Source organism: Vigna unguiculata, chromosome 11, assembly GCF_037176805.1.
Source record: "Vigna unguiculata cultivar grain cowpea cultivar isolate G323 ecotype 2 chromosome 11, ASM3717680v1, whole genome shotgun sequence".
NCBI classification, from domain to species: domain Eukaryota; kingdom Viridiplantae; phylum Streptophyta; class Magnoliopsida; order Fabales; family Fabaceae; genus Vigna; species Vigna unguiculata.
This window is the reverse complement of record NC_140802.1, coordinates 33,545,141-33,617,229: the sequence shown is the minus strand read 5'-3', so window position 1 is coordinate 33,617,229 and position 72,089 is coordinate 33,545,141. Positions and strand designations below refer to the sequence as shown.

General features: G+C 32.2%; 4 protein-coding genes, 1 long non-coding RNA gene and 2 pseudogenes across 6 annotated transcripts; 3 read left to right on the top strand and 4 right to left on the bottom strand.

Annotated features, from left to right (window-relative positions):
• Nucleotides 1–19,195: 19,195 nt before the first annotated feature.
• LOC146881814 (uncharacterized) lies at nt 19,196–21,185 on the top strand (annotated as a pseudogene).
• Nucleotides 21,186–25,182: 3,997 nt separating this feature from the next.
• On the top strand, nt 25,183–29,618 carry LOC114169637 (ketol-acid reductoisomerase, chloroplastic-like). Its single transcript, XM_028054878.2, has 10 exons — nt 25,183–25,585; nt 25,714–25,806; nt 26,577–26,642; nt 26,729–26,869; nt 27,074–27,301; nt 27,400–27,517; nt 27,594–27,733; nt 28,033–28,200; nt 28,268–28,423; nt 29,104–29,618. The coding sequence occupies exons 1-10, from the start codon at nt 25,331–25,333 to the stop codon at nt 29,470–29,472; spliced, it is 1,734 nt and encodes a 577-aa protein (XP_027910679.2). The 5' UTR covers nt 25,183–25,330; the 3' UTR covers nt 29,473–29,618.
• Nucleotides 29,619–30,279: 661 nt separating this feature from the next.
• Nucleotides 30,280–31,572, bottom strand: LOC114169639 (senescence-specific cysteine protease SAG39-like). The gene is made up of 2 exons (XM_028054879.2): nt 31,069–31,572; nt 30,280–30,985 (listed from the first exon to the last, which is right to left on the bottom strand). The coding sequence occupies exons 1-2, from the start codon at nt 31,505–31,507 to the stop codon at nt 30,393–30,395; spliced, it is 1,032 nt and encodes a 343-aa protein (XP_027910680.2). The 5' UTR covers nt 31,508–31,572; the 3' UTR covers nt 30,280–30,392.
• A 905-nt stretch (nt 31,573–32,477) lies between these two features.
• On the top strand, nt 32,478–33,805 carry LOC114169131 (senescence-specific cysteine protease SAG39 pseudogene; annotated as a pseudogene).
• Nucleotides 33,806–33,946: 141 nt separating this feature from the next.
• Nucleotides 33,947–34,527, bottom strand: LOC146881813 (auxin-induced protein 6B-like; the record flags this gene model as incomplete). The annotated part of the gene is made up of 1 exon (XM_085669352.1): nt 33,947–34,527. A coding segment is annotated over one exon (318 nt), but the record flags the coding sequence as incomplete, so codon positions are not given.
• A 1,091-nt stretch (nt 34,528–35,618) lies between these two features.
• LOC114170530 (auxin-induced protein 15A-like) lies at nt 35,619–36,279 on the bottom strand. The gene has a single exon (XM_028056026.2). The coding sequence runs from the start codon at nt 36,017–36,019 to the stop codon at nt 35,741–35,743; it is 279 nt and encodes a 92-aa protein (XP_027911827.1). The 5' UTR covers nt 36,020–36,279; the 3' UTR covers nt 35,619–35,740.
• A 15,242-nt stretch (nt 36,280–51,521) lies between these two features.
• On the bottom strand, nt 51,522–59,495 carry LOC146881812 (uncharacterized). 2 transcript variants are annotated; one of them, XR_014986431.1, is made up of 6 exons: nt 58,662–59,495; nt 53,878–54,101; nt 53,703–53,806; nt 52,710–52,813; nt 52,497–52,622; nt 51,522–52,399 (listed from the first exon to the last, which is right to left on the bottom strand). It is a non-coding gene; the product is annotated as an uncharacterized LOC146881812 (long non-coding RNA). The 2 variants fall into 2 exon arrangements; XR_014986430.1 differs by having other exon boundaries at nt 53,703–54,101.
• Between the last annotated feature and the right edge of the window lie 12,594 nt (nt 59,496–72,089).

The following is a 72,089-nucleotide window of genomic DNA, read 5'->3' as shown; positions in this document are numbered from 1 at the left end:
AGAATCAAGGAGCTGTTGGAAAGAAAGTTGCTAAGAAACATGGAAAGGGTAAAGGACCACTGAAGATTGACGAGTCCTCAACCAAAATCCAGAAGAAAAATGAAAAATGTCATTTCTGCGGGAAGTCTGGACATTTCCAGAAGGACTGCATAAAGTGTAGAGCTTGGTTCGAAAAGAAAGGTAAGCATAATGCTTACGTATGTTTTGAATCAAACTTAACTGAAGTTCCCCATAATACGTGGTGGGTTGATTCTAGATGTACGACTCATGTTTCTAATGTGATGCAGGGATTTCTTACAACCCGAACCATAAACCCAAATGAGAAGTTTGTCTTCATGGGCAATAAAGAGAAAGTTCTAATGGAAGCGGTCGGGACTTATCGTCTAATCCTCGACACTGGATATCACTTAGACCTTATGGATACTTTTTATGTACCTAGTATCACTAGGAATTTAATTTCTTTGTCTAAGCTTGATGTTGTTGGATACTCTTTTAAGTTTGGGAATGGTTGTTTCAGTTTGTTTATGATTGGATCTGGTACACTTTATGATGGTTTATATAAATTGAATTTGGATAATTTATATGCTGAAACTCTTATGACTTTGCATCACAATGTTGGCACTAAACGTAGTTTAATGGATGAACGATCTGCTTACTTGTGGCATAAACGTTTGGGACATATTTCCAAAGAAAGAATGCAAGGATTAGTAAAGAATGAAATCCTTCCGGATTTAGATTTTACTGATCTGAATGTGTGTGTGGATTGTATTAAAGGCAAACAAACTAAACACACAAAGAAAGGAGCCATGAGAAGCACTCAGCTTCTTGAAATCATACACACCGATATATGTGGTCCGTTTGATGTAAATTCTTTCAATAAAGAGAAGTACTTCATCACCTTTATTGATGATTTTTCGCGTTATGAACATGTCTATCTACTGCATGAGAAATTTCAGTCAGTAAATGCCTTGGAAGTTTATATAAATGAAGTGGAAAGGCAATTAGACAGAAAAGTGAAAATCGTAAGGTCTGATAAGGGTGGTGAGTATTATGGAAGATATGATGAAACGTGGTATATGTGCTCAATACACAATGCCAGGCACACCACAACAAAATGGTGTATCAGAAAGGCGTAATTGAACCTTAATGGATATGGTTAGGAGTATGTTAAGTAATTCATGTTTACCTGTATCATTGTGGATGTTTGCTTTAAAGACTGCCATGTATTTGTTGAACAAGATTCCTAGTTAAGTTGTTCAAAAGACTCCTTTTGAGTTATGGACGAATAGGAAACCCAGTTTGAGACACCTGCATGTTTGGGGTTGTCAGGCAGAAGTAAGAATATACAATCCACAAGAAAAGAAGCTGGATGAAAGAACAATCAGTGGATTTTTCATTGTTTATCCAGAAAAATCAAAAGGGTATATGTTTTACTGTCCTACCCATAGTACAAGAATCGTTGAAACTAGAAATGCTCGGTTCATTGAAAATGGTGAAACTAGTGGGAGTGAAGCTTCAGAAAATGTGGAGATTAAGGAAGTTAGAGTACAAGTTCCTATAACTAGTACTTCTTTATCAAGAGTTGTTATTCCACATGTTGTAGAAACTCACAACAATCAAGAAGAACAACAAATTAATGATCCCGAGGTTAATAATGAATCGATAGTAGAACAACCACAAGAAATAATATTAAGAAGATCTCACAGAGATAGAAAGTCTGCTATTTCGAATGACTATATGGTTTATCTACAAGAGTCAGAAAATGACTTAAGTATTGATAATAATCCAATTTCTTTTTCAGAAGCCATTAATGGTGATAATTCTGATAAGTGGTTAGATGCCATGAAAGATGAGCTTAAATCAATGGCACATAATGACGTATGGGACCTTGTGGAATTGCCAGAAGGATGCAAGAGAGTTGGGTGTAAATGGGTCTTTAAGACTAAGCGTGACTCTCAAGGCAATATTGAACGTTACAAGGCACGTCTTGTTGCCAAAGGTTTTACTCAGAAGGATGGCATTGACTATAAGGAAACATTTTTGCCTATTTCTAAGAAAGATTCTTTTAGAATTATCATGGCATTAGTTGCTCATTATGATCTTGAGTTGCATCAAATGGATGTTAAAACTACTTTTCTGAATGGGGATTTAGAAGAGGATGTTTATATGGACCAACCGGTGGGGTTCGCTGAAGAAGGAAAGGAGCACATGGTGTGTAAACTTAAGAGATTGATATATGGACTTAAACAAGCTTCTCGACAATGGTATCTTAAGTTCAATGATACTATTGTGTCCTTTGGATTTATGGAAAACACCGTTGATCGGTGTATATATCTGAAGGTCAGTGGGAGTAAGTTTATATTTCTGATTCTGTATGTTGATGATATCTTGTTTGCGACTAATGATCTTGGTCTATTAAGTGAGACTAAGAAGTTTCTCTCTAATAACTTTGAAATGAAAGATATGGGTGAGGCATACTATGTGATAGGAATAGAAATATTCCGTGACAGATCACAAGGACTGTTAGGTTTGTCTCAGAATGCATATATTAATAAAGTTTTAGAGAGATTCAGAATGGATAAATGTTCAACATCTCCTGTTCCAATACAGAAAGGAGACAAGTTTAGTCTCATGCAATGTCCAAAGAATGATTTAGAACGGAAACAGATGGAAAATATCCCTTATGCATATGTTGTTGGGAGTTTGATGTATGCTCAAACCTGTACGAGGCCAGATATTAGCTTTGCAGTTGGTATGCTTGGTAGATACCAAAGTAATCCAGGTCTGGAGCATTGGAAAGCTGCAAAGAAAGTTTTAAGATACCTACAAGGAACAAAGAATCACATGCTTACTTATAGAAAATCTGATCACCTTGAGGTGATAGGTTATACATATTCAGACTTTGCCGACTGTGTGGATACAAGAAAGTCTACATTTGGTTATGTGTATCTTTTAGCCGGAGGAGCGATTTCATGAAAAGTGCGAAGCAGTTTGTCATTGCTGCATCCACCATGGAAGCTGAATTTGTGGCATGCTTTGAGACCACAATTCAGGCTAATTGGTTGCGAAACTTTATTTCAGGACTTGGAGTAATCGATAGTATTTCCAAGCCGCTGAAAATTTATTGTGATAATTTCGCAACTGTCTTCTTTTCTAAAAACGACAAGTATTCTAAAGGTGCTAAACATATGGAGTTGAAATACTTTGTCGTTAAAGAAGAAGTTCAGAAACGTAAAGTGTCAATAGAACATATTAGCACAAATCTTATGATTGCTGACCCTTTAACAAAAGGGTTACCGCCCAAATTGTATGCTGGTCATGTAAAGAATATGGGCATTATGTCTACTAGTGAATGTTGAATGTTAATGTTTTGAATGTTTATGTGACACTCTGAGCTCCCTAATGTATAAATTTCTGAAATCTGTGTTTTCTTCTTTATGTTTATGCATGCAAATTATGATGAAGAAAACAAATTATGTTATGTTATTGCTTTGTAAAATGACATTATGTTTGAACCCATTATGGACTTCTCGTTTTTAAGGTCATATTAAGGAGAAATGGATGATATAGTAGTACATGGAAGGGATCATGTTGATCGAATGATGTGTGACCGCCATGACTCTTATTATTTCTGTATCTTTAATTATGAATAATGATGGAACTATTTTATGCAAAGTCTTTTATTGCGCATTATGTTTATGTATTAAATCACATAATGTTATGACATCATATGAGTCAAGTGAGAGAATGTTAGAATTAATTGACGAATTAATTCTATTAGTGACTCATTTGAAATATTATGATGGGCTCAATTGTGATATAATAAAATATAAAGGCTTATTGGTTATTATTATGGGAAGTGATAATAAAATAAAGATAAAGATAAAATAAAAATCAACTTGATGGACATTGGTTTATAAAAGGAATTGGGGTTCTGTCTCTGGCCATAAGGTTCTTTCCACCGTAACCCATCAATAACGTGCGAGAAGAGAAAGAAAGGCAAAGAGATAGATTGGGAAACAGTGATCGAAGAGCACACAAGATTACAAATTTGAAGAACGCATATTCATAGAATCTCCCATGAATCAAGGTTAGTGCTCTATTATGTTTTATCGAGTGAAAATCATAACTCTTAAACATCCTTAATTAGTTTTATATCTCTGAACCAAGAAAAAGGTAGAGTTGTTTAAATAAACGAATTGGAGGATGATTAAACAGTTGTCTAAATTCTAACATGGCGTTGAGCGATATCTTAGGACCACTGAATATCAAAAAGAAATTAAACAACATAAATATGTTAAGTGGTTCATGGCGCTGGATACTAATTGGGGACCGTTGGACGCTAGATTCAATTGGAAGATTTATTCTTATAGTTGTAATCTCTCATGTAACTAGAGGTTAAAATGTCACTCATAAATATATTTTTTAATATTAAATTTATTTTATAATAAAATCAAAACAAGATCGTTGAATTTTAATTTAGATATATTTTTTATATAATAATCCTGATTATGCCAACAAATTTGAAGTAGAATCAGAATCTAATATAAATTTTAAATTACTTAACATATAATATGTATATTAAAATTAAACTTGTCATTATAATTAATTCAAACACACTTCCTAATATTATTAGGAAAAAAATAAAATTGAATTAACATAGATTCAAATAAAATTTGACCTCTTCTATTCAAGTTTTATAAATGAAAAAGCTAAAAATAATAAGAGATCTAATTTAAAGTGATGAAATGACTTTTATTTTTTATACTAAAAAACCTCTAGAAAGTTTTTTTTTTTTTTACCTTCAAAAGAGTAACTTCATTTAAAAGGGTAGATTTTGTCTCAAAAACGTTATATAGTCAATAACACAAACAGAGCATTACACAATTACAACTATAAAACAAATACACAATAACACTTTTTGTTCAACTCACTTTGGGTAGTGTGAGTACTCCATTTATGTTGAGATTTTAGTTTACATTTCAAAACTTTAAGCTCCAATTTTTAATTCAAAATATCTTCTTCCCTTCACCAAATCAAAATCAACATGAATGTGTCCAAAACATATTCAAATCTATGTATATCCAGCAAATCTAGAAATATCGTGTTACGTATATTTTTAAATTATCGACAAAATTTGATTTAGCCAATAAAGATCATATACCCATATATTTTACGAACATATAATTTTGAATCTTATTATTCATAACACAGGAATCTTATTATTAAATATAATGTAAAACATCTTTTACAAACTAGTTAGGATAATAGAAGTTTGCATTTTCAAAATATGCATAAAAAAGTGACTTTGAAACATATGCAACTCTATTTGACACACTTTTATTATTATTATTATTATTATTATTATTATTATTATTATTATTTATTTCTCTCTTTTTTATTATATACGTATATATTATATGCAGATAATATATATATATATATATATATATATATATATATATATATATTATAACTTTATTTCCCATTGTTAATTATATACCATATGTTAATTATTAAAATAAAATATAATTAAATATTATATATAATTAATTATAGTTTTTTGTTTAGTTTGTTAATACCTTTTGCTGACAAATTTAAGTGAAAAAAATATAATAATTAATAATATATAATATCCGAGAACTAAATAATTAGGTATAATGCCTAGTTATATTTTATTTTAATATTAATAATTTTCTTGTTTATAAAATTCATATTAAGTATTGTTTCTCAACTAAACCAATATTTGAGAATTTATCTATCGTCTATCATCACACTAACCATATTATATAAAAAAAAAAAAAGTAAAAATACAAACAAACAAAAATGAACTAAATCAGATTAGTATTCAAAAAATACAAAACAAACATCCTAACAACAATTAGATAATTGGAACATCTTTACAGAGGTGTTGATGAATATTTTGACTATATAAAAAATATTTTATTTTTGAAAAAAAAATGTTGGCAAACATGACATTTTTTATGATTGGTGAAACTAAAGTTACCTAAAAGTTTAAGAATGAAGAGACAAAATGTTGAAATTAAATGGAATAAAGAGGTGTTGTTGGTATTGAGTGGTGGTAAAGTTTGTTTGAATTGATATAACCCAAATTAGCATTTTTGGAAGTGATGAATGAATTTGTCCACACTCACATTTAAGACGGCAAAATAAAACCCTCACTCTCATCACCTAAAAGAAAGAGTTTGGATAATGACAAATTGTGATTTGAGCAACTTTTGAAGGGAATCTTGTTGAGTCATTGAAGAATATATATTATCCATTATTTGACATTAAACCAATAGTGCCATTCATGTCAAATTAGCATTGCTTAGGATCTTATGCAATCTCTCACTTCCTTTTTCTTATTGCCACAATTTGCTTTTATGTCTCTTCCACACTCCAATTCATCACATTCACCTTCAATTTTCTTTTGGAGTGATGCATAGTTGGAGAACGTGAAAATTTTTTAGGGTTTTTTTGTTGGGAAAAGACAACTTTTTTATGCTACCCTCTTGGCTAAAGTAAGATCCATGTAATCCCTTTTTAAATTTAATTAACCCCTTTTAATCACAAGCTTTGACATTAATATTATAATATTGCCTATGGTCCACATAATTGATGACACAAAACACCTCTTTAAGTGGACATATCCCCCTAGATTCGCACCCTTTTGCTCTTAATGCCTATGAGAGTTTCATTTTTGATAAATATTTTACTTATTTTTATGATGGTGGTCACAAACCTAATTTTCATCAGGTCTAGGCTTCTAATTTTTCTTCTCTTGTGATTTTAGTCAAGATAATTTTAAATTGAATAAGATTTTCTTATACGTAAAAATCGCTTTTTTTTTTCTTCTGAAAAATAAATTTTGATAGAACTATGTGGTTGATGCTACTAACTATGCTTGACCCCGTGTTAGTTTTTTAATTGAAAAATATAAATTGACTCTGGCAAGTACAAGGTTTTGACATTTTACTCGGATAAATGACAACTAGCATATCGATAATAAGAAAATATTACCAAGATGTAAACATTACAGAAAAAAAAAAAATCTGGGTACCAAAATTTAGTCTACACCAGAATATATAGATGATACATTATTTGCTAACTTTATTTGATATCACGTTATAATTTAACAATTTTAACTTTAGTAAATAAAAACATAATTTATTTTATTTAATAATAAATGAATAAATTTTAATATCATTCCATACATTTGTCAAAAATTTTACATAGTTCTTATTAATCAATCATTTTAATATAAGATACAAATTTCTTTCACATCAATTGATTACACGATATAATTCATTTAACTAAAATTCTAAATCAATGTAGAAATTAATATTCAAATTAAATTTATAAAAATATTCACATTCGATATGTTTAAGAGAACAAAAAAAAAAAATAGCTTGATCGGAAATAAGCTTGCTTGAGCGAAAATTGGATAAAAATTAGATTGAGTTGTAGTGCCAGAGAAAAATTCCTTTGCTTGAACAAAAATATAGTTGATAGCAAGGTATTTTTGCTTGAGAAAAAATTTGGCCAAAAGCAAGGTTAGAATCTTTATTCTATTTTTCTTCCTTTAAGTGAAAATATCAGAAAAATCAATCTTAGCAACAAAATTAATGAAAGATAGTCTCAAAAGCATTTTAAATCATCCAACTTCTATATAATTCGATTAAGTAATCAAAAACATGATTTACTCAAACATTATCTTTCACTCATTTTAAATAAATCTCGATCCATTGACTTTAAATATACATCTTTAATCTCATATCATTTTCATAAATTATCATAACGAAAGATAGAGAAATTTAGTCTACTTATATAAATTGTATTAAAAACAAATTAAATGGTTGTTTATTAAACAAAACTCAATAACATTCAAGTTCAAGCATTCAAACAAATTTCTCAACCAACCACAACGTATAAAATTCAAAATAGTATGACCACATCACGGTTAAAACCATATCATCTATCCTAAGGTTCTATATATAAAAAAAAAAAAACACAAATAAATTTCCTTACCTACAATGCCTACATTCAAACAAAACTCTCGTATCCAAGTACGTAAAAGTACTCAAAACTTAGGGACTAGAGCAACAAAACAAAAAAATTCCAGTAAATGCTACACTAAGTTGAGATGATCACTTTATTTGAAAATAGATATTCACTTTATAGAGTAAATAGAAACTCACTCTATTTGAAAATATGATAGGGTAGAAATTTTCTTTATTGCTGGGTGTAATTACATTATGAAAGTCACTACAAGAAAACTTCTAAATGGTGATCAATTTTAGTGACCAATAACTATTAGTAACTACAGTGACCAATTTAGATACCAATTTACAAAACTAAAAATTATTAGTTACTAAAATAGTTACTATTATGAATGAAAAATTATAATTGGTTATTAAATTGGTCTTTAAAATTAGCTACCAAAAGAAATTTGTCACTAAAAATTAGCTACCTAGATTTTGGTTACAAAATGAGTTAGTTTCTAAAATAGTCTCTAATGAATTAGTGACCAATTATAATTTTTTATTTATAATAGTGACTATTTTAGTAACCAGTAATTTTATATTTTGTAAATGAATATCTAAATTGATTACTATAGTGACCGACAAATTTTGGTGACTAAAATTGGCTATTAATAGGACATTTTCTTGTAGTGAGAGATGAGGAATGGAGAAAAAAAACTTAGACAAAAGGGAGAAAAAAAAGATTGTAGAGAGATGGGGAAAAAAGAAAATAAGAAAGGTAAAGGGGGAGAGGGCATGGTATTTATCACCAATAACAAAATCTTCCATCCTAAAAAATTAGCTCACCAAGAAACATATTATGATACAATGCTCTTATCTTTTTCCTCCATTTCTCATATGAAATTACCATATATGAGACTCCACAACATTTTCACCAAGTTGATATTCTAACAAAGGAGTTGTTGTTCTATTTGAGAATCTAAAATTCTAGTTGGTTCTATGTAAAGGGATAGATTTTCTTTTACTAGCACCGAAACACATTTTAGGATATGATTTTTTTATTTATAATAGTAAAATTTTAGTGACCAATTATAATTATTTATTCATAATAGTAAAAAATTTAGTAATTAATAATTTTAAGTTTTATAAATTGGTATCTAAATTAGTCACTATAATGACTAACTATTTTTGGTTTCTAAAATTGGTTTCTAATTGAAGATTTTCTTGTAATGTTTCGTTATATAAAGACATATTGATTCTCTAGTGCCTTCATATAGTTGAATTCTTCATCAATTATCATATGACTTTCATTCATTTAAATTCTAAACATATCTGAATTAATCTATAACACCCCTAGATGGGTGTCATAGGTTTTTGCGAGAACAATACAAATTTTAAAGGGAATAAAAGAATTTCGAGCTGGCTTACTTAGTTGTCTAATGGTACCAAAATGGTCGTCTAATACTCTTGCAGGGATTGTCTAACACCTCCCATAATGGTTGAATAATGCTTATAATTTCCTAGTTCTAAGGATCATCTAATGGTTCACTTTGACATTTCTAATGATTGGTCAAACACATCATCTAACGTGAAAAGAGGTAGAGTTGTCTAGTCCAAAATATTACTAGTCATGACGATAAAGTTGGTCTAATCACAATTCTTTCATAAAATTCAAGATATTATGATCACATCACCTTTACAACTGTGTCATCTATCTAAGGGTCCTAGCAAAAACACAAATAGTTTTCCTTACCTGCAATATCTATCTACAAACAAAACTCTTTAATCGAAATAAGCAAAGATTCTAAAAACATAGGGACCTAGAGTAATATAACAAAATTTCATACCAAGATTGATGACAAAATCAAATGAAAAAAAAGAAATTTATAAAATAAATAAAAACTATTTTTGTTTAAAAGTTTGATAGGATAAAAATATTTGTTGATTCTAAATCACTCCAAAACGAGATCAAATCCTAAAAGAGATGAAATAAATAAATAAAAAAAACCAAAAAAGAGAACTTGGCACAATAAATATATATATATATATATATATATATATATATATATATATATATATATATATATATTATGTTAGAACTACATTAAGTATACTAATCGTTATTAAACTTCTAATGTATAACAAAATAAATAAATAAATAAATAAATATATATATATATATATATATATATATATAATTGAAAAAGTTAGTTATTCTTATATTTATACTCATTCATTGCAGATATTTTTCATTAAACGGGAATAAATTTAAATAATACTCTCAGATATATATTTATCCCAATTATAGAGGTTTGTTGATTATAGAAATAGCTCATGAAATATTTCTTGTATATATACAATAACAATGTTTAAAATGTATTTTTTACTGGATTTCGAAATCCGATTATGTGTGGATGTTTTTTCACTATATTTCAAAATTCAGTTTTTATCGGATTGTGAAATCCAGTTTTTGTCATTGTTTATCCGATTTCGAAATTCAGTACGGAGGTGTACACTAGATTCTAAATTTCGGCAACTACATCCCCAAAAGAATTAACTGGATTTCTTGTTTCTCTTTAGATCACATCCCAGATTTTTTTGATATGGTTAGTTCTATCGGATTATGTTATCCGGTTTGTTATTATTAAGAAGATCAAATGAAAAAGGAAAAGTTTGGAGGTGCATGAAGAGAAACGTGGGTTGCAGAAAGAAGCGTCCTCATCGTACAAGATCTTCTACGCAAAGTTGCAAAGTTGATTGCATTATTCCTGCACCCCAATAATTAATAACTGTACCCTAATAATAAGAAAATACTCAAACACCCTTTATTATTGTTGACACTACCATCGCTCTCATTATTACCATTGCTGCGAGGAAGAAAAAGAGAGAAGAAACTCTACAAGGAAAGAAGAAGATGGAAAATGTGTGAAACAAACTCGTTTTGAAAAAAAAATTCTAGAATGTATTTAATGTGGTCCGAAATGCTTTTTTTTGGAATACATTTGATGTATTGGTATTCCGGAAAATTTATTCTAGAAGATATAACGTGCGTTTTGAAAATTTCATTCCAAAAAACTTGTTCTAAAATATATTTCATGCATTTCGGAAACTCTATTACAAAATTCTCGTTCCAAAACTTTTGTTTCAAAAATCTTGTTCCCAAACATATAAATTCAAAGTTACTTTGTACAGAAAATCAAATGGTCATTTTCAGAATTTGAGGTGATGCGCATAGAAAGTGTGGGAGTGGAGGTAGTAAAAGCCTACACATTAGCCAATGTTACTAACTACTTTATCTCTCATCTCATTCTAAAAATTATGTTTAAATACTTTACATTGAAATACATAATTTGTACTTTTAAATATTAAATTATAATTTTAAATCATAATATCTACTTTAAAAATATTAAAGACTCTTTCATTTTTAATTTATATTTTGAAAATATTATATTTTAATTTAAAAATATAATTCCTAGTTTTCAATGTATCTTCCAACTTTAAAATATAAACTTACACATTCTAATTACACCCAATTTCAATTAATAGAAAAAATACAGAATGTAATAAAGAAATATACTCACTACACATAGAAATATTGAGGTATAGTTGTTTAAAATTTAATCTTATTTTGAAATATTAAACCCTATTTCACATTTATATCCGTATTTTGAAAATAATAATATACGATATAATATATATATATATATATATATATATATATATTAATTTTAATAGGGTTATATTTTGTATTTTTGGAAATTTTAACTCTTATTATGTGTCTTATCATTCTCCGAGTAGAGTCAATGATTTACCAATTTTCAACCAATCCTTTGTACTCAGTATTATTTGGTAGGATGACTCAAAGAGAGAAATGGAGAGAAATTGGAAGCTATGATTGACTACAATTCAAAGAGAGATGGAGATTTGCTATATGGACTGTGCTTTCGGGATACAAAAAATGAGAAGGGATTGTGAAAAAAGGAAGGAAATGAACATTACTGCAGTTCAATAAAAAACCCCACGAGTTTCTAAACAAACACTTCACACTTACTAGGGTTTGAAATTCCTCTATTATGTGTATTTACTAGAAGTTACTGTAACCTTTATTAATAAACCCCATTAAAATTAACATTTAGTATAATTCTTAATTTAAAAAAAAAATTAAACTTGCATTTTCTAATTGACTTTATTTAAGGGTAAAAGTATTAAATTTATATTTTCTATTTTAACGTAACAATCCTAATCTAAAACTTTAATGGCGAAAACAGAATTAAGTCAAACAATGAAAATAAATTTGTACCATAACTCTCACTACAACAAAAATAATTTTTACTAGAGGTTATTTATGGCATTTCTGGGGTTTTAACTCCGTTAAAAGAGTTTTCGGCAGTTTGTTTTTCTCCTAGAAAAACCAGCATTGTTAACGGATTACCAGCGATTTTCACTAACCCCTGGCAATTATCGACGATTTTAAATTTTCTGGTAATTAACGGCGATTTCAAAACCCCTGGTAATTACCGACGGTTTCAAAACCCTGGTAATTATCGGCGGTATCAAACCCCGGGTAATCCTTGGTATTTATCTGAGGTTTTAAAACCCCTAGTAACTACCGGCGGTTTTAGAACCCTTGGTATTCACTGCGGTTTTGTAACCCTAGTACCTATTTCTTATATGTAGTTTTAAATCCTTTATACTGTATAATAGTACTAAAAGTTCATTTTTTACCCCTACAATGCAATTCATTATTTATTGATGTTTTTACTTTTCAAATTCCCTTAATTTTATTTATTATACTTTTTGAGTGCATATAATTCATAAAATATATGATATGAAAAAATTCTAACATTTATATATTTGTTTATAACTAGATATATTCATAAAAACAAGGAACGTAGTCTATAAGTTCAAAGTAAACAATAAAGTTCAAACATTCAAACTAGTAAAATATTACAATATCTTTGTTATATTTGTTATAAAGTCAAATAAAATGAAAGTCTAATAAGATTCTTCTGTATCAATCTTTATCTGAGTCATTTGCTTCTCCATTGGGAACACTCCCCTGATCAAATATCTAACATTAAAAATAATAATAATTGGTAACATTCTTCACAATATAAAAAATATATTAATATACTTAAAATTTAAATATTACCGATGATGAATGAAACACAGGAAAGTCATGAGGCAATTCTCCTTGATAGTTTTGTACAAAGAAAGTCATCATTGCCTTCATTTCATTGACTTGCGATGTTAACGAAGAAACCTATTTGAGAACATAACTAATCAAATTAATCAAACTGCATGCATTTTACAACATGCCTAACAATAATACAAACTTAAATCAAACTCAAAATCGTCAACAATGAAACATATTACATCATGTTCATATCTTCTTTTGTTTGTAGTGCGTGATCCAATACATCATGTACATATCAAAATTAAATAAGCTCTAGTGCGCCTGTATGCTTTTTGTGAGAGATAATGAACCATATATTATTTTCAATCACTGTGCAGAGGGTTGAAATTTCAAATTTATTTAACATTCACATTAAGTATGCACAAAGGAGAGAGAACTAACAATGATAGGTGCACTCACTAACCACTCTTCACATTCACAATGTGATACATACACACAAATGAGGATAATGATGTCTTAATAATGATAGCAATAACAACACTGACAGCAATAGCAATTTAAGGTGATTTAACAGCAATAGAAAGCATGCCTTTCACCACGTTTTTGGTAACCATGTGGGATGCTACTATGCAGCTTAAAAGTGGGGTCTTGTATTCCCAATATAACAACAAAAAAGACTATATTCATGGCAATAAAATACCATTATACAGAAGAGATAAACTAAAAAAAGCAATAATTGAAAATAAGAAATTATTAACCTGATTTTGTAACTATGTATAAGAAGGACAACTCGAAGACGCCCCACTATATGAATATGCATTGAAGCCAAACACTTTAGATGGACAAGGTCCCAAACCTAAACCCCTAACACTTCCGCAATGTTCTTAACTTCTGAAAGCAAAAGCTAAAGAATCAGTGCTAGATACATCTTATTATAATCAAACTTACACCAATTTCCCTTGCTTCATCACTAACAAATGTTCCATTAGCATGCTTGTGGGTGGCTATCATTGTATTGATGATACCCAAATGCATCATTAATCATGTCATACATTGGATTATTCGTGGGAATTACTTCATCATTTTCTTGTGGCATTACATGTATTTCATCTGGCACATTTGCTCCTCTTCTCTCCCCATGTAGAAGCCACATTGTATATCCTTTTGGAAAAGGTTTGATAATCAAGTGTTCATACACTATTTGACGACACTGCCACTTGTTAAAGTTACATTTCGGACATGGACATACTATTTCCCCCCTCACACTACTATTAGCAAATGAAAAGTCCAAAAATGTGTTTAATCCTTCCATATATTGAGGTGTATTTCTAGGCATCTCTATCCAAGATTTGTCCATTTAGAATAGGGTCTGTTTAAGTCAAGAAATTGATATGTCATTTCAAGACAACAATAACATACACGCAATTTTCTTTTCTTTCATGCATGTAATGCAGACACATTAAACTATTAATCTTATATCACACAAGGTGATAACACAAACTCTCGTTTCAGATTATCAACGTTATGAGTAGTAGATATTCAAAGCAAACAAAAACACATGCATTTAGTAAATTGTTAAAATATGTTACTTACTCAAGCCTTGCCTTCTCCTTTGACAAATTTTCCAAACTAGAGTTCTTCCTTAGTCAAAGAAAACTAACTCAACTTCAAAAATAAGTGCTGCTCTACAAGGAAAACAAAAGTGTTAAAGCAAAAAAATAGTAAAAACTTAATAATAAGAGCAAAATTAAAATTAACTGAAAAGAAAAAGTGATTACTAATATTGGTGCTTTTTTTATATTCTAATTGAACTTCTATATCTCATGATGGCTTATAAAACATCTTGTGTACTTTTGACAATAAATAATATTGTCTATTTGGAACAATCACGTCAAACTGTGACTAGTACCCAAAGTAAGTTCCTAAGAATGAAAGTTCAGTCACTAATAAATACATTTAATTACCAAATCTTTCTTTTAATAGAATTTTCTTAGACATGTATTTTCACACAACTACACTCTACATCCAAAAATAAGAATGACACTAAAAACCAGTTACAATCACATAACATACTAAAAGTTTCATACAATACTTTCCGCTATCAATAGCAACAAAATACTAACCAAACTCTAATATCATTATTAGGTGTCAACATAACAACACGAGAACTTACTACTTTTTATTGGTATTATATATGGGTTAAGACATCTAATGTCACATTCTTTAATTTATATTTTGGTTATTACTAATAAAAAAAATGGAACTTATTACTAAAATAGTAACACCCTCTATTGAAAGTAGAAAACAGTAACTACTAAAAAAATCTTCAAAGAGAAATTACCCTGATTCTTCTCTCAAGCACTAAAATGTTATAAAAGAAGAAAAAAAAGCTCACTTTGGTTTATCTTTCCAAAAAACAATATATTTATTCTAATAGTAAGAAAAGTACTGGAAAAAAAAAGTCATTTTGGTTTATATTAATTTAAGACTTCTTTTCGATGTTATTTTTCTTTATATGATTGTAACCACTAAATAAAGTAAACTTTTCTAACTCTGTTCTAAAAATAAATCTTCCAAAGTAAAAGTTTAATTGAAAAAAGCTAAATTAAAACACTGAATGTGCATAAATGTGCAAAGGGGCACTGCTTGGTTGGTTTGCATAAACTAATAAATAATACATCATTTTATATCCTTTTCCCCTTTCTCTACATAAAAAAACAAATAAATAAAGTCACTCACTTATCAATTCTTTTTCAATAATGCCCTCCTAACATGTGATGCTGTTGCTATTACCGTAAGGACTATGCTACTTCTGCATTTAATCACTTTAAAGTGTATGCATCATTTGCAAGATATTTTTTATTTTATAAAATATTTATAACATAATTTATTCTCATATTTTCCACTTTTATCCTGATTTCACAAACTAACCACCCAAATAATTAGTACACCGTTTAATAAAATAGATATCATGTGTAACCATTCATATAGTCAATCTCGTTGAATAGGGAGCATTAGAATTTGATGAAGGAGCATTAGAATTTGATGAATGTGCGTGAAAAATTACAACCTCCAGCAGTTTAGAATGCTACGTCCAAATAAACAGAAAAACATAGGGTTACCTTTTGAAGGTGGAAACATCCAATGAAATATAACCTCTGTTCTGGCTCAAAGGAACTCAATGCAAGAGCTAACACAGTCAATCACTTCCAAGAGGAACAACAATCAGAATTGTACCACTCCATATTTTGCCATTGTAGTGCAACTACTCTTAAAATCAGAATTGCTTCATTCACCAATTACTCCATTTCACCTGAAATTGAACCATAAATGTTATGGCAACTATGAACACGCAAAGCATGAAGAAACCACAATCAATCAAACTCGCAATGGAGATGCAAAGCCACTGAACGAGCAACGGAGATGCACTATAGATTTCAAAAAATGCAGCACCTATAATTGGATTCCTTAACAGAAACAAACATCAAAGATTTCAAACTTAGAATTTAACAACAAATCGATAAAATTTGAAAACCTAAAGAAAAGAAAGGGAAAACCATTACCATTTGGAAACAAGGTGAAAATTCGAATGAAATCGTGAGCTGCAACGCGGATGAAAATGGTTTTACTGAGATTGAGATTGAGAGTGAGATTGAGATTGAGAGTGAGCTACAACTGTAGAACGAAAGCAAGGTGAAGTTTGAGGAAAGTGGGTTTGGGTGAGTTTTTCTAACGTTGATATTATGTCTGTTTTGTCTATTTTCAAACGTTGTTTTGTCAAAGGTGAAAAAAAATATATAAAAAGGATCTGTAAAAAAATATGTGGAGGGAAGAAAAGTTTTCCTGGGGTTCTTCATAAAACCCCTAGTACTTATCATAGGTTCAAAAAACCTCTACTATGTGTATAAATTATTGGAGGTTTGATAACCTCTATTAATAAATCTCCATTAAAATTAATCTTTTTTTTAGTGTCTAATGTTGAGTTTACAATTCATGTAATGGTGATATTGTTCACATATTAATTCCTAAAACATATATATGCATGGAAAATTATCAACTTCTCTTCAAAGTATTGTAGCATAATCAATTTTATGTAGGCACATAATCAATTATGCACATAATTGATTATGTCTTTGTTTTGATCGTTTCAATAAAACCAACATATGCACATTTATGCATCCACGTAATAATCAGAGTCAACTTAAAGTCAAACTTAAGGTCAAAATAGACAAAGTCCTTGTTGTAAGTCCCTTAAAAAAAGCCTTCAAAATAATTATTAATTAGTACTAATATACTTATATTAAACTGACAGTAAAATTATGTTTGAAAATAAGAAATTTCTTAATACTAATTAAATATACTTTATATGGTTGTTGTTAAAATTTAGTACTTTGTAATATACATAACTCTTGTCCTAAAATAACATCTTTCTTTGGTATGTTACATTGTATATATAATATATATTTTATTTTCTTCTACAAAAGGATAAACATTTTTACAAGACCATATATATAGTTCATAACTCTCAAATTGTTGTCGAAAACACGCTAAAAAAGCCATATTAAAAGTGTGAAAGTTGTAAAATTTCAAACCTCACAAATAAGAGATGCTTTATTTGAATTAGCTGAAGCTACTGATGATCCTAAAATAAAAAAGTGAAGTTGAATGTTTAATAACTTATGAGTTAAAAAACTTTGAATTTTTGTTAGGCATGAATATTTTGTATGAAAATTTACTTGCAAATAACTTATTTAGTAAGAATTTACAATCGAAGGATATGTGCATTGACAAAACTATTGAACAATTAAGAGATCTTCTTTTATTTTTGAAAAGTACATAGAAAAAATAAAGTCACCATACTATATATTTTTGAGAGAAAAATGCTTAAACCTTGAAATTTTTTTGAAACATAATTTGTTGGATCTTGATAGATTGAATTTATTTTTAGAATTAAATATCTTAAAGGAAATTATAAGATTGAAAAATGATAAACCAATTAACATTCTTAATTATATAAAAAGAATATTTTTTTTTTCAAATGCATATATAAGTTATAGAATAATGTTAATAATTCTAGTATCAATTACTTTAGCAGAAAGAAAATTTTTAAAGCTAAACATAATAAAAATTTATTTAAGATCAACAATGTCTCAACAAAGATTAAACAAATTTATCATATTATCTATTAAAAAAATGTTAAATAAAATTAATTACGATAATTTAATATATTTTTGCATTACAAAATATTTGAAAATAAATTTTAAATAAAATTATGGTACATTTTAACATCAACGCATATAACATCAACGAGTTCAAATTTCGAACATTAGCTCGAGAAGAAGGATTAAGAACACAAAACAGTGGTGTTTTCTTAATGTCTAACACATCATGTGTTTCAAGTAGTAATGATGGAAACATAAGGCAAGCTGACTTACCGTATTATGGGAAGTTGGAAGATATCATTCAGATAAATTATTATGGTCAATTTTGTGTTACTCTTTTCAAATATAAATGGGCTGATACGACACGAGATAAAGGGTATAAAAAGGATCAATGGAATTTTAATTGTGTTAATTTTGATAGATTGATTCATATTGGGGACCATGAAGAACATGAACCCTACATTGAAGCATCTCAAGCACAAATGGTGTATTATGTAGATGATATGGTCAATGAAGGATGGAGCATTGTTGTTCATATAAAACCAAGAGATTTATATGATATGGGAGAAGAAGTGGAAGAAAATGTATATGAAAATGAGCCATATGAAGAACAAGAGCTTGAACATTTTTCTAGCCTCAACAATGAATATGTGCAGTTGGCAACTAATCATCTAACTAATGATATGGGTGATTGAAGTTAGATCTCAAACATAGAAATAATTTCAGGTTTGCTTGAATAAATTATTTACTATTGTACTTTATTAAAATTAAATATTTAACAATAGTTAAAGTTACATTAATTTTAGTTTTTTTAAATTATTGGGACTATTATTTAATTATTAAATGAATTGTCATTGTCCTCTAATTAGATTAGTTTCTTTATTAATATTTTATTTCATGATTATGTAGTCATGCCAAAGTTGAAGCGTTTTAGAAATCCACACAAGTCAGCACCTCAACCACAACCTGTTACATCTCCAACACGTGATCCAACTTATTGTGAACCAACTTTTAAGCACCCAAATATTGATGTACTTGATGTCCACAATATGCCAACTTCTAATGTTCCAGATATTGGTAACATTACTCCAAATATGTCAACTACTAATGTTTCAGAAGATAATGAAACACCTACACTTTATGTTGGACGTGAATCTGCACATTGTTGGACTATAGAAACAATAGGTATATACATATTTTATTTTATTATAATTATCATATGATATATTTTATAACTTTGTTTGGTTATGTTATTTTATTATCAAAGACACAGAAGGAGTTATTCAAAAGATTAAGGTCAAAGTTAAAGGTGTGAATAACCTGTCAAGGGAGCTACACATCATTGTGAATTTTGACGAGCAAGGCTCTGCAATTGGTGAAGGGCAATCCTTGCTAGCTAGATTTCTAGGAAGCTTGGCAGCTGATTGCAAGTTGTTTCCTATTGATTATGATAGGTGGTATGGACCGTTAGGTGTCCCTAAAATTTATTTTAATGATTGCTTTGAAACACTTTTAAAGGTATAATAGTTATGAAAGTATTTAATAGTTGTTTCTTATGTTTTTAATATTTGTAGCTAAATTTAACATTGATCTATTTGTCTTATTTTTGAAGCCTAAGTTTTATTTTAAAATTTGTGAGGCTAATGCACAATGATATTGCAAAATGAGTTTGGGGAGGAAATGGGCTGCAAATAGACAAAGCTTGTGGAATGAATTCAATGATCCAACCAAAACTAGAGATGAAATCATAAGTAATGTGCCACTACGAATATATAAAGATCAGTGGGCTCGTTTTGTTCATTATCGTCATAAGCCATCTACATTGGTAAAACCTGAAAACTTTGATTATTTGAATTTTTATAAGTAGTTATTTGATTATTATTATTAAATTTGTGTTGTTTTGTGAATAGGCACTTTGCAGGAGAAATAAAGAAATTTGAAAAAAACAAGTAATTCCACACACAGGTGGCTCTAAAGCAAATTCTACTAGAAGGAATGAGATGGTAATGTCACTATATAATTGTATATGTTGTTTATAAAAGCCTAATGTTATACTAATTAACCTTTTCTATTTTAGTTATTGAAAACCGGAAACCTGCCAAGTCGTGGAAAATTATATACTGAAACACATAAAAGGAAAGATGGATCATTTGTAAATGATGCAACTCAAACTATAATTGTAAGGCTTTAGTATTTAAGAAATATTGTTTTCAAGTGTTATGATTTTAGTATTCAAATTTTTATAATTGATGTTATAATTATTACATGTTCTAGGAACAAATTGAATTAGGCTTGACTCGAAGCACTGTTGATGAATCTGAAGTATCTCCTCATGATGCACTTGGTAGAGTGTTGGGTAGTAGAGTGCGAGGCATGGGTTTGGGAGTTGTTCCTAGTAACACATTCAAGAATTTAAGGCTTCATTCTTCAAATTTTATCTCTTCTTCATCTAGTTCTATTTCATGTCCCTCCTCTAACCAATGGCAAGCAAAGTATAACAATCTAGAATTAACATTTAAGGCTTACATGATAATGAAGGAAGGAAGTATTCCTGAAGAATTGGCTGGTTTTTTCACTTCAGAAATAGTAAGTATAAATGATCAAAAGATGATCAAAAATGTTATTTACTATCTTGAAAAATGTATATCCAGGTTTTTTGAGTTATTTACTCTTGTATCCAGATTTTTGGTAGCTAACAAAAAGGTGTATTATTGTTAGTTTGGAAAGCAAACTATTATATCTAAATTTTGTGTTACATTTTCTTATTCACTTGTATATTTGTGATTTTAATTCTATATACTAATTACTTTTTGTGTTTTCTTTTTGTAGCCAAATGACGTTTCAAGTGTTCCAAATACTCCGGTGGAAGGAAGAGAATCGTCAGTTGCTAGCAACCCTTAGTTTATTTTTCTGTATTTATTTTTAGTATTAGATACAATATCACTTCTATTTTGTGAGAGAAAATTACTCTCTTGGATATATATATATATATATATATATATATATATATATATATATATATATATATATATGTTTGAATAGGCAACCACTACTATAGTTTGATATTTATATTTTTAATGCTTGGTACAAATATCTACCTTCTTCTACATTATTATCATTATGGATAATTCTATTTGAATTTTTGAAAAATATTTGAGTTGTGAATGTTTAAGTATGTTATGCACTTTTTATTTATAGTGAGTCTTATTTATCCATATTGTATTTTATATATTTCATGCAAAAAAAATCTCATTTGTCTATACAAAATTAAATTGAATTTTTTTTTTCATAAAAAATAAGTTTTTATTTTTATTATTATAAATGGTTAAATTATGAATCTTTCAAGATTTTTCAAACAAATAAAATAATATTACTTTATAATAAAATTCTCCACTAAAAACACAGGTTTAAAATAATGATCACATAGATTTAATGTATCTCACAAAAATCTCTATGTAGGTTTAAAAAGTTTATTCAAAACTCATTTTATAATTTGTACATGTAATAGAGGTTTAAAACCTCCTCAATATAACCTTTGCAGTATGTTATTGGTACCAGAGGTTTTAAAAACCTCCGCTAATTGCTTGTGACGAGTCTAACTATAAAGGTTTTTAAAACTTCCGCAGCTTAATTAGTAGAGGTCGAAAACCTCCATTAAACAACAAAAAAAAACCTCCACTATTTACTTATTTTTTTGTAGTGACCAACATCTGGTAAATAAGGGAGAGTAACCTCCCATAAGAAGCACCACACAGTCTACAAATAGCCACCACAACAAGAGAAAAAGAGAAAGTTGTGTTTTAACATTACTATGCATAACAATTTAGTACAATTATATCACTTTCAATCCAAGAAAATTGAAGAAATAAGTTTTGTTAGGGTAATTATCATCCTAAATTGTGTCTAAGATACACAGTGTGAGAATAGTAATAACCTTACCACTTTCTTACCATTTTCACTTAAATAAGTAGAACCAAACCCACACAAAAATCTATTACAAGTTGCCTTTTCTTTCTATGCCTATAGTAAATTGGTATATATATACAAAAACTTAATAAATTCACTTCAAAACTTATCATATCATATTTTTATTCTAACATGTGTTAGACAAAAAAAATTCAAGGTTTGAAGTCGCTCACATTGTGAAGAAAAAAAAAATACATTTAAAAATAAATAATTCTAGATTGTAGTAGTTAATTATGTTAGAATATAGAATACAAGTTTAATAGTATTTTTTATTTTATAGTAATGATTTAATATTTTTATTATTTTCTTTTTATTTAATATGATTTTTATAATTTTTAAACAGACTTTAAGTGATTTTTTTTATTAGATCAACATTAATGTTATTTTTCTTATTTTATCTCTGAAATTGAACAATAAAAACTTTAATTTATTTTTGAAATTGGATAATAAACATTTAAAAAGAATAAACGATTATATTAGCCAATATTAAAATGTAACACCCCATTTAATTAATAAACATAATTAAAGGAAACGTCACACTAATATAATATAACATCGCGCAGTCCTGGAGTATAAACTTAACTCCTTACAATTATCCAAGGCACACCACGATGCCAAAACTAAACTAGATACAAAGTACAACAGAACTAAAATACGAAATTAAAAGATAGACTAGTACATGGGCCATAACCCAAAAAGAAAGCCCAAAGTAGTAAAATCCAGCCCAGATGGTTAAGCAACGGAACCATCACCTCCCTGTTGACCACGGGTGTTCCTCGCATCTGCTCACATCAACAAGTTGATGATCATCGCAACAGAGAGAACCACACATACAAAACACACAACAAACAACAGAAGGGTAAGCTAGAGCCAAAAGTGATTTTATCATGTAATCAGGTATACTTTCACAGTCAACTACTCATACATCACCCAAGCATGTTATGAACTTCTAATCAATACACTACGACTCGACTCGACTCATCCAGATACATATAATCTAGTCGAATTCAGCAGATGCTTGCACTTGTGGTGGATATCTCTGCTCACCCCCGAGTTATGTGTTACAAGTTGTTACAATGTTTCCAATCCCCCCCACACAAGGTTAGCCCTTAATGAGTTTTAGGCCTCCTACTACTCTCACCACAAGAGTCAGTCTGCTCTAAGTGAGATTAACTGACTCCTTAGAGTATCAGGATGCATCCTTACCTTGAATCCTTACCAAATTATATAGATGGGGCACTACCATGAACTCCCACTAACAAGGGCTATGGAATTACGTCCCGACCACTGAAGCACGACCCTGAAATCTCATCTAGAGATTTCAAGGAATTATGTACTGACCACACACTATAAATATTCAATCAATCGCGTAATATTCATCATACACATCAATTTCATATCAACCCTTTGTAACCATCCTTCATTCTTATTCCATGTTGAGTCAATAAAAACTCATCCTTCCCAAATCCACAATACAGAATTTTACCTCATGCCAATACCATGTCAAGGTCATCATTCCTTATCCATGAATCCCTCTATATTTCATATCAACTCCATAACCATCTCATCATATTAAATCCATGAACCAATCCCATATATACACATCATGCATCTCATGCTTTTAAATAGACCAAATCATCCAAAATATATTAAATATACAAGAACAACAGAGAAAATGAAACCTAGTGCATTTTCGCCCAGCCTCTCGCTCAGGCAGAGGGGTCTTGCTCAAGCGAGATAGTCTCTCGCTCAGGCGAGGGCTCGAGAAGAGGAACAATGGCATTGTCACGCACTCTCGCTTAGGCGAGACCTCCTCGCCTGAGCGAGACATGCTCTCGCTCAAAGCTGGAGCTCATTGCCTGAGCAACAGCTCGCGCAGGCAGAAAGGGGTGAGCACTGCTAATCTCGCTTAGGCGAGACATGTCGCTTGGGTGAGAAAAGCAGGACCCTCCACTGTTCATGCACACACAAATCAAACATTTAATCACACCAAGCACACAGTCCATATTCATAGCAACATAACTACAATCATACATACAAGATCACGAAAAATGGCCACAGAACTCATCAATATAACTTAAGGCGCAAACCCTAACTTCCCTTACCTGGAAAAGGGTTAGCAAGGACCTTGACGACACGACAACTCTAGGAACGAACTAAAGAGCTGAAATAAAAGGGGAACAAAACTAAGAAATGGGGTTATCATGAAACCCTAACTGGAAATACGAAGGGGAATTAATGGGGACCAGTATGAGCTAGGAAGAGATACTTACATGGAGTAGAAAATGGATTTGAGCTAGCTCGAAGAAGACTTAGGACTAAACCCTAGCAAAGCATTCTGTGAGAAGAAAAAATGGCGTGAGGAAGCTGTTTTCACAAGAATGCAGAAGTAAGGGGTCTTGGCTGCCTTAGGGGCCTTGTATGTCTCATGGGTCAGCCCTTAGGCCCATTAGATTGGGACAGCCCTTAAAAAATTAAGGTAGTAGAAAAACTGGGCCTTACACAAAATATTGACACTAAAATAACAAAAATAATCATATTAATTCTTTAAAAAAATATAAAACTACATTAAATAGAAAATAAATAAAAAAACTAAATTATTACTTTAAATATAAAAACCAAAAATACTTTAATTATAAACTATAAATACTATAAATTGTGAAATATGTTTTAATAAAGTAAAAAAGATATCCATTCTTATCGTTTTAATGTTAAAAGCAATAATTATCACACACAGTAGACCCACTTATTTAATTGGTCCATGTAGGATCCACACATAGAATCATATTGTACCAACGACCGGAATAGGAACCTATTACGTTACCATAATTATTATTTATAAAATATATTTTATATATTTCATATAACACGTGTGGTTGCAAACCACGAAAACAAATAAAAAAATCTAGGTAGCAGATAAGAAAAGAAAACAAAGCAACACAACATAGCGAGCGAGTCGTGTCGTGTCGACGCGGCGCACGTTAGCCGAGTGTGGCGCTAATCCCTGTGCATAAAACACACCGTTTTGCTGCGCCGATTGTTAGCGTCTCCGCTGTTACTTACTTTTTCTGGCCTATAAAATGTCGGCAACCGCTTCTTCTACTTCACTCTGCGCCACTTCCAGAACCTTCTACGCTAAGCCCGTCCTCGCCAGAACCTTCGTCGCGCTTCCCACACGCGCGTTCTCCAAGCTCGCCTTCCAATTCAGGCCCCTCTCCATGGCCGCGCTCGGTGCTCGCAATGTGGCCGCGCCCGCCGTGGCCCCGCCTCCCTCGCTGGACTTCGAAACCTCCGTTTTCCAGAAGGAGAAGATTAACCTCGCCGGACACGACGAGGTTCTGCATCGCTGTGCTCAGAATTTCTCGCTAATTAAAATAATTAATTGTTAATTATTGTGAATATTTTATTTAGTTAGTTTAGTGGAGACACTGAAATGACCTCGGTATTGGTTTGTTGCATGCAGTATATTGTGAAAGGAGGGAGGGACTTGTTCCCTCTGCTGCCGGCTGCTTTCAAGGGGATTAAGCAGATTGGTGTCATCGGATGGGGTTCGCAGGTAGAAAACGGTTTAGGACTTTGGATAAAGATTTTTTTCTAAACACCTGTAAGAAAAAAAAAAAAAAATGAAACAAGGTTTACTGTAAGTTAAATTTAACTTATTTTTAGTTTATATAAATTAATTTTTAAACGTATATAAATTTTAAGTTTAGTTTAAGCTGGTTGTAGCTTACAGGTGAAGTTTATCCATTTTATATTTTCTATAGATGTTTACATAAAAGCGTATCCTAACATGTCCTTAATAATTAATAAGTGATAAGTTTTTTGGTTTATTTCATGTATGCGATAAAGTTTGGTTTTGATTATTCTAGATTTGTTTCTTTTGGTTTTGGACTTTGGAAATTTAATAAATAATGTAGAGGTTTTTCTTTTTTTTTTTTAGTTTTATATAGTGACATTGATGAGTTTTATAGCGAGTACTGCAGAAGTGATATATTAAATATGATATCTGATGGATTGATAGTGAAAATATATTATTAAACTCAAATAAAATTTGAAGTTCTGAAAATGCTGATACAAATTAATTAAAAATCACAATAAAAAATTGTTTTTTCCACATTGGAATTCTCTCCTGTAGTCAATCTTGTTGGAAGCACTGCCAGACGGCTTTCTCAAGTAGACCGTGGTTTGAATCATTGTGGGGACTAGTAGCCCCAACAATAGTTTTTTGAAAGACTAAAATTATTGTTTGATTATATTATTCTTTTTACTCGTTCAGCTATGAGTATAACTTTTGTTTAACGAGATTGTTTTAACTTCCTTCGCCAGGGACCTGCACAGGCACAGAATTTGCGGGACTCTCTCGCTGATGCGAAGTCTGACATTGTGGTTAAGGTGATTCTGGGTTGATTTAATTGATTGGTCACTCTTGAATGTTGAAACTGCGTTTAATTTAACATGTTGATGTTTTGGCAATGCAGGTTGGCCTCAGGAAAGGTTCTCGTTCCTTTAATGAGGCTCGCTCAGCTGGTTTTAGTGAGGAGAATGGAACTCTGGGTGACATGTGGGAAACCATCTCAGGCAGTGATCTTGTGTTGCTGTTGATTTCTGATTCTGCACAGGTTAGTTAGTTCATTGAAGAGAGTGCTCATTTAATTATTTTTAAATAATTTTGATAACGTATTAAAGTTATTGTGGTGATATCTTAATGTTTCGAATTACGCTGATTTGGCAATAATAGTGAACTAGTTGCTCAATGCTACAGTGATTTTGAAGTTTCCTGATATTTGGTGTCTTTCTAATTCTTTTTTATTCACGCAATGCAGGCAGATAATTATGAAAAAATATTTTCCTACATGAAGCCAAATAGCATACTTGGGTTGTCACATGGTTTTCTTCTTGGGCATTTACAGTCAATGGGACTTGATTTTCCGAAGCACTTCAGTGTAATTGCTGTATGCCCGAAAGGTATGGGTCCTTCTGTAAGGAGACTGTATGTCCAAGGCACAGAGATAAATGGGGCTGGAATTAATTCAAGTTTTGCAGTCCACCAGGTGTGGTGTATTTTTATCACGTTTTACTTCCCTCCTTTTGTTGCCCCTGCTAGGAATCATTATTATTTTCTGGGTCTGAGCTCCATCATTACTTGTAGGATGTGGATGGCAGAGCTACTGATGTTGCTCTGGCATGGTCCGTTGCCCTTGGTTCCCCTTTTACATTTGCCACTACATTAGAGATGGAATACCGGAGTGACATCTTTGGAGAGAGAGGCAATAATCTTTCTCTTACTTCCTTGATGCTGTCTTTCAAGTCTTATTGCCTAATTTCTGCTTTTATTGTTCATAGGCATTTTGCTTGGTGCTGTTCATGGTGTTGTGGAATCCTTGTTTAGGAGGTACACTGAGCATGGAATGAATGAAGATTTGGCATATAACAACACTGTTGAGAGCATTACAGGAACTATATCTAGAATCATCTCCACTAAGGTTGTGATCTCATACTCATATTTTAGTGATTGTCTCTTTGGATCTTTTTCCCTGATTATGTTTTATTTTAAAGAAGCAAAACTATTATTAATACTGAATGAGTGTGATATAGTACAAGATATGCCTCACCATTACAAGTGTCAGCCCAAAAATCACCTGGAAATAAAACCCAAGGCTTAGATACTTACATTCTATATTTGCAATGTTACTGTTATGCACCTCTGAAACATAATAAGAAAGCTTTTACTTGAGCATGTGAATTTGTGCTTCTGAATTAACTTATTTTTTTGTCTGTATAGGGCATGTTAGCTGTATACAATACTTTATCTGAAGATGGAAAAAGGGAATTTGAGAAAGCATATAGTGCTTCATATTATCCCTGCATGGATATTTTGTACGAGTGCTATGAGGATATCGCTGTTGGGAGTGAGATTCGCAGTGTTGTCTTGGCTGGACGTCGCTTTTATGTACGTGCATATTTACTTTCCTTTTAGAGCTATTGAGCAATATCTAAACTGTACCTGTGTTTTACAGGAGAAAGAGGGTCTGCCTGCCTTTCCCATGGGCAAAATTGATCAAACCAGGATGTGGAAGGTTGGTGAGCGTGTCCGATCAACAAGGCCAGCCGGTGATCTAGGCCCATTATATCCATTTACTGCCGGTGTCTATGTGGCATTAATGATGGCACAGGTATGTGTACTTATTCTATTAGCAAATTTTCAATCTGGTTTTATTAGGAGTTGGTATGTATTTTCCCTGCGGCAAGTTGTTCTTATTTACTGATAAATTTGGGAAAATGTTGGAGCAAGAATATCTCCGGAGTAGCAATATTCACTCTTAAGTTTTAGTCGGGTGAAACTCATAATGAATGTCACGAGCACATGGCACAACAAAACCTGTAAAGTTTTAGTTGGGTGAAACTCATGTTAAATGATCAAACAAAATTAATTTGGTATTTTAACCACAAATCACAAAAGTTAGATTTTACCTCCCTTTAGCATAAGTTGGTATGTTAACCAAACATGAAAAAAATCATTTTCTATCTAAGATTCCTGAGAAACTAACAAATTTCCATTCATCAAATGTAGTCGTACTTGCATACTAAGAATTGTACAAGGGAAAAAAAAACATACTAAGAATTGTACAAGGGAAAAAAAATCCCCACCTCACTTGCATCTTTAGATGAACTTTATCTTCAAATTAGGGAATTGGGACCGATAGTCATCTAGTATCAACAAAAGAGGATGGAATTCTTTCCTATGAATTTCGATATTCATGCTAATTTTTCTTGTTTATCTTTGCTCGGGTAGCATTAAACATAGAGTTAACCTTTTGTTTTGCTTTTCAAATTTATGATTACGAAATTCCAGATTGAGATCCTGAGGAAGAAGGGACATTCTTACTCTGAAATCATTAACGAGAGTGTGATCGAGTCTGTTGATTCTTTGAATCCTTTCATGCATGCTCGCGGTGTTTCTTTCATGGTTGATAACTGTTCAACAACAGCAAGGTTGGGTTCAAGGAAATGGGCTCCCCGATTTGATTACATCCTAACCCAGCAGGCCTTGGTGGCTGTGGACAATGGAGCACCTATCAACCAAGACCTAATCAGCAACTTCCTGTCAGACCAAGTCCATGGAGCCATCGAAGTTTGTGCTCAATTGAGACCTACAGTGGACATTTCAGTGCCACCAGATGCTGACTTTGTCCGTCCTGAGTTGCGTCAGTCTACCAATTAGAACACCAACCAATTTCTTGAGCCTATTCCTTTCTACGGAGTGCTTAAACGACAATGGTAATTTGAGTTTTGTTCTTATGGTATGTATTATGACTATGTAATACTGTACTGAGACTTTAATAATGAGGAATGTTTCTTAATGCCGAATATACGAGGGAAATTCATTACTAGGTTTTCTGTAAGTATCACAGTATCCAGTAACTTGATATATCCACGATGTGTCGTCTAAAATCATTAGGATCTTAGACTAACTGCAATAAACAGCCCTCAACTTTGGACAAAAAGTCTAACATTTAGATTAGGCTTAATTAAGTTTCAAACAGCCTTCAACTTTGAACAAAAAAGTCTAAAATTTAGATTAGACTTAATTAAGTTTCAAATCCCTAAAAAATTAAGGAACTTTTAAGTTTTCATTAAATTTTTATCCATCATAATTGTTTCATATACTGCTTTTGGTATGAGATCAACAGAAGGAAAAACAAACTTTGTTTTCAGGTGCATAGGTGATGTTATCCAGAAAGCATGGAATTACTTTCCTCTGTAACACAATGCACAGTTTCAAAATGGCAAAATAGCAACCATAGTTCCTTCAATTCAGAATCTGCACTAAGACACTTTCCTTGATTGGAAGGGAACAACCTATTGTTGAAAAATTCTAAACAAATCTCAGTGCAAATAAACCGTTAAACCGTTAGACCAGTTTGTTCTCTGAACTAGTTCAAGTATGAACGGGTTTCTCTTCCAGGATCTCAGTTAGAAAGGTAAAATAGTCTGAAGCATGAACCATCATAACATGTTTAGTCACAGACAAATTTTTCATTTCATCATAAGTGATATGTTGAAATACAACGATTCATGAGAGAATACAGTGTTATACACAACAGAAAGCAGTTTAGAAATAGTAGTATACAAATTTAATAATTATGCAGTAGGGTAAGATGCCATCATAGCTATGCCACAGAGTCCTTCTTGAGCAGCCACACCTCTTTGCATCCTAATGTAGCCTTCTTCACCCCACTCTGTTCCCCAAGAGTTCTTAACCAACCAATACTCACTTCCATCATCACTAACACCATATCCCACAGCAGTCACACCATGGTCCAACTCAGTTCCACATGAACCACTAAAGACACCACTTTTGTAAAATTGAAAGTCAGAGCCACTGGCATCGATGGCTACGGAGACAGGTTGATTGGCCACAGCCTTTTGCAGTGCCTTCTCGTTGTTGGCAGGGACATCCTCGTACCCAGTAATGGTAGCAGCATGGCTGCCTGCTGCATTTGCATTGCATTTTCCATCAACACCCTGATAGGGGTAATTGGCTTCGGTGTTGAGTCCATGATTTTGAATGATGAATTTGAAAGCGTCATCCATAAGACCACCACCACAACCTTGGTCCTCCCCATTTATGTCACAATCAACAAGTTCTTGTTCTGACAAAGAGATCAGTTTTCCAGTACTCAGTTTGTGAATTCCTTCAGTTGCTGCAACAGCAGAAAAAGCCCAGCAGCATCCTACTCAAGGTAAATTATTAATAGTTAGATAATCAAGCAATTTAATTTTACTCAGCAATGTGAATGAGTAATGAAGCACGTACCACACTGGCCTTGGTTCTTGACGGGTGTCACTGCACCCTTTTGCCTCCAGTCCACAGTGGATGGTACTGCAGTCACATTTTCATACTTAAAAGTTGTTGTCCTTATGATTGAGGAACACATGTGCCCCTTGAACCTATTTCTTGTTGCTACGAACTCCTCGTTGGTGAGGTCTGCAAATTGATTAATAGCTAACTTGTAAGGTTTATTGGCAGCACTGTTGAAGGCTTCAATGTAGTTCACATTTTCCTTGAATATCCTGAATCGCTTTTCCCTTTCTTGAGGGTCCTTGTAGCCTTTGCCATAACGAGCCATCCATTCCTCATGCCTCTCATACATGGTGGCATCTTGGAGAGTGCGACATGAGACTTGAAAAGCCAAGAATCCCATGCAGAAAAGCAGTGCCAGTGAAATATGATAGAACTGATTTTTTGCAACCATGGTGGCTACTTATGTGACAGATAATTGGAATAACTACTTTAGGCTGGTTAGTGAAATGATTGAAAGATGTGTTGTGGCGTGGTATTCTGGATTGTTTGTGGTGTTTATATAGGCATGATAGCGTTGAATTCTAAATTAGTTTGTTTTAGTTTCCAACTTCAATCTGAAAGAACCTCTTTATTGAATGTAGCTGAGATTTTTCTTTTCTAAAAGAGACCATTGCCAGTGGATATTGGCAGTGTGGACAAATTACTTGTCAAGCGTAACGTATAAATGGTGCGATATATGGTGCCAAAGTGCTTGTCAAAGAGAATGTGCGTATTGGGAAAGTTTAGTATTATAAAAATGAAGTATGAAAACTTTATTAACTTCATTCACGCAAATTTCTACACCATAATCAGATAAAAGTCGCACTTTTCCAAACCAAATAGGTTTATACAAAGATATTTATTAACAAATGAATTATGTTGTGTTGTTTTTGGTTTAAACCTTATGCTAAACTTAGCATGAATTCAGAAACAAATAAATTGTGTAAATTTTATTCTTGATCATAATGAATCGATTTTAAAAAGTTTACACTAATCCATTTTAATTTAGTAAAAATTTAGTTAAAAAAATATGAATCAATCTGATTCATTTCATAAAAATCTAATCCAATCCATTGTTTTACTACATGGATATCCCATCCATCCATACAAATGATATTTAAAAAAAAATTAAAATATAGTTAGCTGATGGTTTATCTGTATTGAAATTCTGAATCAGTATAAAACTACTATAAAGAAAATTTATGACAGTAAGAAACGGCTACAAAAGACATGTGTACAGACTAAAATTATTGATATTTTGTTGTCATACGTGGAAGAACTAAAACTGAGAAACAAGAACAAACATAAAGATAGAAAAATAATTTAATCCATAGTATATTATATTTTATTGGATTTGGAAGGCTGGAAGGAAAAATACTGCTACTAAATTTATTTGGTTTTGCGCCATAGCAATATGCATGCAAATAAAACAAAACAAGTTTCAAACTTTCGTTTATATAGCTCCAAACTTTTCCAGTGCCAACAAAGAAGGCTTCCTTGGAAAACTACTTCATTGGTATATTAAGGATAAGGTGCTTTCAGATATGAATTGAAAACACATAAGGTTAATTTACGATTCAAAGACAATTTAGAATAAATACCACAAATAATCTTGGGAGCACCACACTGTATCTTTCACGTACCAATTTCAAACAACTCTAAGAATACACTAGCTACCATGGCTACCAAAACTCAGTGCTATCATATTTGTTTGACATTGGTTTTCTGCATGGCGATCTGGGCTTTTGAAGTCACATCTCGCACTCTCCAAGATGACTCCATGCATGAGAGGCATGAGGAATGGATGAGTCGTTATGGAAAAGTGTATAAGGAGCCTCAGGAAAGGGAGAAGCGTTTAAGAATATTCAGGGAAAATGTGAACTACATTGATGCCTTCAACAATGCTGCCAATAAACCTTACAAGCTTGGTGTTAATCAATTTGCAGACCTGACCAATGAGGAGTTCATAGGAACAAGAAATAGGTTCAAGGGTCACATGTGTTCCTCTATCACAAGGACAACCTCTTTCAAGTACCAAAATAATACTGCAGTGCCATCCACAGTGGATTGGAGGAAAAAGGGTGCGGTGACACCAGTCAAGGACCAAGGCCAATGTGGATGTTGCTGGGCGTTTTCTGCTGTAGCATCAGCAGAAGGAATTCATCAATTGAGCACTGGAAAATTAATCTCTTTGTCGGAACAAGAACTTGTTGATTGTGACTCAAAGAGTGTGGACCAGGGTTGTGAAGGTGGCCTTATGGATGATGCTTTCAAATTCATCATCCAAAATCATGGACTTAACACCGAAGCCAATTACCCGTATCAGAGTGTTGACGGAAAGTGCAATGCAAATGCAGCAGCCAACGATGCTGCTACCATTACTGGGTACGAGGATGTTCCTGCCAACAATGAGAAGGCACTGCAGAAGGCTGTGGCCAATCAACCGGTGTCTGTGGCCATCGATGCCAGTGGCTCTGACTTTCAATTTTACGAGAGTGGTGTGTTCACTGGGTCATGTGGAACTGACTTAGATCACGGTGTCACAGCTGTGGGATATGGTGTTAGTGACGATGGAACTGAGTATTGGCTTGTAAAGAACTCATGGGGAACCCAGTGGGGTGAAGAAGGCTACATTAGGATGCAAAGAGGTGTGGCTTCTCAGCAAGGACTCTGTGGCATAGCTATGCAAGCTTCTTACCCTACTGCATAATTAAAAAAATTGGACCCTGTCATAATATGTACAATTCTATGTATCTGACTAATTAAACTCATTCCTGTTATAGCTCGTTCATATCGTTGTATCCTTTCCACCAATACACTATTCTAAGTTCACATGTTATCGGTGAATTACTGATGAAAAGTAAATAACATTTATATATATAGTACAAACAAAAAGGTAACCTTCGAGAGAGAACTGATTTCGCGCTATTAAAGAATGTGTAACTCCTTACAATGATACAGAGGTTATGGGTGTGTAGTATTGACAGAAGGTTGTACAAAATGAATTAACCACGTAAGACGCAGTCTATATGAATTTGTGAGTCTAATATTGAGAAGACGCCTATTGTACAAATTGTCTTCACTAATCTATGTTAGTCTCCAGAGGTGTGCGATTTATTTTGAATTCAAGCCTGAAGTTATGCGTTGGAAGACATCTTCGTTGCAAGGAATTGTGAGACCACCCATGGAATGGTAATATCCAAATTCTTCCTCACCTTGGCTCAGCAAGTCCTGGAATAGAGGTTGGTTCAAGTATGATACAGGGATCACAAATCGCTTCATTTTCTCCCCAAAATAGACTGCAAGATAGCCCTTTGGCGAATCCACAACTTTTGAAGATGCTTGATTTGCTGCTAATGGTGCCTTTCTGATGCCATTATTGTGTTGGTTTGAGAGAAGTCTTGAGAATAAGCTTTTTGAGTTTTGAATGCTTTAGGATGTGAATGACTTGTGTTGATTCAAAATGATTGATGGCCTGAATATTTATAGCAAAAGATATGTAGGAAAGCCATTGGCTAGAAGAATTATTGGTGAAGGAAGGAACCAAGTAATGGGACCAACTGAGAGACAAGGGCATATGGTATTGTCTTTGAGCACTGTCTCATGAATCAGCGTAGCATGTGATAGTAGTTAAGATAACAGTGTCCCTCCTTCTCTAGTGAAAGTTGATCATGTTGACGACTATTAAGTGGGGTAGCGAGAGTTAGAATTTTCCTACATTCCAAAGTTTATCATGATCATGTATTGAACATTGGTTCTCTTTCTTACCTCCAAACACTTATTCATAGCTTTCAATCTGGTCTGCTTAAGATTTACTGGTTGCTATCTTTCACTAACATTATTGGTACATTCTATATCAATACAACTGTCATCTTAATTATTTGGAGAAGCATGTATCCACCACTGGATTAGCTATATCGATCACAATGCATGAAAAAATTGCCAATTATTAGATGCGTAATTTGTTGGCCACAATCTCGAAAGAATATGAACTACCACTGAACTTCCTAATCCTTGAGAGAGACCTGTGAGACAACACCATGTGATCCTTAGTCCCTCACTAGATTATTGAAAAGAAGTCGTTCTTTGACTTATCCCGACAGTGTTATAGATAACGAGCCATAGCATTCATGGTTGTATAAACTAAAGCTAGTGTTACAGAGTAGGCTAAGTTAATTGAAGAAAAAAAAAACCTAGAGAATAAGTCCAATTTTATGTTGCTACCACACCCATTTGAGCAGAGAACCAACCTCTTTTGTAAGGCCCTAGCTTCTTAAAATTTTTCTTTGTTGTTTATATTAATTAGTAGCCTAAAGTTCCCAATTAAATTCATTTCATCATTGGTTCCAGTGAAAATATTTTCACTCTACCGTTCTAGGAATCATGAGATGTATTCCGCTTTGAAATTTCACCGAACAAAGTCTGGTTTTTGAACTGGACTTAACCTTCTTCATGCAGAGAGAAGTGAAGATTGAAATTGATAAACTAAAAATACTGTGTAGCTACTTCAATATTTGAGTTCATTTTCATTGCAGAACAAATATCATTCTTTCTCACAAAAGGGAGATCTTTACAAGTTAAGAAGCTGCCTATTGTACAAAAAATGTCTCCACTAATCTATGTTAGTCCCCTAAAGTAATGACTTCTATTGTCCATCCAAGCAAGAAGTTATACGATGGAAGATTTCTTCACTGCAAGGAATTGTGAGGCCACCCATGGGATGATCATATCCAAACTCTTCCTCAGCTTTACTCAACAAGTCTTGGAAGGAAGGTTTGTTCAAGTATGATACAGGAATCATAAATCGCTTCATTTTCTCTCCCACATACACAGCAAGATAGCCCTTTTGTGCATCAACTGCTTTTGAAGATGCATGATTTGCTGCAGATATTACCTTTCTGATTCCAGGTAAACGAAAACCCATTGCTGTATTGATATGAGAACAGAATAGTTTGAGAAAAGGATTGAGAGTTAGCTCTTGAATTTAGAATGCCTTGGGATGTGAATGATTTGTGTTGGTCCTAAATGCTTAAGCCATTAGGATTTATAGATAAAAGGATATGCATTAATTGGTTACTCAAATAATTGGTGAAGGATGGATATGAGATAGCAGTGACAGGAGCAAAGGAGAGACATAGCATGTGGTGCTGTCCTGAAGGACTATTTTAAGTAGCAATGTAATGTATTATAATAGATAAACAAGTCCCACATTCCTGAATCTATTGAAAAGGAAAGACTAATTGGTTCGTAGTGCTTCATAACATGATGATGTATTCAATGTTGTTTCTCTTGTTATCTCTTCTAAGCAACAGTGCATGACATTTGCATAAATAATGTCTCATATGCTTACAATCTTGAAGGAGTTTCAACATCAGAACTCCTTTGTCGTAGACACAGTGGATGGACTCGTATATCGATTGGTAGCCATATAAAATTATCAGACTGAGATTTTATCCTGGTTAGGTATTGTGGTTGCAGGCCCTAAAATTATTATTAAGGCCTCAAAAAATGCTATATCACGTAGAGTTTTCTTTATTGTATGGTCTGATGCTCTTATTCTGGGTTTTGGAGAAAGACTTGACAGTGTGATTGCAAGGAATAGGATAACTATACAATAACCTAATTTTTTGACCCCTTTCTTACCCGCCTACGTAGCATCATTTATTTTATTATTTTGTTAAATTTTAAAGTTGTTTGACGCGTGAAGTGAAGAGGCGTTTGTACATTACGCGCGTGTGTGAGAAAACGGAGAAAGAAAGAGTGCGGTTATGATAACTGGTTTTGAAATGCAGAGTTTTCGTATCTTCTTCTTCTCCGACTAAAAGTCCATTTTTTTCTCTTCTTTTCCCCAAATGAAAGGCTATTTTGGTATGTTCTTCTTCCCTGACTGAAAGCCCATTTTTTCTCTTCTTCTTCCCCAAATGAAAGGCTATTTTGGTATTTTCTTCTTCCCCAAATGAAAGGGTGTGTTGTTGTTCTCTCAATCCGAAATGTTTTTGTGGTCTGTTAATCCGAAATCTGTTCGAAAAGGTAAGTAATTTTAGTTGTGAAATCTGCCCCCAAAAAAACGTATGTTGTTGTTCCCCAAAATATGAGTTTGAAACTGTTTTGAGAAAAAAAGTGAGAGGGTTTCTGTAACTAAAAATGGTTTGAATGTGCGAAGGGTTTTGAAGAAGAAACGTTTCGCCGAAGGATTGGGTGGCTACAAAAAGTGAAGTGGTTTTGTGTTGTTGGATGTTAGAAAGTGAATATATTGGAGCGTAAAAAGATCTGTCGCAAAACACGGTTAGTAGATCTGTCGCAGAACACGATTTTGTTTAACATTAAGTGAAGGGATGACTAGTTGTTCGTGTGTGTAAGTTGTTGTTTTGATGGTTTTTTATTGTATCTTGTATGATTAAAGCTGTTTTGAAATGAGTTTGATTATTTGTTATTGATTTCGGGGTTTTTTTACTATGTTATGTGTAATTTTATTGATTTGTGCCAAATTTTTGTAAATTTAATTTGGTTGATGCGTTTGATAATTTCAGTTTAGTTGACATGAGTGACGTTAGTGAAGGTTGCGAAGGTAGTGAAGGTTGTGAAGTTGGAGATTGTGGTGATATAAGTCAGGTATTTTAGTTTTTGTTCCTTTGTAATTTCATTTATATTTGAGTAATATAAGTTTAACTTATGGTTTGTAATATGAATATTTGTAGATTAATTTCAGGCATTCTTGTAGAACAAAGTATATTGGTTTATTGAACAAGAAGTTAAGTGTGGAGCAAAAACAATTTATTGAATGAACATCGTTTTGGTGGTTTGTTTTGTTGCATGAAAGAGTTAAGATTAGTCGAAAACTTCTATGTGAGTTAATTAATGTGTGGGTGGAAAGTAGAGGAGGTTTCATGATTAACTCTGAATTTGTAGCGTTTAAGTTATTAGACGTATGTGTAGGCCTGGGGTTGAGGGTTTATGGAGATAAAATTGATTTAGAGGAGGTTGACGTTGATAGTGTTTGTAGGAAGAAATTCTTTAAAAAAAAGGTAACAATTGAACAATCGTTGTTTCACTTTTTAAAATTGTAGATGATCTGACTAGTCTAGTTAAATATAACTGGGGTGGTGTGGTATATGAGTACTTGGTTGGTAGTTTGTGTAGTGCATCAATTGTTTTGAAGAAGCAATTACATCGAAAACACTTCCATGTTGTGGGATGTGTATATTTATTGCAGGTAATTCATAATAACTTACTTTTTCTTGAATTTTATGTTGTAGCATTTTGTTTTTTGTTATGAATCTGTTACTTAGTTTTAAATTAATTGTATTATTGTATGTTATAGTTATGTGCTTTTGATCACTGCCTGTTTGTGAAGAGAAAGAGTGTAGCTATGAAATCCAAATTTCCAAGGTTGTTGCGTTGGATTGATTACAAAGTTGGAGATGTGTCAATAAGAAGTAGTTTCAAAAATAATGTGGTACTTTAGAACTTAAAAGAACAACTTACTTTCAACAATTGACAGTTCTAAGGTATTATGTTACTTTCAACGTTGTAAGGTGGAATACAATAGCCAAGGTGAAATTGAAGTAGTACAAGATTCAAATAATGTAGAAGACAAAAATGTAAGCAACAACAATATGTACGTGCGTATGAGGAATCATCCATGCTTATGGTTCAAAAGTTGTGTAATCCAAACTCCGTTTGTAGGGTATGGTCCAAAGAAGAAAATGATACCAGTATAGTTGTTGGAGTTGCAGCAATATGTGTATGCTTTTTTTTGTTTGATGGAAATGAAATATCATTTTGATTTGTGTAATTTAAGAACGGTTAATTGTAATGCAAATGTATGAAACATGTAGTTGTGAACAATTTGTGTTGTGTAAAAGGGTGTTTTTGTACTATGATGTTGTAGTTCATGAATATTGACTTTTCATAAGTATTTGTAGTGCTCTGTAATGAACTTATTTAGCAGAGAAATGATGTCAGGAAAAAATAATTATGCTAACTCTGTGGTACAGAAACCACATATAAGAAAGACACTTATTGGACTATAAGAAGACATGTCCTCTCAGAAAAGAATAATTATGCTAACTCTGTGGTACAAAACCACATATGAGAAAGACACTTATTGAAGTATAAGAAGACATGTCCTATGCGAGATATTAATGGGATTCAGTTGACATGTGACTAATATTTGTATTATTTTGGCACTGCGAAGTTAAAGTTATGTATTTAAAATAAATTGTAACGAATTAAAAATGTTTACGAGATGAATTAAAAAATGAATTGAAAAATGTTGAGAGTATTAAGTTGAAGATTATATGTATTTGAAAATTATATGTATATGAAATGAATTAAAAAATGTTCACGAAATGTCATGTTCATGAATTGATTTTTTTGCAACTCTGTTGTACATAAAGTACATATCAAAAAGGCAGTTATGAAAGTGGAAACAGACACGTACTGAACCCATTTGTAGGGGCTCCATTTCACTTGGGAATGATAGTTTAATTGTTGTTAGGGTATTAAGATCAAGAATATATGTATATGAAACGAATTAAAAAATGTTCACGAAATGTTATGTTCATGAATAAGTTTTTTTGCAACTTTATTGTACATAAAGTACATCTCAAAAAGGCAGTTCTAGAAGTGGGAACCCCATTTATAGGGGCTCCATTTGACTTGGGAATGATAGTTTAATTGTTGTTGAGTATTAAGATCAAGATTATAAGTACATGAAATAAATTAAAAAATGTTCATGAAATGTCAGTTTCATGAATAAGTTTTTTTTGCATATATCAAAAAGGCAGTTGTGGTATTATAAAAAGACATGTAGTGAAACCCATTTGTAGGGGCTCCATTTGACTTGCGAATGATATTTTAATTGTTGTTGGAGTATTTAGATCAAGATTTTATGTAAATGAAATGAATTAAAAAGTGTTTATGAAATGTTATGTTCATGAATCAATTTTTTTACAACTCTGTTGTACGTAAACTACATATCAAAAAGGCAGTTATAGTACTGTAAAAAAACACGTAGTGAAACCCATTTGTAGGAGCTCCATTTGACTTGGGAATTATACCTGAATTATTTTGGCATAGTTGAGTTATTTAACGATCAGAAGCAATTAAGTGCACAAATGTAAGAACGTTATTGTCTTTAATAATGATTGTCATAAAAATGGCATGTTTTGTCCTTAATTATATTTTGCAATTAATTGCACTAACATGTTTTCTGTTCAAAAGATGTTCATAAACAACACACATGTTGTATCCAACAAAAGCAAATACTGCATAACATATATAATTATGGTATTGTGTGTTAATTGAAAAATATGAAATGTAATTGAGAAACAACAACCACATAACTTAGAATGTGTTTGTCAATATCATCGGACATCAATCATGATAACGTCTTATCCACAAAAATGTATTATCCATTGAACTTACAACCTGCAAAAACAATATAATTTGTTATGTTGTGGTTCATGTAATGGACTTAATATTTTACAAAATTCATATTATATTCCTATACCGTAATTGGGACGATGTTGCAGACATTTGAGTGTTGAACTCATTGGTTTCAAACGAGGTTAATAAGGACATGATTTGGGACATTTGAGTTATGCATCATAATTAAAGAATAGTCAGTTAACGAAGTGTAAGTATTTTTTTACAGTTCAACTTAGTAAATATTTTGTATACAAACCCATTCAACTATATTTGTTCCTTGATCATCATAATGTCCATACTCATTGGAGACATGAGCATCCACAGGTGCTTACAAACTATTTAAATGTTTTTAGTGACATACTTATTAACACATGGTAACCGTTATAATGCACGAATTAATTACATGAGTGTTGTAGTGTGTTTTTAAATTTAGTTGGGCGGATTTCTTTTTGTTGCCAACCTTCTCAACGACTGTTTTCATCCTTAATATATGTGGCCAACCCTTTCTCTTCACAATAATGAGGCTCCACACAGTTGTGTTAATTGTTCCAATGGGGGTTGGGCAGTTACTTTGGTTTTGCATAATCGCACAACACTGCCCAATGGGGGTGCGCAAGGACTTCAACTAATTAAATAACATTTTAGTCTTTGATTCAGTCTCACATGCGACATCCACAATGTCAAAGAATTCTTTGCATAACGCTTGGTCAGCATTTGCGAATCGTCACTTTTGGTGTTGTAAGCGACTCTTATTGAAATGTATCTCCTTCAAATCAGTTTACTCCACCTCAATATTATGTATCTTGAGTGTACAATTTTGACTTCTTCTTGGGCAAGCACAACCAAACAGTGGCAGAACAGTATCCCGCGAAACTCAAACAACAAGTAAGTTCAAGTGATTGTTTCAGTCTTACAATTATAAACAACTTTGTGGTACTTGTTTGTACAATTGTCGTCCCATAAACACTTTTGCAGCACCACGTAATTGGAGACAAAGTCATTGACATCTACATTTTTGAAATTGGCGTTCTATCAAGGAATGAGTTGCACAAGGTATAGTTGTGTTGATTGAGGCAAAGTAAGCTTCATATTTCTTTTCTGCTTTGTTTCTTACGCGAAACTCAAACAACAAGTAAGTTCAAGTGATTGTTTCAGTCTTACAATTATAAACAACTTTGTGGTACTTGTTTGTACAATTGTCGTCCCATAAACACTTTTGCAGCACCACGTAATTGGAGACAAAGTCATTGACATCTACATTTTTGAAACTGGCGTTCTATCAAGGAATGAGTTGCACAAGGTATAGTTGTGTTGATTGAGGCAAAGTAAGCTTCATATTTCTTTTCTGCTTTGTTTCTTACGCGAAACTCAAACAACAAGTAAGTTCAAGTGATTGTTTCAGTCTTACAATTATAAACAACTTTGTGGTACTTGTTTGTACAATTGTCGTCCCATAAACACTTTTGCAGCACCACGTAATTGGAGACAAAGTCATTGACATCTACATTTTTGAAACTGGCGTTCTATCAAGGAATGAGTTGCACAAGGTATAGTTGTGTTGATTGAGGCAAAGTAAGCTTCATATTTCTTTTCTGCTTTGTTTCTTAGTGCATTGTCATATTGTACAACAAACTGATGCAATATGGTTGTAGAATTGATAAATCCATCAAAAAAAGCATTTAAGCCCTCACTTCATTGTGTGGTTCACATTCCAGCCCAAAAGTTGCTTTTCAAGTACGTCAGCACCCATCAAGATCTGTCCTCATATAGTATTCGTAGTAATTCATTGTTTTGTAATTCAAATTTTATCAAGAATTGAGACCAACCACTTTCAAAGTGATGGACATTTATAGTCTCGTATACTAATTTCTTTAATTCACACTTAATTCCTTTGTATTGGGAGTACCATTGTAGCTTCTCGGGTATTTTTTTCATTATGTGCCAAAAACACCATCTATGGCTGGTATTTGGAAATACAATTTCAATTGTGTTTTGCATAGCTTTGCACTGATCCGTGATAATGTCGTCAGGTGACTTATTGGACATGCATTGACGTCAACACTGAAATAGCCAGACAAAGGTGAATGTATCTTCTGATGACAACAATCCACATCCTAATAATATTGATTGCCCATGGTGATTGACACCGATAAATGGTGCAAATAGCATGTCATACTTGTTAGTCAAATAAGTTCTGCACATCATCATCCTTGCACAATTTCCTTTTTGCTTTCTGATGTAATTTCTCACATCATGCTCAACAAATGAAACATTTTCAAAGCCACATGCTTCACAAACTATGGATTGGCAACTCTTGTTAATGCACACACCAGCTTCATCATTCATATCTAGTGTCTTCTTGACCTGCATGCTAATTTTTTTGTTTCCATGTATCAACCTCGACTTTTTTAGACTAAGGTTGTGGTTTTGGACATTGTTAACGTGCGTATATAACACTACCCTTTCTTTTTCACACCGCTAATTCTGACAGCACATTGTTTTCTTTGTGTTGGGAGACTTTTTAATTTGGTTAAATTACCCTTTGTGTCCCTCTATTTGTCATGAAATTTCATTTTGGTCCTCACGTTTTTCGTTGTCTCAATTTGGTCCTCATTTTCTTAAAAATGATTCAATTTGGTCCTTACCATTAACTTTGACCAGACGGTGTTAAAGTCAATGCCACGTGTCAATTTCTAATTTTTTTGAATTTTTTTAATATTTTTTGAATTTTTTTTTTGAATTTTTTCTTTTATTTTTGACACGTGTCATTTTACCGTTGTGCCACGTGTCAAAGTGACTCAATTTGGTCACTATATTTGTTTTTAGTTTCAATTTAGTCCCAATTTTTGTAAAAATGAAGCAATATTGTCCCTCCTTAGATTGAGACTCAATTTAATCTTTGTATACAACTTATGATGATATTCTTAATAAAATTGACATTTTTATTTAATATTTATAGAAATATTTTTAAATAATTTTTTTTTTAGTTTTATTATTAAACAAAGTTAAACCCCAAACTTAATTTTAAAAATTAACAATTTTGTCATCATATATAAAGGCATCAAGTGTATCATATTATACAAACTTGGTAAAGATTAAAAATCAAATAACTTGTGACACATAAATTTAGGAACTGAATTTCAAGTTCAAAACAAAATCAAAGTCTAATGTTTTGTGTAGAATTTAAAGTTAATTTAAAATATTTATAGAAATATTTAATAAAAACGTTAATTTTAGTAAGAATATCACCATAAAATTTATAAAAAAGTAAATTTAGTGTCAATTTGAGGAAGGACAATATTGTTTCATTTTTACAAAAATTGGAACTAAATTGAAACTAAAAACAAATATAGGGACCAAATTGAGTCACTTTGACACGTGACAAAACTGTGAAGTGACACATGTCAAAAAGAAAAAAAATTCAAAAAAATTCAAAAAAAAAAATTTAAAAAAATTTAAAAATATTAAAAAAATTCAAAAAAATCAGAAATTGACACATGGCGTTGACTTTAACACCGTCTAGTCAAAGTTAACGGTGAGGACCAAATTGAGACAACGAAAAACGTGAGGACCAAAATGAAATTTCATAACAAATAGAGGCACCAAAAGGGTAATTTAACCTTTTAATTTTGGAGGAATTGCCGACCAACACCTTCCTTCATGACTGCAAACTAATTTGATGAAGCATAACTCATTGTCTTCTCCTTTAGATGAACTTCAAATTCTCACACCAAACCCACATTTAATAGCATACTTCCTATAAAATTGCTTTAGTTCTTCGACACTTTCGAAAGTCATGCCAATTTTAGGAACTTCTTCATCGATGTTATCTTCGATGGGTTTAATAATATCTTCAAATGGGTTGTTGACTTCAGTATCTTAAAATAAAGGAATGTCTTCGAGAGATATTGGGTTAATAACTTCGGATGTTGTCATCACATTGACCCTGTTAGTAATATTTAAAGAAAAAGGAATAAAAAATTTACATCCACCAAAGCAAATGGTTACCCCACACATTGGCCATACAAACATTTCGTTGCAAATGAACATTGCAGCACATTGCATTTTAGTTCCACGATTAAAGTAATGATTTTAATGAATTTTTATTTAGGTCAAAACTGTAAAACGTTAATAATAATCATAATACTTATTAAAGGAATAAATGACCACCTAACATTTCCGCAACAGTTATGTTAGGAATCCAAGTGTGAGTCTAAGTCCCACATTGACCAGAAATGAGAAAGTAGAGCACTATATAAGGATCAAGACCCATAAACCTATTGCCTTAAGGTTTTGGGTTGAGAGTGGTGTCAGTGTCTTATGTGGTTAGGCTCAGATCTCATTGGTGTATTGTATCTCCCCAGTGAAACCCCCTCTGTAAACCTGACAAGTGGTATCAGAGCCGATGGTTAATACCGGCTCAGACGAGTGCAGTACCAGTATGGTCCTAGTATCGAAAGTCTTCTTGGCCAGAGTCCCAGGTAAGGGTTCCAGGTAAGCGTGTCCCGTTAAGAATAACGGCGGTACAGAAAAGGGCAGAAAAGGAGTACTCGTGGTTGGGCAGCTTCCGCTGGAGGGGGAGTGTACCAATGTGGTTGAAGGGACTCACTCTTGAGGGGGAGATTGTTAGGAATCCAAGTGTGAGTCTAAGTACCACATTGACCAGAAATGAGAAAGTAGAGCACTATATAAGGATCAAGACCCATAAACCTATTGCCTTAAGGTTTTGGGTTGAGAGTGGTGTCAGTGTCTTATGTGGTTAGGCTCAGATCTCATTGGTGTTGTTCTCCCCAGTGAAACCCCCTCTGTAAAACCTGACAAGTGGTATCAGAGCCGATGGTTAATACCGGCTCAGACGAGTGCAGTACCAGTATGGTCCTAGTATCGAAAGTCTTCCTGGCAAGGGTCCCAGGTAAGGGTTTCAGGTAAAGCGTGTCCCGTTAAGAATAACGGCGGTACAAAAAAAGGACAGAAAAGGAGTACTCGTGGTTGGGAATGCTTCCGCTGGAGGGGGAGTGTACCAATGTGGTTGAAGGGACTCACCCTTGAGGGGGAGATTGTTAGGAATCCAAGTGTGAGTCTAAGTCCCACATTGACCAGAAATGAGAAAGTAGAGCACTATATAAGGATCAAGACCCATAAACCTATTGCCTTAAGGTTTTGGGTTGAGAGTGGTGTCAGTGTCTTATGTGGTTAGGCTCAGATCTCATTGGTGTGTTGTATCTCCCTAGTGAAACCCCCTCTGTAAACCTGACAAGTTACGCCATGCTGTGCAGGTGCATTAGATGTGCATTTATGTGCATCTTGGTGAAGCTGGTTGTCGAAATCATTCATGGTTCATGGAGTATGAAGCATTGGTGGAAGGGGAGTAGACACCACTTCAGGCAATGAAACAAAGACATAAGGTAGGTGCGAAATAAAGGTGGTGGATAACTTTATTTCTGCAATAAGTTAATGAAGGACAATATTGTCTTTTACAACGTTTAATCTTTAAAAACAAAATAAATAATCTCAGCCTACAAATAGAAGCAACAAATTGAATGCATTCACTATCCAGCATTGCTATTGTACCCACATGTAGCTTGTTTGAAACTTATCAAATTAACTTGTCCAATTGTTCAAAATATTATTGTACATTGATATTGTTTGCCTTTTGTGTTAGTAGATCATTTTGTGAAAAAAAAGAATTCGACAAGATTGAAGACTAGTAAAGTGTTGATGGTGGCGAAGATATTTCAAACTCTTATCTGGTAGCAATTTACACAAATGGAGAAATGAAAGAATGTGAAGATGATGTTCACTTTCAAGGTCCAACTCCAATTCTATTCTAAATTGCATACAACACCACATTACGCAGTTTGAAGGAGAAAGTTTGTCAATGTTTGCACATACCATATGGTAATAACATTAACAAATTATGTTTCCAGAAACCAACGATGAATGAAAATTTGTGTGTAATTTATAGTGTTGTTGACTTATCTACTAATGACGAAGTTATCACAATGATGTTGAGTAAGCCCACATTTCCAATTAACACGATTATTGAACTTTTTGTCACCTTCACAAGGTCACCAGGTAAAATACTTCGTCTATAACATAGGACACCACATTGTTCTACATTAGACGTTAAAGAGAAATAGCGTAGGAGAATGATACTTTATTTTGACGAACATCTAAATTGGGCAACTATATTGGAGTGCCTATACGGACACAATCTAATGTTCAGATTCAATGTAGTTGTGTACATACCCATCCCCCACGACTGCACATTCGTTCACCTATTGGACAAAATCTCACATGGAATTAGGTGCGGAGGTCAGAAAGAAGTCACTGAAATTAGCTACCGTCGCGCGGTTAAAGTAATGAAGAATTGCTTGTTTCATGATATAGTTGAAATCAAATGTGATTGCGATGTAGTCCAAATGATTCAAAGGTGTAAGGATGTCCAACGTATATAGTAATGAAGAAGTCACTGAAATTAGCTACCATCGCGCGATTAAAGTAATGAAGAATTGCTTGTTTCATGATATAGTTGAAATCAAATGTGATTGCGATGTAGTCCAAATGATTCAAAGGTGGAAGGATGTCCAACGTATAAGTAAACATGTCATACGTCCACACACTTCGACTAACATAGAATTGTTCATACAAACAAGGGACATACGTCCACCAACACCACAAGAATATTTCGAAGATATCCAACCTTGGTTGTATAAGAATGCTATAGAAGGATTATCACAAAGAACCAGATTGGATTATCTTTAGTTAGCTCTTTATTTACTTTTGTAAAAAATCATCAATATGTCCATCAAAGTTGTGTTTGTTGTGATAAAAAATATTAAGACAATTTAAGACCTTAATTGAATGTTTGTCAGTGGGATTGAAATATTTAAATTAATTAATATGAGGATTATCACGAAGAACCAGATTGGATTATCTTTAGTTAGTTCTTTATTTACTTTTGTAAAAAAATCATCAATATGTCCATCAAAGTTGTGTTTGTTGTGATAAAAAATATTAAGGCAACGTAATACCTTAATTGAATGTTTGTCAGTGGGATTGAAATATTTAAATTAATTAATATGGCATAATGCCACCATTTGTGTTTCCAATTGAACCAATAGAATGGAGCACTGCATTGGAAACCAAACGTCATAATGACGTTCAATATTGTGCACAATTGTTTTGTTCAACCACAACAATTGCCACCTAACAAATTTAAATGCGATCATCCGTTTTAACTCATTCAATGCTCGTTAATTTGTCTATTTAATGTGTTTCGTATGGACTTTGGGGAATTCAACTACTCCTTACGCACACTGTGGGAACTCATCTCGCTATCTCTTTTTGTTTTTACATTACTTATGGACCCACATTCTTGTTCAGAAATGGCATCCACGGAAAGCATCAATATATTATGGACATTCAACACAATTCACGTGGCCTATGTGGTAAGTACACTTAAGGACCCATAAATTAATGTTTTTATGCACAAATATTGTGTTTCCAATTGGCATCACTGTTGTTTTTTAAAATTACAACGTTGCATATATTGATCACCATTTTGCGATTGCTTTCGAGGATGAACTGGTTGAGGAATGGGAGTTAGTCGACAACAAAGGCCAAATCCACTTTGTGACCTATAACATGGATGTCGAGTGTCCCAAAATCACTCATGGGTGGATGGACATTAGGAGAGATTTTCACATTTCCGGTGACTATTATGTCCAATTCCATTATACAGGGAACAACCGTTTTGAAATCACTGTCTTTCTAGGGACATGTACTGAACTTAGCATACAGAGGTATTTGCACCATGCCACCACTGAGTTTCATGATACAATCTTTTGTGTGAGGTTGACCAAATATCAAAGTCGAGACTCTCATCTGGTATATGTCATTTTCATGAATATTATTTTCATTAATATTAAGGTCACATTAATTGGGAAAATGAACATTTTTTGATGATTTCTGCCAACCAGGACCTTAACATCAAATTTGGTACCTTGATTAGATGCAAGCATATCAATTAGATCGTTTTGAGTGGGCCTACCACTGTTGTGGTATTCAAACTTTTAATTTCAGATTCACCTAGGTCCACCAATATTAGGAAGGGCTGGAAGGAATTTTGCAATCACCATCAATTGAAAGAAGGAGATCGTGTGTTCTTTCAAGTGGATCACGTTGATGCTGATGAATTCATTACAGTCTTTGTCAATAAATGTTTATGTGACGAGTAACTAAGATGTTGAAACATTTATATGTGATGTAACGTATGTTGTTAAAGTTCTTTGTTAAATAAGATATTTCTGTTATTTGGTGAATAAAGTCCTAGTTTGTTCACCTTATGTCATAACAAGTATTTTTTGTACCCACTGTCTCACAATAATTATAAAGATCTATATTGATGTTCTAAATTATATGTATTTTTCTACTGTGACTAACAATGAACTTAAAAAAATACCCAACATTTGTGTTCATAAAGTTAGGTATATTCTTCTAGCTGTATAATTATCTTTTTGAAGTATAGATTTAGTACAAGGAGTACTGAAAGTGTTTTTCAACTGTCTTTTTACAAAAAAAGTGGTATGCACCTAATGCAAACCAGATTGAAATGTTTGGATTAACGTAATATCATCAATAAACCTCTCAATCAAGTCACTGAAAATGAAATTAAAAAGAATTCACAATATTTATGTTTGTAAAATTAAGTATATTATTTTTGTTATATAATTGTCTTTTTGAAGTGTAGATTTAGTATAAGGAGTACTAAAAGTGTTTTTCAAGTGTCTTTTTACAAAAAAAATTGGTATGTACCAAATGCAAAACAAATTCAAATGTTTGGATTAATGTAAAATCATCAATAAACCTCTCAATCAAGTCACTAAAATTGAACTTACAAAAAATTAACAACATTTGTGCTCGTAAAATTAAGCATATTCTACTGCCTGAATAACTGTCTTTTCGAAGAGTAGATTTAGTACAACGAGTACTGAAAGTGTTTTTCAAGTGTCTGTTTACAAAAAAAATTGGTATGCACCCAATGCAAAACATATTCAGATGTTTGGATTAACGTAGAATCATCAATAAACATCTCACTCAAGTCACTAAAATTGAATTAAGAAAAAATAGCCAACATTTGTGTTCGTAAAATTAAGTATAATCTACTGCCTGTATAACTGTCTTTTTTGAAGTGTAGATTTAGTACAAGGACTACTGAAACTCTCTTTCAGGTCTGTCTTCACAATAGATTTCGTTTGCCATCAATGTCAATCAGATTGAAATGGTTGGATTAACATGAAATCATCAATAAACCTATCAATGTAGTAACCAATTAACTTCAAAAAATTATTCAACAATAGACTTAGTAAAAATATACATATTCTTGTGCCTAAATAACTGTCTTTTTGAATGATACATTTAGTACAAACACTACAAAACAATTCGATTTTTCACTTTCAAATCTGGCTTGGCAAACAATTTGGTTTGTCCTCAATAAGTTACCAATATATTTGTGCAGACAATCATAAATTTAGCACACATTTCACTGGACAATGTAAAATCATAGTTTCGAATAAATGTTATCAAAGCATTGAATGCAATTGTTAACATTATGGACAAATTTCGGACAGATTGCAACTCAAATAATATTTTCGAATCAAATTCAAATGCATTAATATGGCATATATATTCCTGAGCAAATATTAGTGTCTATTTCATCCAAGGTTTGCGAACAACATATACAATAAGTACATTCATTTCCTGCGTCTAATTCATTCTAACTATACATATATACTTTTCTGTGCATCCTATTTCTCAAAAACCATGTTCTTGCATTCGATCAAGGATATGCCCACATTCATAACCTTAGTCTCCAAAACAGTATAGTCACAAAATTATGTGGTATGCAAAACCATGAACTTCTCCATTTACAACAGCTATTTCTTAATGAGCATATCATAGTGTTGAATAACATCATCCATGTTATCATTATCTTCATGTAAAACCCAATCACAAACGAATTTCTGCCTCATTAATTGCAGCTCTTTCTAAAAACAACAACACGATAATGTTACCAAATATGATGTTCAAAGATAAACACTTCAAAGATAAACACCTATTATATATCTAAACTTACAGTAGTGTATTCAAACATAGTTTTGCCGTCGAATCTGGTTACACTGTCCCACATCTTTATAAATTTCAATACAAGGACCCCACAATCATGACTGCAAAATCAAATAATGAAAACAAAGATATATAAGACATGGTAAATTCAGACTTCCTTAAGGTATGGTAAATTCCACTGATTAACAAATAACATATAAAAAGTAACTCGTTAGGTTGAATTGGAGTGTCCACAGTCTGCACTTCAAAAGATGGTTTGCTGTCCGAATCATAGTTTAATAACATAGAGAAAAACAATTTCATGTTACGGGCCTGCAATATAAGTTGGACATATTATGGGAAATAGTATAGGAAATTCAAAATGTAATAAAGATATACAATTTCAACTTACAATACAATTGTCTATCCTTGTGCGGTTCTTTCTACCATGTCCAAGGGAATCAAACACAAAAAATTTCATTGTCTTACAGTTCACACACTAACACCACCAATGATCATCATGGAAAATTGAAGCAAACAACTAAAAAGCACATACAAAATTTATTTGTTTGTCATACATAAATAACAAAATGGACCAACTTCCATGGCAACAACAACGGAATATACAAGACTAATAAAATTTATACAAAATCAACGCTAAGGATATCTTGCATGGCAACCAACTAGCTACACAAAAACATATTGTAGTCGCTTAATTTCCAAACACGTTTGTTTGCAACTCTTTTATTGTTGTCATGTAGAACAAAATTCTGCATTGGACAAAGCACTTTGTCAATTTTAAAGAATTTTTATGAATATATCAAGTTCAACTAAATATGATAATAATACCGTGTACATGAGATTCATTGAGATTCTTTACAGCCGTTGATGCAACTTTCTTTCATTATACATAAGAATATTTGTTGCAAACAATATAGCCTACAACAACACATTAGTCTACAATTAAATTATTGTACATTATAACTTAATTACTAACATCAAGACGTAATTTAGGCTATTACCATGTTGCATACGTGACCCGTTGGTCGAAAACCCATACAATCAGGGGTCGTCAATATTTGACCCTTTATATTACAAACAACACTACAAAATAAAATTAATGACTATTAATAATTTAAATAAAGTAAATGAAGCTTATATCAGTAAAAGAAATGGTGTACCGATAAGGACAATCAAGACGACTCAACGTCATGTACAATTTCATCGCATCCACACCCAATGAATTACAATGAACTTGAATGGGTTCACTTATTGCTACTGTTGGAACAAACTCAGTAGTCTCGTAATGATATCCATCAAAGTTAACAATTACTACTTTAAATAGAGTATATTCTTGTTTAACTTGTGCCTTCTTAACACCCTTCTCTCCATAGGCTTCAAAATCCTTACTCATGTGAACATCATCATGAACTTTATCTCCACTACCTTTTGTCGCATCATCAAAACAAGAAGGTTTTTCTCCACTTCCTTCAAAAATATTAGCCTTATCATCTCCAACATTAGGCTCTTCTTGGGATGACCATTTACCACGTAACAATACTTCATCCTACAACATCTTCAGCTGCTTCTTAATGGCAATTATTTCCATTTCATTCATTTTCACTTTCTTCATGCAAGTATCCTCAAAATTAGATTTAGCACTATCATCGTCATCTTCAATGATTTCTTCACCGTCAATATTTAGTGCAGCTCGAACAATTGGATTTGATCTATATTCAACCGTTAATGTCCAATCCCAAATAACCTAAAAAATATTTTAAAAAAACAAGAACAACATAATCAATGATGTTAAAATAATGAATATAACCAAATAAATACTTTTAAATCACAAAATCCATTACCTTCAGTTTAATCAAAAGTCTCTCAATGCTTGTTATCCTTAACTTCAAACTTGGTCATCGCAAAATTTTTGGGAAAACAATTTCCCTATTGGGTCCGCCTAATCCAAGTCGCTCAAACGCCCAAATCTACAACATAAGACATAAATGAATCAAATATAAACAAAACAATAATTACTAAATCTCAAAAATAAAGAATACATAAAAACATATTACCTATAAGACCACGACGCAATTAGGTAAGGTTATGTTATGTTGATTTTTTTGCTTGCAATTGACCAAATGTGCACGACTTAGTCCATTAACCAAAAATGTGTGAACTGCACCACCCCAATTGTAGTTCATCAAAATATCAATATTGTCTAATATCCTAAACGGAATGTTACACACACATTTTGAATTTCTTGAAAAGTACAGGACAACAAAACACAACAATATATACAATCGACAAACATTGTCAACATCATTATGCTTAGTACCTATTGTACAACTAATTAGTTTAGTAATACCTTTGATTGTTATACTTTCACAACTAAAAAGTGAACCAACACAACCACAACCATAAGCATCAAACTCAACGTCTTCCCCAACTACATTCAAATCCAAGCTCATACATACATAAACTACGCCAAAGGGGACAAGACGTTGGTAGATATGAAAACATTGTTCATATGAATCCCATCGACGAACCATCTGTTGTATTAAAGGAGTACATATATCTAAGGATCTCTCCATCTCCAAACACCATTTGAAAGGTGCCACTCCAATACATGAACGGTGTGCATCCGTCAACAAATTATTCATTTGAAAATTATATTTTGTGTCCACAAAATTAAATAATCGTACATTTCAATGAAATCAATAAAAGACACTGCATTATTAACTATTCATATCATAATTTGAAATTTTGCATGCAAAACCTTAATTCAACACACTCACTCGTTCCTCTTCTACGACTTTCTCTTTTCTACTCTTTCCACCCATGCTTCATCAACAAACCTATTAAATATCATAATCATACAATGTCCAACAATCAACAACGAACTACATTCAAAAAAACAATCACTTCAGAAATTAAGGAATCACAAAATACTCCATTAGAAAACCCCACTAATTAAATACAATCTTAAATGTACAACAAAGAGCACAAATACTTACGCCTAAACAACAACGAAACACACCATGTTCAATTGTAAATGATGAACGTACCAACAACGAAGTCAAAAAATTTCATGATTCTACTACGAAAGCCCTATTAGATGACAATGAACACAACTTCAACACCAATTTCAGGGTGATTCATCCGCACATTCCTGTTAAAAAAAATCATTTCAAATGCAGATTACTCGTTCGACTATGGAATAACAAGCTTACATTCACTTACCTTCATCAACTAACCATTTCGGGAATAATAGGCTTCAAAGAGGGGTTTCTGACAAAAACCTAGCGGCCAACGTTGATTGTGTGAAAGGGCTTCAATGAAGCAAAAATACGGTGACGAAGCCTGCGACCAAGCCTTGCGCCCAACGGTACCAACCAATTTCCAGCAAACCAATGACGTCCAACAACCCAATCCACTCTCGATTTCTCCGCTCTCCGCTCCAATTGCTACCCAGACCAAATATAACGAGAATAAGCTTTGTGGAAGAAGAAGCTTTGTGGTAGAAGAAGGAGGGAAAACATCTCTGCAAACTGTTCTTCTTTTACGCGAACATGTCAGTTAATTTTTTTGAATATCTTCTTTGTCTTTCACCTGCGTGCACTCCACACTACCTATGTTTGCAGTCTGCCTCAAATGGCATTCACACTTTTAAAAAAATAAAATAAAGGATGCCACGTAGGCGGGTAAAAATGAGGTCAAAAAATCATGTCATTGTATCATTATCCCAAGGAATAATCGTTTAGGCACACCAACATATGCTGGTCCAAATATGTTAGCAAGTTTGCATAAAATTGATAAAAGCATAAAATAAAAGGATTTCTTGAGACATGTAAAAACACTACTCTTAAGGATTTATCCGCAATATATACGCAAACCCCCCAAGATACAACAAGAACATCTCGGATATATCCCAAGTATAACAGAAACTTGCAAGATAAACTCTTTAAAGAACAAGTAACCCAAGATAAAAGAGAAGAGAGAAAAAGAACAAAATAAGGAAAAGAGAGATGAAGAAGGTTCTATTTTGGAAGAGGATTTAAGCTCCTATTTATAGGTGATGAATGGATTTAAAAAATCCATGCTCTGTAACTAAAGCCTAGGGTGGAAAATAATATCCATAAAATATGGATGTGCGATCAACATGTGGAGGATATCTCGCTGCAACAGCATGCACTATCCTAAAAAGAAGGGAGGCTTGCTCACGTTGCAACAACTGCAACGCTATTATTTTTGCAATATTATTATACATATATTACAATCCCCCATATATTGCAAAAGATAAGAAATAGAAAGAAAGAAAGAAAATTTGGGGTCTCAATTAAGATGTAATGCATCAGTGTTGGTATAGCAAGCTATATGAACCAGTCTTAGATTGAGAAACTTAACACACATTGTAGTTGGTATAACAAGCTATATGAACCAAGGACACTTGATATGTGTTAGCGATTTATCAATCACAATACACCCCCACAATGCTTGTTATTATCGCTGTGTTGCGCTTATTAGGCTATACACGTGCCCAGTATTCATGAGTGCTTTAGAGATCATGCCAATATCTAATACAAGCGGCCCCACTCGACACTTGTAAGACCCATGAAAATTAATTTATTAAATAATTAATTAATTAATAAATGCGGGTATAAAGTGCCTTTTTGACATTAATTATTGTTTGATGTGTCGTGGAAAAGTACTAGCTCAAGTGGTTGAGAGTACTTTGGTTGTGTGAAAGGACTTGGGTTCTAGTCCTACGTATGCTTGTTGTGTGTTGTTGTTTTATTATTGATATTTAATAATATGGATGAGTATGTAATTGGTATTGTAAGCTTATCATGATTGGAGTGTATCACTAACATGACTTGGTGGAATTGGTTATACACTTGAATGGTGACTAAGTGGTCATGGGTTCAAACTTGGTTGGGAATGAAATTGGAACTTTATTTTTTTAGTGTAGTTTTGGAGGGAATATAAGAGGGCAACAATAAACCTAGAAGGGGCAGCCAAGGAGGGGGCTGGAAACCATTATATAATGATCTTTTATAAAAATTAAACCCACCATAAAGCCTAATTTTGTGAGAAGAAGACGAATTTTGAGTGGGTGAGGAGAGAATTGGGTGCTATTGGGAGAAGACTTGAGAGGAAGAATTAGATAGATTGGGAAATTGGAGGAGAACCCTCAAAGGCTACTAATTTGGTACCAAGATTTCAGGTTAGGGGAGCTGTATTTTGAGTATGTGAATTTCATGATGTGAATTATGGTTTTGTGTCATTGCATTCTCAATTGGAATATGATTGTGGTGAATTCGTGTATGTATAATCAAAATAATGAATGGGCTGGATGGTTATAGGTTGCAAAACCTTTTATGCATTATATGTTTTGGGTATGAGGGTTTTTGGGTATGGAATGGTTGTGAACACTTAAACAGTGTGCCTTGGTAGTTTAATTTGGATATAAAGCGTGATTTTGATATATTTTTGCCATTACATTGTGCTGGTGATGATTGGTTAGTATTTTGGTATTGTTTTTGGCGATTTGTGTGCGTGAACAGACTTAAGACCCTGCAAGTCTCGCCCAAGCTGGTCCACCTCTCCTAAGCAAGAGTTGCAGAGTCTCACTTTGAGTTCTGGTTCGTGGTTCTCGCCTAGGCGACCAGGAAAAGGGTTGAGCGACATGGTCTCTCGCTCATGCGAGAGGCACTCGCCTACGCGAGGTCGCGGGGAGACCTGGGAGTTTTGAGTGCGACATCTCGCCCAGGCGAGAGAGTTTTGGAGTTCTAAGCGAAGGGCATGCTCACTTAGGCGAGAATGGCTTGCCTAAGCGAGGTCTCGATGTGAATTGAAGTGGGTTGCTTGAATCCTCGTTCAGGCGAGGTGTGGGTTAATTTGAGCAAAAGTATGGCTCGCCCAGGTGAAAGGATCTCGCCTAAGCAAGATAACGTGATGATGTTGTTGTTCTAAGCTCGCTCAGGCGAGGTGAATTAGCCTAAGCGAGGCTGAGGGCTTAGCTTGGGCGAGAGTCCCTGACTTAAGCGAGTTTATGCGATTTCCCATGTTTGTGTGTGCGTGTGTGTGTGATTTGGCTATTTTTTTCCTAAGTATAAGGAGTATATGTATGTGGTGTGGTGTTTGGGCTTGAAGGACTAAGTCCAATAGGGGTCTGGGATGTGCTTGATGGTTGGACACATGATGGGCATGAAACTGGTTGAGTTTCCGTCAGCTACCAATGGGCGAGGAGTCCTTGGTATGGTGATTACATGTGTCGGGCGCACGATGGGCAAGGAACTGTTATGTTCCCGTCAGCTACTATTAGGCGAGGAGTCCATAGTATGGTGATTGCGTGCGTGCCAGGGTCCAAGTTGAGGAGGCTTGGTTGATTTACTATAGACGAGGAGTCTATAGCGCAGGACTATGAGCGGGATAGGCTCATAGGGTTGGACCACGAATGAGTTAGTTTCGTGGGAGCACAGTGAAGTCCTAAGACCTAGTTCATGTATATGATTCATGACGGACTATGCGATCATGGTTGGGTAATTTGAAAAGCATGGGATTTTAGTTATGTTATTTTGGGGTGGGTGACATATTTATTTCATGTATCTGCTTATATATTTTGCATAGCTCACCCTTTCTGTGTGTGTGTGGTGATGATAGGATAACTCGTTATCCGGGGGCAGATGATTTGACAGGTGGGCCAGGAGACGCATAGACTCGGAGTGAGGGATAACTTGTGATTTTATTTCTATATTTATTATTTTGGTTTTGAGTTAAATATGTAACCCTTTGGGAGCCATGCGAATATTGTTTTAGTTTTATAAATTATGGACTCCTGTTTTTATTACATGTATATTAAACTTTTGAATTTCCCGTGTTTTTGGGAAATGGTTTTATATTAATTGAGGTATTTATTTTATTTCGGATTTTATTTATTAAATATTAGTAATATTTCTTAGGGATGTTACAACACTCATATAGGTGATTTCATCAAGTGTATGCTGCAAATCATACACCACCAATAAAGGATATGAAAATCATTAAAACTTTGTTTAAGTTAAAATTCTTACACCTCAGAGAATTTTAATTACAAAGTTTAACCTCTCAATAAGGTAGTTTCTAGCACTTTCAGACACACCATAGGAATGGACATAATTGATGTAAAAATCAATTTTAGTGCTATCAGAACTAACAAGTGACTTGTTTTTACCCATATGAACCTTATTCATGGGATCTCCAATCACAAAGGTTGGGTTACCATCACTTGTTTGTTTGCAAGTGACTTAAATCCCATTCCCCTCGATGTTTCTAATATCATGTTTCATATTAAGGGTTTAGTTAGAGGACCTGCTAGATTATGTTCTAGCTTCACATACTCAATATAAATTGTTTCACTCTTTAGCTAGCTATTGCCAATTGACAGTCACAAAGTATTTTCATTCCTGGTGGAATGTTAGCTAAGAAGTTCGTCAACTACTTAGCTTCACTATCAGCCCTTTCAAGAACAACATACTCATATTTCTTGTTGATCTAACAATAATTATTTGTCTGGCCGATCTCCCTGAAATCACCCTACCCCCAAGTGTGAACCTATTACCACTAATAGATTTTGTCTCGTCTGAATCAGAGATTCAATTAGCATCATTGTACCCTTCTAGTACAATGGGGAAATCCACTATATTCATTTATAATTTCTAAACTTTCTAAGAAGTTTCTCAAGAACACTTTTGGGATAGTAAAACTATAACCCTTCCTTATGATACTATCTTTAAAAATTCATATTGGCTTCATCTACAAACAACTTATATTTTAGAATAAAATTCTAAAACAACTTAGTTCTAAAAACTATCAATTTGCATATATCAATCATTACATGAAAAGCCATATCCCAAATAGTTTTTTTTCAAATGGGGTTAGATTTACTCAATTTTTTTTTTAAATCCTTCGTGTAATCGAGTAAAATTACCTACACTACACCCCCACAATCTTAAATATTCCAAGATTGGTAAAAAGATAAATACCTTATAATATCATCCACGTATAGCTTCATACTTGAAACCCTTTTTTTTCGTAACTTTTCCTCCTTTTTTCTTAGGCACGTGATGAGCGGTTTATTGTTCATTTGACGAACTCCATGCAGTAACCGTTCATGACGCGAGTACATGAACCATCTCGGGCAAGTCTCCATGCAGCCGCCTCGCGTTCCGCAGTCACCTGTAATGACGTCGGCCAACACTAATCAGCACCAGGAGCTCCACCGCCTCGATGTTGCCCTCTGGTTCATCTCGCAAGAAGCACCAACGCCCACAACCACTACGTCAACGCTCGCCCTCGTCGCTTCAGCTCTGTCAGACTTCTACTCACACGAACCGCACCAGATCTGGAAGTCATGCCACCGAGCCCCACTGCGGCGCTCCTAACCGTGATCGAAACCACCACTACTCTGCCTATTCGAATTCCAACTCGTCGGAACAGATTGAATTTCTCACTGTGTCACTGATCGGAGCTTATGCAGAACAAATGTCGCCTGAGTTGTTATTGGATGGTTGGTTTCGAGTGGGTTCTGCAGTTCCAATGGGAGGATGAAGATGACCGAATTGGGAAAATGAAAAATCCAATGTGCGTTCTCTCTGTTAAGCCCCTTTTTCCACCGGGGTGCGTGTGTTTTTCCGGTAGCCTCTCTATGGTGCGCGTGATGTGTGTGCCTTCTGTGTTGGGGTTTTTTTTTCACATCTACAATAAATGCCTTAGAATCCTGAGGCTTCTTGAAAGCCGACAACTCGACCAAAGATGCTTCCCCACCTGGTCAGATTATCAGCGTCAAAAGGACTCTTAGCGTAGTTTGCTTCAGCGGTCTTCCTCGTGTGCTCGAATAATAGTAACCGATCGAAATTATCTTGAGAAAACTTTATTCCCTTCTGTGATCGCCAAATGTCGCATGCGTCATAGTGAAAAGAATAAAAAAACAATGATAAAAACTAATTTCATTTCACTTCAACCGAAAGAATAAATCATTGTTAGTAAGTTTGCATAAAATTAATAAAAGCATAAAATAAAAGGATTTAAAAGGATTTTCTGTGGCGTGTAAAAACATTACTCTTAGGAATTTATCCGCAATATATGCATAGAGTCCCCAGGATACAACAGAAAATCTCAGATATATTCCGAGGATAACAGAAACTTGCAAGATAAACTCTTTAAAGAATAAGTAACCCAGGATATAAGAGAAGAGAGAAAAAGAACAAAATAAGAAAAAGAGATGAGGAAGGTTCTATTTTGGAAGAGGATTTAAGCTCCTATTTATAGGTGATGAATGGATTTAAAAAATCTATGCTCTACAACTAAAGCCTAGTATGGAAAATAATATCCCATAAAATATGGATGTGCGATCAACATGTGGAGGAGATCTCGCTGCAACAACATGCACCATCCTAAAAAGGAGGGAGACTTGCTCACATTGCAATAACTGCAACACTATTATTTTTGCAATATTATTATAAATATATAACAAAATATCATAGTTAATGACTTCATAGTAAGATTCCAATATGTTTTTTTAGTCTTTGAATTGTTTGCGAGTTTGGGAGTGAAATTATGTTTTCTGATCAAGGAATTCTTAACGAATTTTTTTTTTTAGTTTTATGAATATATATATATATATATATATATATATATATATATATATATATATATATATATATATTATATTTATAACAAATTACTTTTTAAAAACCGATAATTGTTTACAAACTCGTTTGAATATAAGTTTTAAAATTATATTTAATTTAATATTTATAAATTAATTGAGAAAAAAAATTAAAGAGTAATTGTAATATATAAAATAATTTAAATATGTTAATCATGGTAATAGAAAAATTATCATAATAAAATATTATAATTATTGTTGTTGTTTTTTAAATTAATTGTAATAAATCTATATTTATTTGGTTAAAATAAATTATGTAATAATTGTTTTTTTTCGTATAATAAGTTAGAAAAATAAAATAAAATTTTAACTACATAAATATACATGTGGCAAATTGAATTCAAATCAATTTCCATAATTCATCTTATTCTTTATTCTATTAAACATCTATACTAACCATTTTTCAAAACTAAAAATTTTAGTACTAAATAATTTATTTTTTCTAGTTTTTAACTTTCATTTAAATAACTAATAATTTCAAAAAATAATTATTTAATTTGAATTTGGATTTAAATTTAAATTTTTTAATTTTATACCCTTTGGGTTTTAAGTTTTTATAAAACGCTGTTAAAGAACTTTTATATTTTGCTATATTTTAAATTTCTATATTTTTTCAAAATAAAACTTAAAAAAAAAGTCCATACTTTTTATTATTTTTTTAATTTTTTTATAAATAAATCTAAATATTTTACAATCATATTACTAATTTTCAACTTTACATTAAATTTCTTTTCAAATATTTTTACCTAGAATCATATTATTATTTAATTTTACTTTTCTAACTTATTACACCCACAAAATATTATATAAATTATTTTAACAAAATATATATATATATATATATATATATATCAAGCATTGCTAATTAAAATATATTTAAATTATCTTATTTTTTATAATTACTTTTCAATTTTTTTCCCGATTAATTATTAAATATTAAATTAAATATATTTTTAAAATTTGTGTTCACACAAATTTATAAAAAATGATGAATATTTAATAAAGTAAAGAAAAAATGAAAAAGTGGGAAAGGAGAGTGAACCGAGAGATCTTTCTAAAAGTTTACTACAATTAGAAAAAGATTAGTAATGGAACAATATTTGCTCCTCTTTTATAACTTCGATCGTTATTAAAATTAAAGTTGAGTTATAAAAAATTAAAAGTATTAAAACAAAGTAAATATTTATTACGATTAAGATAGAGTAAAAGAAATTATAATCTTTTTAACAGTTTAATATAACAAAGGGAAATAAACCGTTAATAAAAATATATTTCGCTTGGATATAAGATTTTAAAAATATTAGAAAAACTTATCTCAACTCCATCTAATTCTTTTTTATTAATGAACCTCTTTGTCAATCCATTGATTTCTATATTACAAACATATATTATAAACGTGAGTCCTAAAAGGACACCGAAAATGGAAAAATAGCAACAATGTAATTTTCCTAACATCTATACAATACGGTAAATGTTGGACGAAAGAAGTATGGTCGTAGGAACAATGAATTAAGTAATTTCTGAAGACGCTTTCTTCTATTGAATTGTCAATGCTTGTGATTTGCAGATGGGACAAACATTTTTCTCATGCAACCATGTGGTTATACAATCTGAGTGGTATCGATGTCCGCATTGAAGAATTCCAATTTGGTCTTTGTTCTTATATTCATCCTGTAAAATAATGCATAAATATTCCAATTAGCAGCAGAAAGAGAAATGTTATGCATAAAAAAATGAAACTGGAATGAATAAATGATTGTGTTGTGCATAAATTCATACCTGGCATATTATGCAAAGATCAACTTCTTGTTCCTCCGAGTGATTAGGAAGTTGATAAATTTCTGTCTTCATTTGTCTTGCAATAATTTCATCGGGCAAACCCGTGTTTACCTTGCCAATCCGTTCAGCTAACTCATTAAGTTCCTGTTGTCCAATTGGAAAGAATTAGCAAACTAAAGTTTTTGACACTAAATAATATTTTAGTATGGTAGAACTCAGAGCCAATCCACATTCATAAAACATATATGCTTGCCTCATATGACATGTTCTGAATGTCCTCATATGACATGTCCTGAATGTCCATGTTGTGTCTAAGAGGTTGAGAGTGATGTGTAAATGGTGCATGTTGTATGGGCATTGAGGAAGAGGTTGAAGGATTTGTTGGAAGTGTATACGATGGAACAAGACGTAATGGATAATCAAAGTGGATGGAGTAATAATAAAAGGAAGTTGGGTAAATCGGATGGGAAAATTCATCATATCTTGGAGGACCCGTTCTTACATTCTCTAATGGAGGAGTTGGATCTGGAAAACACGACCAGTAGTCAGACACATTTGAAGGAAGAATTGTTTTACAAATTTAACAATCATTATATCTTGATTTGAAATACCACATTCAAAACATAAATTTTACCTTGGAATCCAAATCTTGGTACCAAGGGGATAGGTGTTGCAGTGTGCCTTGCATCACGAGGAGCAACTGAAGAAGTATATGAGAGTGGAAGACGTTGATGCCCAACTCTTTCATATTCTGTCATTCCATAGTCGTAGGCATTTACTATGTAATGAGAATCTATGTTACTTCCTCTCACTATTGTGCACTCATCAAGCCCAGACATGTTTCTTCCTCTGAAATCTATACCTTTCAATCTAATCCTGATATATCAAAAACAGATTGTATAAATCATAGGCCCAACCTATCCGTAATGGAAAATTAGAAACCAAAATTTCAAATATTCGATTCATGAAACAATTGAAAAAAACATCACACGACTTTGGAACCGACAACATCATCCTTGCTAATCAAACCAAACTCAAGCCAACAGAGACTTACAACGTTATGAAGTCACAGTTTTTCCTTCGTTCCCGAACCCGGATTCCCTTCTTTTGAAAAAGCAGGTGAACCCCACAGAAAGAAACAACAATGTTTCTGCAGAGAACTAAAGAATCAAGAAGGAGAGTTAAAGAAAAGTAGAGACTTTTTTTAACACTTGTGTTAAATCCATTGTAATATCGATTATTTATAGGCATGGTATTCATTTTAAGGTGAAGATTTAAAGATAATTCATCAATTTTAAATATTTAATTCTAGATATCTTTTATTTGATTTTGGTGCCGTTAATTATTCTATTTATCTTTCAAGATTATATAAAGAAGAGCTGATACATGTATTTATTCCATAAATATTAAATGCTATATCTATTTACGATTTCAAAAATGTAAAGAAATGTGTAAAAGAGTAAAAATAAGATTGCATTTCCCATATTTATGTAAGGATGACATTATCTTTTCATATTTAATAATTTGGATTGATATTTCTTTAATCATCGCATTGAATCAGATTTTAGTTAATCTTAAAAATACATGTAAAGAAAGATTTTATCTATCTATAAGAAATATAATATAGATTAGCAAATATAGAACATATCTATTTCTATCTATACATGACAAATTCTTTTTTCTATATAAAATAGATTAACCCCGGCAGAATCTTTATTATAGATGTTAACAAGAAAATATTTTCATATTTCAAATTAATATAGGGAAGTGAAAAGATTACTTACGAAAGAAATTCTGGTAGAAGTTATATCTAATTTTATCCCTTTCACTTAATTAATGCCCATATTTCATTTCATTATTACAAATCAATCAATTTTCTAACAAACCAAGAAAATAAAGATAGAATATACATATAATAAAACAAAGTTGATTTACCCTGTACATGATTTTTTTTTTCAGTTTTATTTTCTTTACAGCTACTTTTTTTTTAATTCAATTTTAAAAATTTATCTCTAGATATCCCTTTATTTGATTTTAGTATCATTAATTATTCTCATTTGTTTTTCAACATTATATAAAGAAAACGTATTACATGCATTTATTCTATAAAAATTAATGCTACATCTATTTACGGTTTAAAAAAGTAAAAGAATGCATAACAGATAAGACATAAGATTGCATTTCCAATATTAATGTAAGGATATTATACTTTCACATCTGTATAAATAATTTGGGTTGATATTTATTTAATCATTACATTTTAGTCGGATTCAAACCAACCATAATAAAATACATCATGTAAAAGAAAGATTATATTTATGTATAACAAATATAATAAGTACTTTTTTTATGAGAGATTCTTGGTTCAATATAAAACTAGTAACTCAACAGATAAGATAAAATATTTTCTTCCATTATTTATTATAGATGTTAACAAGAAAATATTTTTCTTATTAAAAATTAATATAGGGACAATGTAGTGGAAAGATTACTTATGAGACAAATTCTCCTAACAATTATCTAATTTTATCACTTTCATTTAATTAGTGTTTATATTGCATTTCATTATTACAAATGAATCAATTTCTAACAAACCCCAAAAATAAAGATAAATAAAGATAGAACATATCCATATATACAGAAAAAATAAAATAAAGGTGATTTAAACTTTTAGTGTACATAACCTTTTTCATTTCTATTTTTTAACAATTACTTTCTTAAATCCAACCTTAAAAATTTAAATCTAGATATCCTTTTGGTGTTTAATTAATCTCATTTATCCTTCAAAATTATATAAAGAAGAGGTTTAACATGTATTTATTCTACAAAAATTAATGCTACATCTATTTATGGTTTTAAAAAGTAAAGAAATGTATAACAAATAAAATATAAGATTGCATTTCCCATATTAATTAATGTAAAGATAGCATTATTTTTTCATATCTATATAAATAAATTGGGTTGATATTTATTTACATTTTAATCAGATCCTAACCAAACATCATAAAAATACATGTGAAGAAAGATTTTATCTGTCTATAACAAATGTAATAAATATTTTTCAACAAATATATTATAATTTGTTTTATCAATAAGAAATAGAATACCTAATAACCCCAACAGATAAGATAAAATACTTTCTTCCATATTTTATTATACATATTAACAAGAAACTAATTTTCTTATTTAAAATTAATACAGGGACAATTTAGTGGAAAGATAACTTATGACAAATTCTCTTAACAGTTATATAAAATTTGATCCCTTTCATTTAATTAATATTAATGCTTCATTTCATTAATACAATTGAATCAATTTCTTAACCTATCAAGAAAGTAAGGAAAATAAAGATAGAGCATATCCATACGTACAAACAAATATAAAATAAAGGTGATTTAACAACTACTTTTTAAAAATTTAATTATGGACATTCTTTTATTTAATTAATCATTTTTTTAACATTCTTAGAGAGAAAAGTCTTGTTATTTTTATTTTTATTACTCGTATGTATTCATTTCTAAAATTAAAAACAATATAGAGTTGAGAACTGAAAAAACACTTGTTATGAACTAATGTGTTTGTTATGGTTATAATTAAATTAGCCTCAACTAAGTCTAAAAATTTATGTGCATAATTGTTTCTATTTTTATTGGTAATGGAAAATTGAAATTCTGGCTCATTGAATACTTTGTTGTGATGTCTAAAGCTAATGTTTTTCCTATTATATTAATTTATGATTTAAAATCTTCTACTCTCACAATTGATAAAGATGTTCTATACCACCTATATATTTTAAGTTTTTGTATGAAACAAAAATTATGAAATAATTTGTCATATTAAAATTACTATTGTGTTATGAAAAACCGTTGAACTAAATTTTGCATTTGCAAAAGAAAAAAATTAGCTTGATATTTATATGAAAAAAATGACTGATAATATCATATTTATGAATTTAAAAATATTGTTTATAACATGAAATTAATATGATCATATGTGTGCTAAACAAAATCTTGATATCAAAAATTGAGGGATGGTCAAGTAAAACTAAACTTGTCTTCTAGAATTTGTTTTTTTTTAAATAAAAAGAGTTTTTCATGTTTATGAAGTTAGAAACTTCCTTGCTGCTCTACAAGATTATGAAGTGGTTTTCGAGTGCAATAGGATTATTATTTCTAGACATGTGTTTTGATTGATAAATAATATATTTGTGATGACTTGTTTGAGTTAAGTACCTTTATCTTGTAATAAAATATCTAGTAGTTCTTCTTTGATTATTACATATGTTGAAAATTGTGATATATGACATGTTATTATTACAATTGTTCAGAAGTTGAGAAATTTGGTTAGAAACCATTCATATTATAAAATTTTGAGGTACAAAATTAATTAAAAAAGGAAGTGATGAATATATGTATTTAGAAATGAGAATATATGTCTGTATAAATGAGTGTTTGTGAAACTCATGGTATTATTTCTTAAGTAACATCTTCATACAGTGATAATCTAATGGTGCAACGGAAGAAAGAAAGAAAAAATGCTTTTGTTTGATATAGTAAATGTTATTGTACAAGTTCTAGCTTGCCTAAATTTATATAGGGTAAAACTTTATATTTTGTTGGTGATATTCTCAAAAAGGTTGTGATAAACATCTTATGAGTTATGAAAGAAAAAAGAACCACATTTAAAATATTTCAAAGTGTGGGGGTGTCTTGTAAAGGTTAATATACCTCTTAATGAGAAAAAAAATCGTTGGTTATTTATGCCGATAAATTTCTAGAGATGTTTCCTTCAAATGATAAATTAACTAAATTTGTCTATGATACCTCTAGTAATATTTTACAATCTATTGATAATATTATTTCGTGTTTCTTCTAGTTATGACAATATGTCAATTTCTTGAGATAATTGAAGGATATATTATATAAATTGGATATTGATTTTGGTGACAAAACCAACTACTGGTTATGGTTATGTTTTAACCTTGGATAGAGGTGCATTATCATGAAAATATGTTAAAAAGTTATTGTTTTGTCATGATCTACTATGCAAGCATAAATTATTCCTATTTTCAATGCATCCTGACAATCAAATTGTTATATTTTAAAGTTTCTAATAAAAATGTCAATGAAATTGACATATGAGAATGAGAGACAAATATATTAGAAACTTAATTACTCATTGTATTGTCTCTCTTGACTCTGTCAGGTTAGAAAGAAATATTGCAAATCTTCTTATCAAAGGGTCGATGCATCAACAACAAGTATTTGAGTCGTCAAGGGGAATGAGATTATAGTCCATAAATTAGTTGCAACAATGGACACCCCGAAGTTGTTGTTGACTAAAAAACACCAAATAATTTGATTAAATTTTATGTCTCATTCCTATGGAGAGGTGTACTATAAATTGTGACAATAATAAGGTTGAGGTATGCTCATTATTATGCTTATTTTATAAAATACCTCTTAATAAACCCAATGGTTGAGGTATGTGCATTATTATGCTTATTTTATAAAATACCTCTTAATAAACTCAATGACAATTATTGTAGAGGTGTGAGTCACAAACCACCTTTTGAAGGTTTACCTAGTGAGTGTGATGGTGGTGCAGCCATTGTGAGACATGGGCAAGTCTTTAAGTGACACTCATGAAACAAGATACATGTGCAAGGTCGTAACATGCACCAACTTATTAGAACCTAAAATGAAAATCGATATTGTATGTGTTATTTACTAAAACCCAGTAACAAGGGATGCAACTCAAGACAATTAAGTCTCTGCATTTTCTCTGATGGAAGTTTATAAGCACTAGGTGTAAGGCTCAAACCCGAAAGGTTCCTTACACTGAATTATAATATTTTGTTTTAAAATATAATATATTTTGTTTTATTTTATTTTTTAAATTATGTGGAGGATTGTTGGAATTATTTTAATATTTAAAAAATAAACAATTAAAATAAAATTCTACTGTTACTAATTTTTTTAATGAACTTTTAATTTTATGGTTAACGACTATATTTTTTTATTACAATTTACTCTTATGTCTTCCTCTTCCACCTATAAATACCACCTAGGTGCATGGGAAAGACACAACAAACACTAGAGTTCTCCCTCTCAAAAGTGTTATTCTTTTCTTCTCTATATTATCTCTTAAAACAGTGGTGTTCCTAAGGTTCAGAGAATCGTATTAAATACGACATTTATTTGTTGTATATATATATATATATATATATATATATATCACAATAGATAAACTTTTGATCACAAATATTTCATTCATAATTAATATTTTCCAACATCATCCAAAGGTTTCCATGTTGAAAACCAAGCAAAAATAAGATCTTACATTATTATAACATATTTTCCTAAATTTCTATATCTATGTTCCTAACTAGTCTTGTCTCCTTGCTTTATCTTACGTCATTTGGCTATGGAGCTTCACTGTCTTTATGAAATGCTTGCTCAAACCGATGCTTACTTGGCTATCTTATGTCGTCACCTGGATAAGTTCCTACTCCCCTCAAAAGTAAGTGCTTAATTTCTTCTTGTAGCAGTTCAAAGACAAGTATAATAATGTTGAATTGAAAACCAAAACTATAAAAATTACAGAGCAATAACTAATACCCATATATCTTTCTCATTCATTCATATATCCATAAAAAGACAAAAATGCATAAATCACCGCAAAAGAATAATAAAATACTTGAATAAAAACACTTGAACAAGATTTGAAGGCCAACATGTACATGGAATCAACGAGGAATTTTGTTAAAACCTGGACATAACAACTCAAACAAAAAATTATATAAAAAGACCCTTCCCACTAATTATAAGTAGCTAAACTATTTATGTCACCAAACAAGCAAGCTAACAAATTACTAAGATTTTCCAATTTGAAATCAAATTTGAGTCTGCTGCCAATTTAGATTGGAAATTTAGATTTTCCAATTTGTAAAATCTATATATATAAGTAAAATGGAAATGTGATCTGAAAAATGGATCAAAAAAAAAAACAGATTCACAATAATGGATATTTCTATTTATCTATTATAAAATAAAATTACTACAAATTAAAAGTCTCATAATCTTTCACATACATAACTATCAAAATACTTTAATGCAATGTGATCACTTTTAATTTGGTACAACCTTAATATCTTTAATATCCGATTATTCAAATACCAAAGTTGGATTAAGGATCCAACAACTCTTGCATTGTGTCTTTAGAAAGATAATAATTATCTTTAATATGTTAACAAAGATAAATCTACATGAAGGATTGCCATTCTTTAGGATTGGACTCTAGAGCTATTTGTCTTCCACCTTGAAAGTATATTAGTATAAACAATGAAATAAGCAACTAGAAAATATTGCCTTATACTTCATTCTCACTGCATCAACTCCACCATTCAAATTTATTTTTGTAAACAAGATCCTTTAAATTTATCTCTTTTTCACCTATCTAAAATACCCTCATCAAATAGAGTCTATGTGTGACCCACAAGAGCAGTAAGAAGAACAGAAAAGACTTGCCTTCACAGTTGTAGATGTCATGCGATTAGAATGTCATGGTCACCACTATTAGAATATTTAATCCCATTGGTTGAAAAGTAACTCTCTAAACAATATAAGAAATGACCTTATTCTTTAGTTGTTCCTAGAAAGGCCTGTTAGATAGCCATCTACTGTACATGGCAAGGCATTCTTCAGGTTTGTACTCTGGAGCTGTGTGGCCTCCACCTGAAAATATACTGATACAAACAATGGAATCAAGAACTACCAAATATGCTACATATACTTTATTCTCATGACACTTTTTAAAGAAATAATTCCACCATCCAATCTAGATTTCAGAGTTCATGAATTCTATAATCAAACATAAACTTATTATTATATCTCTACCAATAATATATGGACTCAACCATTAACCAATCTAGAATATACTCATTAAACGACATTTATATTTGACCCACAAGAGCTACCAGGAGAACAAAAAAGACTTGCCTTCACAATTGCAAATGTCATGAATGGCAACCCAATTCAAAACAAAACCCTAGAATAAGAAAATGAAAGAGGTTGAGAATTGTAAACCTGAACCCAATTCTTGATGGCTCCAAAATAGTTTCCAAGGAAAATTGAGCCTGTGGGATAAACCCCCAACATTACTCCTTTCCTGTCAAAAAAATTAAGCATCAATAAATGACACATACTTCTACTTCACACTACTTTTTTTAAAAAAAATTCCAATGATTATTCTTACTTTACTGAGGTTGGAGTTAGAGTCTTTGTGGAGGTAGCAGTGAGAGTAGTACAATAGCATATGAACAGAGCAGTGAAGCACGGGACCCGTTGGTTCCAACTTCCAATTAAAACCCCAAATTAACTAAAAACGCATTCATTAAATCAAACACTAGAAGGGAAAAGTGAAATTAGACTTCCCAACACATTGATATTTTCAATCTCAATCAAAAGCAACAAAGCACACTCAATATTACATTCATCCATAATTAACTCAATAATCAGAGCAAAGAATATGAATCGCAGATTATTCAATAATCAAAGTGTAAACCAATAAAAATGGAAATCGTAACAAAGGGAAAAAGGTGGAAGGACCTCATTTGTGCCAGTAATGGCTTTGCCGGAAATGAAGGGATGTAGAACGAATGCTCGTGGCAACTACTAGTGTGCCTGATTCGTTGAGGGTTTGGGGAGGGGAGGAATGCGTAGTGCGGTGACTACGTAGGAGAAATGGCTCGTGACTAAAGCGAAAGCGAAAAACCTATTCGACATTGTGTCAGAGTTGTTAGAGTCATTGAAGTTGTTCGGTAAAGCATGCGTTGTTGGTCCCCAATTTGTATGGCGAAGGAAGTCGTGAGGAAGTTCACTTGCACCGACGAGTTCTACGACCTCCGGCGAGGAAGTCGACAGCCACAACGGTGCGGTGGTCTTGGTTGATGGCGAGGTCTTGTGGAAAGGTGAAGATTTGGAAACGTGGAAACGTTGCTGGGTCGCAATCGGGGTGCGAAGGAAGTCACAACGAAATCCTATGGAAACGTTGAGCAACGACGACTTATGTGATCTTCGGCGGCGAGGCATTGTGGAAAAGGTGAGGCGTCATGGAAATGGCGAGGTGTTGGCTTCGATGGAAACATTGAGGTGTTGGCATCTAGAGCGTGGGTGGGGTTGAGTTAGAGGATTTTGTAGGGTTTTGTTTGGTCTCTTCCGAACAGTATATTAAAATTCAATTTTTATCTTTTAATAAAAAAAATAATTATATCAAAGGAGAATAAAAAAACATTCTGGAGGTAAAGATAGCGCCACGGAAAAAGATGGTCGTGAAGAGAAATGTGTAATGAGAATACAATGCCATGTATAAGTGCCATATTTTGCATTCAAAATACGACAGTTATAAAACTGTTGTATTATGAAACAAATTATGGCGATTTTTTATAACTACCATATTAAAACAGCCATATTTATTTCTTTTTTTTTGTAGTGTTCGTTGCACTCGATCAATCTGACGGGTTGTTATATCTTGGGAGAGAAACACATGTGATTTGAAACACATATGAATGTATATTGTGTATTTGTATTGCCCTGTGCAGTGGGGGCGTTTTCTCTCTAAGGATAGCGCTATGTGTGTCTCAAACCAGACTATTTCCACTTCTTACCTCATTATTTATTATATATTATATATTACTGGTATAAGAATTATTGGGTCTCTGATTAATATTCTTAGATTCATATACATGTCAGTATTATTATTGCTCTAATAATAATTATTATTATAATAGTTTTATTATTAATTGTATTATTTGATTAATCATTTTTTTAACAACGATAACACAAAACTAGCACAAAGATTACAACACTTGGCAGATTTTATGTAAGGAAAACAAAATGCTAAAAGAAACAAAAAAAATGCCAGAGTAAGTATACAAGCTAACATTTAAGTCACCATTTCCCGG

Coding starts and splice junctions, on each gene's coding strand:
- LOC114169637 (XM_028054878.2), top strand. CDS start 25,331: ATGTCGGCAACCGCTTCTTCTACTTCACTCTGCGCCACTTCCAGAACC. Junction 26,643..26,728: donor AGTCTGACATTGTGGTTAAG/GTGATTCTGGGT, acceptor TTGGCAATGCAG/GTTGGCCTCAGGAAAGGTTC. Junction 27,734..28,032: donor CTAGAATCATCTCCACTAAG/GTTGTGATCTCA, acceptor TTGTCTGTATAG/GGCATGTTAGCTGTATACAA.
- LOC114169639 (XM_028054879.2), bottom strand. CDS start 31,507: ATGGTTGCAAAAAATCAGTTCTATCATATTTCACTGGCACTGCTTTTC. Junction 30,986..31,068: donor CAAGAACCAAGGCCAGTGTG/GTACGTGCTTCA, acceptor TACCTTGAGTAG/GATGCTGCTGGGCTTTTTCT.
- LOC114170530 (XM_028056026.2), bottom strand. CDS start 36,019: ATGGGTTTTCGTTTACCTGGAATCAGAAAGGTAATATCTGCAGCAAAT.